Source organism: Quercus suber, unplaced genomic scaffold (genome assembly GCF_002906115.3).
Source record: "Quercus suber isolate HL8 unplaced genomic scaffold, Cork oak 2.0 scaffold_106, whole genome shotgun sequence".
Lineage (NCBI taxonomy): Eukaryota > Viridiplantae > Streptophyta > Magnoliopsida > Fagales > Fagaceae > Quercus > Quercus suber.
Genome location: NW_027069571.1, coordinates 1,018,450 through 1,080,777, shown reverse-complemented (window position 1 = coordinate 1,080,777; position 62,328 = coordinate 1,018,450). Strand labels below are relative to the sequence as shown.

General features: G+C 36.7%; 4 protein-coding genes, 1 long non-coding RNA gene and 1 other non-coding gene across 6 annotated transcripts; 4 read left to right on the top strand and 2 right to left on the bottom strand.

The window, feature by feature from the left end:
* Positions 1-7,044: 7,044 nt before the first annotated feature.
* Positions 7,045-8,288, top strand: LOC112000449 (receptor-like protein 35; the record flags this gene model as incomplete). Its single annotated transcript, XM_065775164.1, is given in 4 exon segments — positions 7,045-7,138; positions 7,141-7,460; positions 7,463-7,525; positions 7,527-8,288. Coding segments are annotated over 4 exon segments (669 nt in total), but the record flags the coding sequence as incomplete, so codon positions are not given.
* A 6,784-nt stretch (positions 8,289-15,072) lies between these two features.
* On the top strand, positions 15,073-22,953 carry LOC112011977 (uncharacterized). Its single transcript, XM_065775192.1, has 10 exons — positions 15,073-15,316; positions 15,835-15,982; positions 16,377-16,513; positions 17,014-17,215; positions 17,453-17,730; positions 18,204-18,296; positions 18,470-18,698; positions 18,930-19,075; positions 19,206-19,372; positions 22,844-22,953. The coding sequence occupies exons 1-7, from the start codon at positions 15,077-15,079 to the stop codon at positions 18,476-18,478; spliced, it is 1,107 nt and encodes a 368-aa protein (XP_065631264.1). The 5' UTR covers positions 15,073-15,076; the 3' UTR covers positions 18,479-18,698; positions 18,930-19,075; positions 19,206-19,372; positions 22,844-22,953.
* An 11,724-nt stretch (positions 22,954-34,677) lies between these two features.
* Positions 34,678-36,765, top strand: LOC136068244 (uncharacterized). The gene is made up of 3 exons (XR_010629637.1): positions 34,678-34,807; positions 35,365-35,416; positions 36,473-36,765. It is a non-coding gene; the product is annotated as an uncharacterized LOC136068244 (long non-coding RNA).
* Positions 36,766-56,056: 19,291 nt separating this feature from the next.
* On the bottom strand, positions 56,057-56,725 carry LOC136068252 (uncharacterized). Its single transcript, XM_065775163.1, has one exon. It carries the CDS (start codon positions 56,723-56,725, stop codon positions 56,057-56,059), a length of 669 nt encoding a protein of 222 aa, XP_065631235.1.
* A 280-nt stretch (positions 56,726-57,005) lies between these two features.
* Positions 57,006-57,890, bottom strand: LOC111987180 (uncharacterized). The gene has a single exon (XM_024018887.1). The coding sequence runs from the start codon at positions 57,888-57,890 to the stop codon at positions 57,006-57,008; it is 885 nt and encodes a 294-aa protein (XP_023874655.1).
* Positions 57,526-57,632, top strand: LOC112031003 (small nucleolar RNA R71). The gene has a single exon (XR_002884933.2). It is a non-coding gene; the product is annotated as a small nucleolar RNA R71 (small nucleolar RNA).
* Positions 57,891-62,328: the final 4,438 nt, after the last annotated feature.

The window sequence follows — 62,328 nt, the reverse complement described above, 5'->3', positions numbered from 1 at the left end:
GTAGGGGTGTCCATGGAAACCGCTCACCCGAGCAAACCGAAAAACCCGCCCGGACCGACCCGCTCGCCGCCCGATCCGACGACTCTGGCGGTCGGCGGCGGGTCTCAGCCCTTCAAACCCGATTCCGGCGGGTCGAGTGGCGGGTTTTCTCCGCTAAAACCGCAGCCACCCGACCCGCCCGACCACCACTTCAGATCAAAGCCTCCCCCGTTCAGATCCGGCGACGAATACCCATCTTTCGCTTAGATCCGGCGACGATTTTTCTCAGATCTACTTAGATCTGATGATTTTAGCTCAGTTCCGGCAATATTTTTCAAAAAATCGCTCAGATCGGTGACTTTTAAGCTCGGATCGGTGACGTGTAAGCTCAGATCGGTAACTTTGGCTTAGATCCGGCGATGTTTAAGCTCAGATCCGACGACGTTTCGCTCTTCTCCTGCCAGATTCGACAACGTTTTGCTCTTCTCCAGCCAGATCCGACGACGTTTCGCTCTTCTCCAGCCAAATCCGACGACGCTTTGCTCTCCTCCGCTCATCGACTCTGTTCGTCGGTTTCAACCGAACCGACCGATCGATTTTTAGAATCCGATCCGACTCGACCCGTGGTGATCGGCGGTCGGTTGCGGGTCTGATTCTCTCCCACCCGACCTGAGCGGGTCGAGTCCGGGTTGGGCACAAACCCGACCCGGCCCGACCCGTGGACAGCCCTACTTGTAGCCATAAGGTCCTTTAGGCTTATGTTTCCCTTATTTGAGGCCATCTCGTCTTCCTCTTCTTCGGAGGTAGTCTCTTAACCGGAAGTCACAAGGATCGAGACGTGGGCACTAGAATGCCTATCGGGCTCGTCCTTGGCGTCCGAGACAGGGATCACCTGCACTCCTTGAGTCTTTCCTTCCTCAAAACGAAACTTGTCGATTTCTTCTTCGAGCGAGGAGTTTGAGGAGGCGATCTGTTCTCCTATTGCTGCTTCAGGTAAAGCCTATTGGAATGGTTGTACTACCAGGGGAAGGTTTTATTGGTATGGGTGCATAACCGGCAGAAGATTGTCTCGGGATAGAAAACCAGGCTGAGACACGTCAATTTGCGCCAATCTGGGATCACCTGCCCTTATGGCGTGACCTATCTTCTGGTATGTTTCTAAGATATGCTGAAAGCCTAGAATTAGGTGGACGGCTCGCAGCTGTCAATCCTTACTCACGACGATTTCTAATCTCAGCAAGTGATTGAGTGCGACAACGTTGGCCAGACTAAGCCGAGGAGCTACTTGTCTCTTATCTACACAAATAGCCGAGAAGCAGGGCATGGTTAGAAAATTAAAATCATCATTAAAAGAGAGAGAAAAAAAAGGAACAAAACGTGGTCAGAGCTAAAAAGTATAAATCTCTTACTAAGGATCCTAACTCTAAGGTATCCCACCTGGCTCTTCCTTTAAGACAGGGTAATGGAGGCCATCATGCCACGCTCCCGAAGCTATAAGGTAATTGTCTTTCATACCCTTGTTGGATTTAGGTAGACACGACATTAATTTGACAACGTCAAATCGGGATTTAAGGTAATATCCCGCATTTTTCTGGGAGTGGCACTCGTATATGTGGACCACATCATGTTAGGTGAGCCGCAAACCCAAGTGCTTGTTGAGAGCATCGACGCTACTCAAACCCTGAATAGGTTGGGCGCGCACTAATGGGGGCTTAACTTATGGTTAAGGAGGTAATCTCAAGTTATCCTACCTATGGGGAGAGTCATTCCCCCTTCTATGAAAGCTATCATGGGGATGATGACTTCCCCCTCCTCCCTATGGGTCACTACTTGTTCGGAGAACAATATCGCAAGCCAACTTCCTGGGGTATATGGTACATATCTTTAAAGGCTTCTATTTTGGTCGCTGAGTCTACTAGGCTCGCAAACCTACCCATATGGACAACTTACCCATATGGACAACCTAATAAGAAGCGACTGGAATTTGTAAGTAAGGAGGTAAGAACTGGAAGGCCGAGAAAGTTGGCCGAGGAGAAAAAGAAGTTTTAAAGAGATAGATACTTACAAGAGTAAGTGAATGTGTTAAATTCTAAACCTTTAGGAAAGCCTTGTGGAAATTTTTAAAGGAAAGGAGTTACGAAAGTTCAGGAGCGCAGGGAGTTTGGTGAGTTGGAATGCTTGAAATCTCTGAAGAACTTAAAAATTTGTAAAGTAAAGGGGAGAATGATCTCCCTCGAGGCTTTTTATAGGGGTGAAAATGAGTAGGAGTTATCTCGCTAAAAATTTCAAGAGAAAGGTCAGCCATTCGATCTGCGCCTCACCATTAGATTTGGGGAACAAAGAGCCACCCGAAGTAACTAAAGGTGCCTTGCGGATTTTGAAGCATTAGTAGCAATCATGGAACGAGCAAAGCAGGGATTTCACACGTGTGAACCAGAGGAATAAATGACTTTGTCTTTTAAAAATCAAAACCCCACTTTTTCTCCTCAAACGAGAGGGAAAAACCAAAGTTTTGAAGGGCTATTGTAGGGATAAGGGCCCAAAAATTGTATTAGGCCATGGGCCTTATCCGAGGATAGGGGAATGTCCAAAGGGGTGCGAATAATTATGAGGGGTTCCAATTTTGAAGTCTCATAAGTAATGAACGAATGGAAGTGGTCCGAGGAGGAATTCCTCCTCGGATATGATGAGTGCAGTTCAAATTTGTGTTACAACGTTCAAGGTGACCTCCCAAGAAGATCCAGAGATAAGGACATGCATCGTACACATATAAGAATGATGGGAACTCAGAAATATCTAAGAAAAAGTTACTACCACCGCATTAAATGCACTATAGCTACTTTTCTGACCACTTTAATATGGAGAAGACCCCTAAACAGTGCTTCCTTGGCTATCGTGACTCACGGAGAACCAGAAGGGGTGTCTAATGGGATGGGCACTCAAGTAGTAGCTTGAATGATTGACAAATGGAGGGTCAAGATCACCGAGAAGGAGATATATAAGGAAAGAGACCCTAGATGGAAGTGGGCTCAGAAAAAATAGGAAAAGAACACTATAGCAATCATAGTTGCACTGGTAATCGGTTCTATCAATTTACACCAAGTTTTGTCTCCTCAGGCAGAGAATTTATTCAGTCTTATGTGCTTTGCTCTTACTTGACCGCCTTTTGCATCCATACTAGCATTTGTTAAATTCACTAGGACTTAGTTCTTTGACCCACTCTCTACAAATTTATTGTATTGGGCCTACTAGGCCAAGATCCATACCTTTTGGACTTGGGCTACAAATCGAGTCCCTACACTTACCAAGACACCAATAATTGTCTTACCCTTTTTTATGGTAAATATTAATGCATGATATTATTAACCATTATTTTGGTTGTTTTATTAAAATAATGCTTGACATAGATTTGAAATTTTAACTATAGTTTTTTGTATTTTTTTTAAGAATCTTATAACTATACATATAGCATTATGAAGTTATTAGTTATAGAAGTATGTGAAAAGAGTACATAATTTTTTTTTTTTTTAATTTATAATGTCGATAGAATAAAGAATTAGACTAATCTTGGTCAAACCTTGAAAGTATTAAGACGTGCCAATTGACTTACAGAACCCTTGATTATAAATTGTCATTTGTGATTTTTTTTTCAAAACAAAAAATACAAATAATTAAAAAATTAATGCTAATAATGCATTGTTGTCAACCTCTGGTATTGATATTTCAATTTTTTAAAATTTTTGAACAAATAACTTTGACCCCCCTAAGTTTGAATCTTGGTTCTGTCCCTAATAAACAGCTTTTAATATTTGGTAGAAAAATGGTGCTTTTATCACACATGAGCCTCCCGCTCAGTCATAACTATTAACTCCGTGTCATTTGATTATGAATAGCAAATTGTGACCAAATATTTTGTGGCTAGCTAGCCTCCCAAGTTTCCTAGCAAAAGACTTTTCTTCGTTATTGACTTACTGCTGCTAATAATGCATAGTTGTCAACCTCTAGTATTGATATTTTATTTTTTTTTTAATTTTTGAACAAATAAATTAGAGCCCCTAAGTTTGAATCCTGATTCCGTCCCTGATAAACTGCTTTTAATATTTGGTAGAAAAATGGTGCTTTTATCACACATGAGCCTTCCGCTCAGTCATAACTATTAACTCTGTGTCATTTGATTGTGAATAGCAAATTGCGACCAAGTGAGGGTTTGGATACAGAGGCACGGCGTGTTTCCTTTCTGCGTTTTCTCCTTTTTTTTTTTTTTTTTTTTTTTTTTTTTTTTTTCAACAATCAGTTTTTATCAACTTTCAGCAACAATAAGTGCTATTCAAACGGACCCCAAATATTTTGTGGCTAGCTAGCCTCTCAAGTTTCCTGGCAAAAGACTTTTTCTTTGTTATTGACTTACTGCTACGTTGGGTTAAGACTTACAAGCCTTATTGCTCATGGTACGGTACAATTCCGTTGACTTGCTTTTCTATGCTCGCTATTTACTTCTTGATTAGCTTTCCTCTAATTGTTATTTTCTTCTTTCTTGATCAAAGTAACATCCCCATCATTTTCATTAATAAAAAAATGAAATTACAATATTTGAATATTGAACTACGTGATTTTGATATTTGAACTACTTGATTTTGATTTTCATAAATGGTACGCTACAATGTTTGAATATTTCACTAACAACTTGGCCTAAGTAACGAATGACTCATGAAATCTAACTTGTCAAAGACTCTTCAAATTCTAGCATGTGCTTCTCGAGTGGCCTGTTTTGCAAGTTGGCACTCGCGAGCTAGTCGTGAAATCCTCATTTTCACAGAATCTTCAACAAACTCTCACACACAACCCTTACATTAAATCCCACAAAAATGCAAGGAAATGATAGAACATAATTACAATCAAATTTTACATGGAATTAAAGCCAATAAAAACATAGTTATAAATCACAATTTACAAAACTCTTAATTATAAATTGTCATTTGCAATTTTTTCTTCAAAATAAAAAATACAAATAATTAAAAATTAATGCTAATAATGCATTGTTGACAACCTCTAATATTGATATTTCAATTTTTTTAAATCTTTGAACAAAGAAATTCGATCCCCCTAGGTTTAAATCCTGGTTCCATCCCTTGTTCTTGTTCATAATATCTATTTGTGTTCTTTATGATTAGATATGTTTGTGCTCATATTTACATAATCAAAAAAATAAGTCAATTTTCTATGATATATCGAACATAAATAGAGAAAGATTTGAGAATGAAAACTATGAAATAAACATTGGTGATTTTTTTTCCCTTCACTAAAAGTTAAGAGCATCTTCAACAAAATCTTCAAAATTTTGTACCGTTTAGAAAGTGAACAGTTGCGTTTACCTTTTACTTATTTACTTTTTCAAATATACTTTTCAACAGACTCTTTATCATTTCTCCATTCTATTTAAATATTATTTTTTTATTCTTTCTTTATACTTATTTTAATCTTTCTTTATTCTTCCTTTATTCATTCCCAACAACTATATTTTTCAAATTCTTAACTATATTTTAACTTATCAATTACACTTTCAATTTTAGTATTTGAAGAAAAACCCATTTAATCTTAATTTAAGAGATTTTTATTCTTATTATTCATTAACTTATAATTAATTTCCTTAAAAAAACACATACTATACTTATCAATTATCATTAAAAAAGTCAACCACACGTTATAGACCATTCCTTTTCTACTGTTTTGTTTTTTGGTTTTGTTTGTTTCTCTTTTCAGCTGCTGCTGCTGCTCGGAAAAGCCAGACCATTCTTTTTTCCATATTATTATCAAAAAACAAAAGTCATAACACGTTCAGACCAATCCTTTTTTTCTCCAACCCCCTCCCTTTTTCCTTTTGGTTTCATTATCTTCAAACACACATAGAGACACGTATAGAGACTAGAGAGAAAGGAGAAATTGCCCTTGCTCCACTGCACCGCCACCATTGCATCTTCACCGTCGCTCCTCCTTCTCATTGCCGAGTGCATGTAGCCAGGGGTCAGATCGGCTTCTATTTTTTTTTCCCTTATTCTTGATCAGTTGTTGTTTCTGATTTTAGATTTGTTAGATCGGCTTCTTCTTCTTTTTTTTTTTTTTTTTTTTGATCTTTTGTTGTTCTAATTTTTTTCCCCTGTTCTTTTGATAAGTGACTCTTTCTCCGTGATTTCAGGGTAGATAAAGTTCAACAAGCCCACCAGAAATAAAGTTTAATAATAAAAAGAAAAAGATGAAAAAAAAAATTATGGTTATAGCTCCCTCACTATAATACACATAGACCATTGATAAAAAAACCCCAAGTTTCACATATTAAAATCAAAACTTATAGCCAAAAAAAGAAAGAAAGCTATTTGAATATTTTCCAAGAAGCCAAACAGAAAAATTCTGTTCTATTTTTTTTTTTTTTTCTGTTCTTGATCTGTTGTTGTTGTTGTTGTTCTGATTTTAGATTTGTTGTTTAAATTAAATTGGTTTTATGAGAACAAGAATTGTTCTGTAAGAAGAAACAAAGAGAGAGTGTGAGACTCAAAAACAAATCAAAGACAAAAGAGAAAGAAGTGATAAAGTATTAGGGGCTGAAATTTTTAGGGTTTCACTGTCTATTGAAGAGAGTATTTTGGTTTTATCACAAGTTCTACCTATAATTTTACTATTTTAGTAGATCGGATACAGAGTAACTCCATTTTCACGTCCAAAAGTCCTTGCGTGCTCTTAAAAAGGCGTAAGTGTCAGGCTCACGTGGATGAAAAGTCTATGGAGGGGAACACTTCAGTCAAAATTCAGACCATTTTTCTACAATAATATAATGAAAATCCATTGCTGCACTCCACTTGCACTTTGTTAGTCAAAGACTCGAGGTTTTACTTTTTGACCAGAACAAAGGCTGAGCTCATGGCAGCGACACTGCATAACTTTCAAGTTTCAAAGTTATCAAATCAAAGCGCTGGTGTGAAATTGCATAAGCAACCACTCTACAAGTGTTGTTTTTTGACGACCTTTGTAGAATATAGAAGTGTTCGGTTGCGGCCTTACTTGCACCCCTGACTCGACCCAACTGGCTACTCAGGTACACTCAGCCCACTCATTTCTCGACTTTCCCAACTCACTTACCTCGACTTCTCTGATAACTCTTTCTTCGCCCTATACCTTCTTCCATTTCATCTCTTTCAAACCTCCAAACCCTCTCTCTCCGATCCAACCCGTTCTCTGGCTCAGTCCCTGTATCCATTGCCAACCTTAAATCTGCCAAGCTTAAATCTCTTGACTCGTTGGACCTTTCTCATAATTCTCTAACTGGGTTTCTTCCAAACTCAATCAACTCGCTTTCGAATTTGAGACGATTCGATTTGAGTTACAACAAACTCATTGGGTCACTCCCACCAAACTTGCTTGAACTCGCTCTAAAGCACAATTCTTTATTTGGGTATCTCTCAAACTCGTCTTTTGACCGGTTGACTATTAGTTGGAAGGGGTGGAACTCAGCAAATACTCATTCACGGTGACACTACAAGCTTGGTTTTTTTCCGTTGCCGTCACTTCAACAAGTTGACTTAGCCAATAACAGCTTGACACGTGTCGAGGTTTGGAAGCCCACTGGTGGCAACAGCAACCTCGTGGCCATTGATTTGGGATTCAACGGCATTGATCGGTACTTGCCTGTGAATTTCGTTTGCTATCCTCTGTTAGCGTCTCTGAATAATGAGTTCTGTCAAAACTAAATCAGCCACGCAGTGCCACGTGGTGGCCATGCCTTATCCCGGTCGCGGCCACATCAACCCCATGATGAACCTCTGCAAAACACTTGCTTCGAAAAACAGCAATATCCTCGTCACCTTCGTTGTTACCGAAGAATGGCTTGGTTTCATCGGCTCCGATCCTAAGCCCGACAACATTCGCTTCGGCACCATTCCTAATGTTATCCCATCAGAGTTAGTCCGCGCCGCTGACATGTACTCCTTCGGCGAAGCTATTTGGACGAAGTTGGAAGCTCCATTTGTGCGGCTCCTTGATCAGCTTGAGCCTACGGTTACAGTTATCATGGCTGATACTATTCTTTTCTGGGCAGTTGGAGTTGGGAACCGAAGGAGTATTCCGGTGGCATCGTTTTGGCCTATGTCGCAGTCCATGTTCACTATCATCCAACATGTGGATCTTTTAGTAAAAAATGGCCATTTCCTAGCTGACTCCGGTATGTATTAAATTGTTAATACAAATTCTTTTTGCTTATATCTCCTTCTACTTCTTTGTTTTCTTAGTAAATAATTAATAAAATATTAATTTTTTTTTTTAATATGTGAGTAGAAAAGAAAAAAAAAAAAAGCATTATTGGAATACAAAAATCCCAATGATAAAATAACCCACCTTACCTTTTTATGGTACGGAACACAGTCCAAGCAAAGATTTAGGGAGTGTTTGGTTTAGGAATTTTCATCACTCAATTCTCACTTTTCATCACTTAATTCTCAAATTTTATAGGCCCCACCTTAAGGATGCTTGTTTGGTTTAATTTTTTACCTCAATTCTCATGACTCATTACTCAAAAAGGTGAGTTAGAGTCGTAAAAACTGAAAACAACTTTTAAAAGTTTTCAAAAACTGAAAATTGAGTTATGAGATATAGGATATGAAATATGGGTTATGGGTGATGAATTATGAGTGATAGGTTAACCAAACAAGCCCTTAGTTTTTAATAGTCACTCATAATGATTTATTTATATATGAAACTATAAATTCTAGAACTTGAAGAAATATGATGGGCTAAGAATTTAATAGTGGGTTTAAATATGAAATAAATTTTAATTTTAATTATATATATATATATATATATGTATTAAAATAACGATGGTTAAAATTGTAAGTTCTCAAAAATTTACGTAATACAATATTATATGTTCAACAAAAAGTCAAATTGCTTTGGTTTTATATATATTAAAAATTATTGATTATAATTAGTTAGTAATCTTAGCAATGCATACAAAAGTAACAAAAATATTATCTTCTCTATGTTTTTTTATAATAAAAAAATTTAAATATGGAGTTATGGACTTTGATAATTATTAAAAGATATTCATAATATATGATTGTGTTTGTTAATGGAATTCAATCTATTATATTATTTAAAGAAAATATAATATGACAATTCTAATGCTGACGATAAATATAAGAGCTTTTATAGTGAATTCTTATAGAATTTAAACTCAACGAAAAAATACATATTAGAATAATGATGTAAAAAAATGTGTTTTAAAAGTTTAAGTGACAATAATAGAAGAAATTAACATTGTAGGGGTATTAGGTCTAGTAGAATGTATTGGGCTGGGGCCCAATTCGAGGACACCTTATAAGTCCGAGGATGGATAAACATGTGAGAGAGGTTAGCATTAGTAAATAAAGGAACTGCTCTAGGCGTTATGTTCCAAGGAAGATGAATCTCGCTTTTTTTTTTTTTTTTTTTTTTTTTTTTGCTTAAAAGAGCTCTCTAAATGTAAATCTCCAAATGAAAAGAGATATAGAGCTGCAAAAGCTTGTCGCACAAACTAGTATTCGACTAGGAAAAAGAGAAAGCGACCAAAATAAAATATATGAATGATGCCCAAAAAGCCAAAGGCTAACACATCAATTGAAATATAAAAAATTTCAGGCATCTATCTCTCAATGAGATTTTCTTTACTAAAAAAAAATTGTAAATGATATGTTGAATATGGAGCCAAATGTAAAGCTTCAAAGAATTGTTATCAAGTTCTTGTGGGAGGTCATATATGCATGTTTCTATAATTGAGATAAATTACATTATCTAGTGCTAGTTGTGTATGCCTTGATTGAATTGATCATTAAAGCTTCATATTGGACTAAAGACTATCTCATTTTTGATATCCACACACAACACACAAGTCTATGTTCAATAAATGTCTTATTCATTTGCGTGATTGTACTTGATTAAATGTATTTTCACATGCTCAATCTTTGTTGGTCAAACACAAAAAGATTTTTGAGTGTTTTGATTTGTTTTTGGAAAGTACTTTGTTTTTACAAAAATGTCAAAAATTTCAAAAACAATGTTACCCTGTTTTGGCGACTAAGTCGCGGGTTGGCCCAGTCGCATGTCCCAGTCGCGAGATCACTCAGAGATTTTTCGCGGCTAACTGGCGAGTAAATGCTCTAATCGTGAAAAAGACTTAGAAAATTTTTCCAAAATTTGAGTTTTCTTATTTTCGCAGGTCAGTGTGGCGACTGATTCGCGGGTGGAAGGTCCAGTCGCGAGAAGTACTCAGAGAATTTCGCGGCTTATATCGCGACTATCTCGCGGGTAGACCTCCCAGTCGTGAAAAACACTTAGAAAAATTTCTCAAGTTTCTTCTCTTCACAGTGTTTCGCGGCTTAACCTGGCGACTTGATCCAGTCGCGAAAAACGCGTGTTTTACGTTTTCAAGACAATTTAAAAATAAAAATAAAAAACTTTTAGTTTTTTCCCTCGTACCTTTGTGACTATTCATTGTCTTCCTCATTTTATTCTCACAAACACTCTGAGTTTTTCTGTGAAAATCTTCCATTTCTGCATCATCTTCTATCAAATCTTCCACAAAAAGGTATGGGCTTTCTTCCTTTCCCTTCATACTTACTGGTTTGAGCATTTTTTTTTTTGATTTATGAAGATGTTGTTGTGGGTTATAACTTATCATGTTCGAACATGGGTTTCCGATTTTCAGGTTATATTGCTTGTTTGTGCTGGTTCTTACACTGATCTTCTCAATTTTGTGTACCTACTGTGGTATTGGTTGGTTACACACACTCATTGCCATGTTTTGAACCCAAATGTCAAGTATTTAGGGTTTCCTTCTTTACACATGGTATGGCACTGACACATTGCTAATAATATTTGTTGTCTTGTTTGATGTTTCTTGTGTGTGTAAAATCATGGTGCAGAGTTAAAATGTCTCCATTCAAGAGATCAGCTGTGAAAGGAGGTAGTAGCAAAGGAAAGGAACATGTTATTGAAATTGATGATTTTTCTCCTACACTAAAGCGGGCTCGTTCCCCATCTGGTGTGCTCGATCCCAACAGATGTCGATCATATGCTGCCTTTCAGACTCATGACAATTACTTCAAAAAGGCTACACCTTTAATTGAAAGAGTCTTTGACCAACATTCTCTGTTTGACACCAACATTCCTCAATGGTTTGCACACAAGGATTGGAATTATCTCCTCTCTGACCTTGATGATGCATATGAAGATTTGGTCAAAGAGTTCTATGCCAATGTAATTGTTGAAGGAGATGAACTTAAGTGCTGGGTTAGAGGAAAAAGTTTCTCGGTCTCTCTCGCATACCTAGCAGAGATTCTGCACATTAACAGACCAATTCTTGGGGTCTCACCGGTCTATGATGATCTACATCCGGATGAAGAACTACTTAAAGTAGCTCTTGGGGAAAATCTGGAATTTTCCTCAAATGGGAACTCAGTCAGTGTTTTATCTTTTCCTCCAAAATTGAGGGTGCTCACGATCGTTATGTTTCACAACTTGTATCCTCGATCTAGCACAGGGTATATGAATCTCGGGCATGCACTGTTTCTTCATGATCTGATTTCTGATGTCGAGATTGACATCTGTGCTCATATCTTTCATATCCTTCGTAAAACTGTTCTACGAACCGAATCAAGGATGTGGATCCCATTTTGCTGTCTCATCTCACGGATTCTGAAGCGTAAAGGGCTCCATCTGTCTGAGAATGAATTTCCCTGCGCAAAACCATGTCCAATCAACATGCGCACATTCAACGCTAGCATTGGTCATAGCAAGAAGGGAATCAAAACAGAAGCTTCCGCGTCCCACAGTGGCTCGCGCTCCATTTTGCTTCCCGCTGACGAGAAACTAGATTCTATTGTAGCTTCTTTTCATGAACTGAGTTCCAATATGTCCAACCTTACCTCCATCTTGAATCATCTCAGCATTCGATGGGATACGAAGTTCACTTCAATTCAAACTCAATTGGATGAAATTCAAAGAAAGCTAGAAGATAGTGACGACTAGCTATTCCATGACAAAAAGGGGGAGATGCTGTTGGCAGGGGGAGAGCTCAACGAAAGAGGGAGATTTCAGCTAACAGATTTTTGTTTACTATTTTTGTCTATCTTTAGTTGTTACCATATTTCTGTATCCATCTTATATCATTCAGCACTTTATGTTGTTGTTTTGTACCCATGTTGCTTATGTAAGCTTTAAGGGTTTGTTTATGAACAGTCTGTAGGCCTTTGTGGTTTGTGTCATATTTTATGCAGCCTTTGTGCTTTGTTAAATCAGTACTTTCAACTAAATGTCTTGCATTTTCTTCTAAGTACTGTCACTCTTGTGCCCGTTGTAGGATTGTTCCTAGATGCACATACTTCATGTATTGTGCATTGGTTGAGTGTTGGTCATTCAAGCAATTTACCTTGTGTTTATTGTCTTGAATGTCCGGATGTTTATTCCAAGTGTGAATGAGCATTGTGATCACTTGGCTATAGTGATTACCTGTTTTGGTCTTGCCATGGTTTACTGCTTTATTCCATTGTGCATGATCGCATTATGCTTGCTCCATATGCATTACAAGTTTTTGTATACAATGAACTTATTGTGTTGTTGTGTTTCAGGAGTTACTTGTTCTTATGGTTCTAAAGCTTCGCAGATTCTAGGGTTAGGTGTGAGTGAGTTTTACAACAGTTCCCAACTCACGCGTTAAGTCTAGAGTTTGTTTTAGGGTTTTGTCACGGAATAGCCAAAGGGGGAGATTGTAAAGTTGAAAATTATCAACCATCTTGTTGGCTTTATTCCGTGTCAATTTGCTTGTAATTTAAGCACTTAGTAACCCTGTATTTAGGTGGGATTATTGTAAGGGTAGTGTGTGAGAAGTTATGAAGAAAAGCTCAAGTATGTGCAAAGAAGCAGAGCTTCGCGGCTAGGACTTGCGGGTGGCTCGTGGCTGCAAGTCGCCAACTTCAGGCACGTGAGATGCATGCAGGGAAGTTAAAGGGTCGCGCCAACTGTCACACTACAGGACAAAAGTCCCAGGCTGGCCAGGCCGTTACGTCGCGACTTGATTTCGGGACTTGGACAAGCTGTGAGATCAAGCCGCCAATTTACCTTGTTTGGCAAAAATATGTCTCTTCGTATTCTCATATCACCTCACTATATATAGACCCTTATGCCCATTAAATGTAGAGAGTTTCTAGGGAGAATTTTGTGAGAGAAAACCCTAGAGAAAAACAAGATTGCCTAATCCCCAATCTTCATCTAAGAAACTCTACAAATTCCTCTACTCTCTTCCTCTCCATTGTCATACCCTTGAGAGGTCTTTTACCAAATCCTTATATCACCACACCCACGTCTGTGAGAAGGTTTATTTGGTGCTGAGGGAAGCAGTTTGGAAGGAACCAATATACATTGGTTGATGCTATGGTCAAGTAGCGAAATCTGGGAAGCCAAAGAAGAAATAGGTTCGGCGTAACCTCATTGGAGCAAGAAGCTTGGAGGGCTTAGGTACTTGGATAGATTAGGCTTGGAGGGTTTTCTGCTGTTCATGTATCCCAACTATATTCTTTAGTGGATTTTATCACCGCTTGGAGGGCGGCGGAGAGGTTTTATGTTGAGGACTTCGGTTTCCTCTTCGATAACATATCGTGTGTTATCCGTGTGTTTGCATCGTTCTTCCCTTTATCTTTGCCTTATATTTACTGCTGTAGATGTGTTTATATTTGGTTTAGGTTGTCTACCAATTCTGTTATTGGCTTATTATCATGTTCTGCACATTAATTGTTTAATATAAAACTTGAATTGGTATTTTTATAATTTGGGGTCTAAACGTTCAAGGGTGATTCATACCCATATTAAACTTTCAATTTAGAGGATGAAAAAAGAGCGTAGATGTTGGTTGTTATATGTGAAAAAAAAAATTAAAAAAAAATAATATTTTAATGAAATGTAGTATAAAATAAATAATCTGATGTGTGGTGTGTTAGGTTCTAAGACTTTAGGAATTAATGTATTAGAACTTCAATTTGTAATCTGTTGACAAACCATGATTGAAATATAAAGTCTAGGTTTAGGCTTGTTCAAAGTGTGTTTATTTGTAAAATTGAAATCGAGTGATTGTAGAAATTATTGAACTAAATCTGCAAGGCTCGATCGATCGAACCACGTGCAGATTTGCACGCTTGTATTAAATTTTAGCCTATACTAATTGTCTAGGGTCATATTAACGGATATTCTTAGAGAAATTGTTAATAAATTATATTTTGATAGTTTTGACACAATTTTTATGAGAAATATAAAAAGTTATCAATAAAATTAATTGTTTTATCATTTTCTCATAAAATGTTTTTAAAATAGTTTCTAAATCAATACCCTTAAGAAATTCATTAACGTTTCCCAATTATCTATAGCCAAGAACATCATTAAATGCTTCTTTCTTGTCTTTTGCATGTCTGTCTTCATTCTTCACTCTTGTCTTTTACATGTCTGTCTTCGCTATTTTAATATAAGAACTTATTTTTTTCCTATTTTATATATTCACTTTTCAAAACACTCTACATCATATTATATATTTCACATTTAATTAAAATATCAATTTTCTTGATTTTTTTAAATTATGTATCTTTCTTCACACACTACTATTTACTTTTTTCCTTCATCCTCAAGATATATAAAGAAAGAATTAAAAACTAAATGCAAATTGAGTAATATCAACGTAAATTTACGGTTATACTTACTGTAGTGAGGGTGAATTTTTGGCTTAATTGGCTTTAGTTTTGTCTTTTTAAAAAAAAAAATTGTTATTATTATTATATTAGCGCTAATGCAAGTCATCTTCTTATGTCACTCCCTTACCTCATCAACCACTAAACAGTCCAAACTCATCTTCTTAAGTCAGTCTCTTACCTCTTCTAGTCATTATATAATATATTTTCTATCAAACTAATCACTTTTACAACACTGTTTCCATACAATGTCCTGCTCTCACTGTTCATTTAAAAAAATTAATTAATTTTTTTTTTAAGAAGCCCCTCAAATGTGTTTCTTTTGGCTATAAATTGTCGGGCTTTACATGTCTCAGACTTCAATTATGGTTTACTCCGAAATGGGCTTGCTCAAGCTTCCATTGGTGGTTTTACTTTGCTCCGTTTTTTCTCTTTTGAGTTTCATAGCACTCTGTGATGCCTCAGAGCTCACTGTGAAGTTCTTGGAGACTCCCCAAGCATTCTCAAATCGCAGCTCAACCACATTCGTCTTTGAAGTACTTGTCGGTGGGAGTGGCGCTTGCACCAATTGTAATATCACTTGCAAGGTACGTATAGGCTCTAGTAATACTTTGAGCTAGTTTTACTTGGCTTTTGCTTTGGGTGCTCTGCTGAGCTGCTCTCTCTCTTTCTCTGTCACGAGTTTATATGTTTCCTGGTACTGTACTTAATTAATGTAAGGGAGTTGGTTGATTTCAGAGAGTGATTAGCACTTCTTTCCACTCTGTAAGGATGTAACGAGCTTAAATTTTCGCTTAGAGTTTAGACTAATCAAGAAAACTATTTGGAATTCATTTTATTTATATGTACATATTTTTGTATTTTACTTTAGTTGATAAGATTATTATAGCGAACGATTACTCATATTCTTCCTGGTGCCAGGCTAAATTAATGGAATATTTTTTATTTGTTGCTTTGTGTGTGCGCTTTGCTTTCCAACTCAATGGTAAGTGGGAAGCGAAGAAGCTGCATCATGGTTTGATATATTGGGAAAACCTTGGTTTTTCTCTTGATGTTCATTTGGCTTGGTCCACACAATAATAGGTTAATTAACTTGTTGGTGCAGCTGGACGATGGCTCTGGCAGCATTATTGCTTCTGAATGTGAAAATGGGACGGTTTTGTGTGAAGGCTTGCAGGATGGAAATCATAAATTTGAGGTTTGCCCCAACGGATCTCAAGGAGTTGGCTGCAGTAGCTATAACTGGACTGTCGGTTAAGAATCTTCCTTTCTTCCTTTAATTCTTTTTCTAATTGTTATTATATTCTCATCAATTACCACTCAACTTCAAATAAGACCTTCTTGCTTGAAAGTCTTCAACAGCTATGTCTATGAAGAAATGTTTCCCCCTCCCATGAGCTTATATTGTGTTCGTCTTTAGTACCAAATTTCTAATTTAACAAAACCCATCTACTCAATTTTAAATTTTTTGTGAACTGCATGTATTTTACCTTTCTATTCCTATTCTGAAGACTTAAACACGCCCCCACATTGAAGTTTAGTTTGGGACTTTATGATGTAACAATCCAGTTTAGCTTTTCTCGCATTCATGCTGACTTATACTTTGTCTGTAAATTAGCTGATTCATATTATACCTTAACTTTGCAGATACAGTCCCGCCAACGGCAGATATCACCGCCTCAACTAATTTCACAAATGCTCTGAATGTTCCTATAAATATATCTTTCAGTGAGCCCTGTACTGGTGGACCAGGTTTTGTATGTTCGTCTGTGAATGCTTGCAATGTGAGTAGGTAGCTAACAAACATGTAAAAAAGCCTTTAAATTGATTTTATGTTCTCTCTTTGATTCTTGCATTATTCTAGTGTTTCAGAATTGTGGTTTTTGGTTGATTTGTCTCAACCTTGCTATTATTGAAGTATGGCTTTGGTTGATTTGAGAAAAATAAAATCGAGTTCTCTCTATTGTAATGGAGTCCACATACAACAAGCAATAATGGTGGATTATCTCCCTAGTCAAGGATTTTTATCAGATCTTTTTCATAAGGATATTTTATAATAACACCGCTTGAAACACTTATCAATGTATGATATAATCATCTTTTAAAAATTTTTGAATTACTGACAAATGTCTTGAAATTCCTCATATGGAACTGTCCACCATGTTAATTGTGTAGATGTGTAAATCGAATTCCATAATCTAGGTTCTCTGACTAGTTATGTTGTCTAGACTGAATAATAAATTGAATTCTAACATTTTCATCACTTTTGGAAAACTCTTTACAGCTTTTGGTCCATGGTGCTGGCAAAGTTATACCAAACTCGCTCAAAATTCTACAGCCAAACCTCCAATATTCTGTCCTTGTGGGTTTATCATCCACTGCTCAGTATGGGCGAGTGAATTTGGTAATGGGTAAGAATTTTTGTACGGACAGTGCAGGGAACAAATTTGAAAGAAACAAGAATTCTTATTTCACTCTGCGTTTCGGTGAGTAGTTTTTATTTCAGGTTGAGTTATAAGTGACATGTCCTTTCATATCTATTCTTGTTTATATCTAATTGATGCCATGAACTTACTTATTGGCAATTTTTATCATAATAAAATGAATAATCTGGACTGTTTATGTAGCTGACCTTGTCTAATTTGATTGATTGTTGTTGTTGTTGTTGTTGCTGCTGCTGTTGTCAATGTGTTCTTTACATGCTCTGTTCATTAATTCTACAGATAGACGACCTATGGTTGTCAACTTAACTACTCATGTTTCCGAAAGGCAAGTTGTACTTGGCGACGTTAATGGTGAAACTAGACTGGTGCGAGCAACTAATAATTGTGTTAAACTAAGGATCTGTTTAACCTTTCTAGTGCCAGTTCTCAACTCATCTGCAGAAATTTTAAAATCTCTTGAGCCGAAAATTTTATATTCTCTCCCAAAGCGTCAGGGCAAGCTTCTTCCTCTGAATGTCAGTAAAGATGATCCTGGGCATCGCAGATTTGAATTTATGGTCAGATGGTTCTCACTAACTTATTTTATTTTTCAGCAATGAGAATAGAAGTTGGTTCATAGGTTAGGAGCCTGTTTAGTTGTCCTATGAATTTGGAATGGCTCATTTATTTATTTATTTTATAATATGTAATGCACATTATCATCTTGAATGGGGTCACTTGGAAACATTGGAGCCATTAATTGTATTGGGAAAGTTAAATCATTTTAAAAAATTTTACATGGTTGCACATCTTGAACTTTCCCCTAATATAAAATGCAAAATGGTATTGATTGTCACAGTCATTGCTGCACATCATATACACACGCTACAAGCTTCATGTTTGAAATGTGGACTTCCTTAAAAAATATGAATATTGCATGTGAAATTGTACATTATGTGTGTGTGAGACAACATTTATAGCTATTTATATCTCTAGGGCCTATTTCTCTCATACCTTTTCTTGCTTATTAATTTTCACTCTCTACTTTCAGGTTGATGGATGTATATCTGGCATGGCTATAGTCACAGTAGGAATTGATGAAAACTCTATAACAAGCATACATGGGACTCCAGTTTCCTATTTGGTACGGTTGACAATAGTTTACAAGTGTTACAAGTAGAAAATAAATCATCTGTTTGTGGAAAGCTTTAGGTGTATCAAAAAAAAAAAAAAGATTATATGCAATCAGGAAAGCTTTATATTTAAATGTATATTTGTTGGGTGTTTCCTCCTGATTGATATAATTGTGACCTTCAGATTCTTTGAGGCCTGCTCCAATGTTGATTACACCACCTTCTGATTATCTGACGCCTGAGATAAGGTTAAGTACACTCCCTTTAGATTTTCTTGGGCCTGATGTAAATTTGACTACTCTGCTCCACATGAGGACAAGAGAACACAACATCTTTATGTGGATAGAATTCAAGGAGCCTGTATTTGACTTCAACAGTTCTGATATATTAATCAAAGGAGGGGAATTAGCGAGGCAAGTCATTTCTGGTTACCTTTGTGTCTTAGTATATTAACTAGTACATGAACACATACATCACATACATAATGAACCCACACACAATTGAGAAACCATGATGATGACCTTTTTACATACCATTTGGGTTCTTGATGGAAATACTATTTCAATCAGTATGGCATATTATTATTTACTCTTGACATATTTTCATTTTTGTTCCTTTCCAACGATAGTCATTACCATTTTCAGCTTTGAAGGAGGAGAAGGTGAAAGAAAATATGCTGTAGAGATAAATGTAACTGACGATGTTGTATCTGTCAAAGTTCCGGAAAATGTAGCTCACGATGTTGCTGGAAACAAAAATCTAGCTTCCGAAACTCTACTAGTAAGGCCATGTAAGGGTTCTCACTCTTATTTCTTGTTGTCAGCTCAATTGTAGTCCTACAACTAAGCCCTAGATGACACTTTTGAGCTCTTTAATTTTCTTATTTATTTACTGATGTAAGGTTAAAAATATATATACAGATTCTGTGCCCATAATATCTACTGTAATTTCTACGTTTGCGACTGCTTCATTTGTGGCGACATCTATTGCTGCCGGGCTGCTTACAGCTTCAACTGCAAGCCTTTCCTCTATTGGGACATTTTCTCCACCATTTTCTTCTCTTTCTGATCCTGCGAGTAATCTTTTTGTATGATATCTAACTCATTTGAACTGTTATTTCATTAATTGATTATTTAGTTATACCATGATTATATGTAGCATTTTGACAATCAAGAAAAATAATTAGAAATACCGTGGAACAAATTGACTCTTTTCCTCCTCCTATAAAAATAATTTTCCTTGATATCTTATACATAAAATCAATCAATATATATATATAAAAACAGAGCCCTCACTTGAGAAAGCATGAGGTTTTACCAAATGACGCATTCTATATAAATAGAATTGAAATATTCAAGTGTCACATCAAAGACAAAAACAAATTAAATATTGATTTTTTGTTTCATTTAGTTCAATGTTTCAAGACTTTTATAATTAACAAATAAATATTATTTGTATCATTTGGTTCAATGTTTCAAGACTTTTTGTTCCTCACACATACGCACAATACTCTTTGCATTTTAATTCACCATGTTCGTCTCTTGCACTTCGATCCCTTAATATATCTACTCATAGCCCTTTATGTCATTCCATGTCAAATACACACAAACCAAAAACGATGTTATTTACCTTTAATCTTTCGACAATACCTACCTAGCTCTAACATTGTTGTCTCATCTAATCTTAACTCATATGAGTTGGTTGCAACCAAGGAATGGGGGCTAGCATTTTATATTGAATGACACCAGCAATTACGATTTTGATGTAAAGGTCGAACGTTGTGGATTTGTGGGTTTTGTAAATGATGTAATTAATTGTGAGTGTTTGGGATATATATTTTGTTTTAGAATTAAGGAGAAAGAGAAAAATACATTATATATCAACTTTTATTCTATAATATTCCTCTAAAGTTTTTTTTTTCCCCCTTCTCATTACTACAATTTATAATTGTTGCTTTCTATGATGAACTCATTTCTAATAAAGCTCTATAACAATTATGCTATAACACATATACAACATTCTCTAAAACCATCTTACATAAAACATTACAACATTATCCATGCATTGCACGAGTAACTTACTAGTTTAATATATAATTGAGCTCTCTAAATATTTTCTTTGTTTTGAGACTTTTGACCATATGTTATTTTAATATTGGCAATTTGGATTAAAGATGAGAGAGAGAGAGAGAGAGAGAGAGAGAGAGGGGGAAAAAAAAAAAGATAATATGCAATCAGGAAAGCTTTATATTTAAATGTATATTTGTTGGGTGTTTCCTCCTGATAGATACAATTGTGACCTTCAGATTCTTTGAGGCCTGCTCCAATGTTGATTAAACCACCTTCAGATTCTCTGATGCCTGATATAAGGTTAAGTACACCCCCTTCAGATTCTCTGGGGCCTGATGTAAATTTGACTACTCTGCTCCACGAGGACAAGAGAACACAACATCTTTATGTGGATAGAATTCATGGAGCCTGTATTTGACTTCAACGGTTCTGAAATATTAATCAAAGGAGGGGAATTAGTGAGGCAAGTCATTTCTGGTTACCTCTGTGTCTAAGTATATTAACCAATACATGAACACATACATCACATACATAATGAACCCACACACAATTGAGAAGCCATGATGATGACCTTTTTACATACCATTTGGGTTCTTGATGGAAATACTATTCCAATCAGTATGGCATATTTACTCTTGACATATTTTCATTTTTGTTCCTTTCCAATGATAGTCATTACCATTTTCAGCTTTGAACCAAAAAGTGAAAGAAAATATGCTGTAGTGATAAGAGCATTCCATGACCATGATTTTGTATTTGTCAATGTCCCCGAAAATGTAACTCACGACGTTGCTGGAAACAAAAATCAAGCTTCCGAAACTCTACTAGTAAGGCCATGTAAGGGTTCTCACTCTTATCTCTTGTTGTCAGCTCAATTGTAGTCCAACAACTAAACCCTAGATGACACTTTTGAGCTCTTTAATTTTCTTATTTATTTACTGATGTAAGGTTAAAAATATATATACAGATTCCGTGCCCATAATATCTACTGTAATTTCTACGTTTGCAACTGCTTCATTTGTGGCGACATCTATTGCTACCGGGCTGCTTGCGGCTTCAACTGCAAGCCTTTCCTCTATTGGGACATTTCCTCCAACATTTTCTTCTCTTTCTGATCCTGCGAGTAATCTTTTTGTATGATATCTAACTCATTTGAACTGTTATTTCATTAATTGATTATTTAGTTATACCATGATTATATGTAGCCTTTTGACAATCAAGAAAAATAATTAGAAATACTGTGGAACAAATTGACCCTTTTCCTCCTCCTGTAAAAATAATTTTCCTTGATATTTTATACATAAAATTACTCAATATATATATAAAAGTAGAGCCCTTATGTGAGAAAGCATGATATTTTGCCAAGTGACACATTCTATGCAAAGAGAATTGAAATATTCAAGTGTCACATCAAAGATAAGAACAAATTAAATATTGACTTTTTGTTTCATTTAGTTCAATGTTTCAAGACTTTTATAATTAACAAATAAATATTCTTTGTATTCTTTGGTTCAATATTTCAAAACTTTTTGTTCCTCACACATACACTCAATATTCTTTGCATTTTAATTCACCATGTTCACCTCTTGCACTTCTACCTTTATATATCTACCCATCACCCTTCATGCCATTCTATGTCAAATACACACAAACCAAAAACGATGTTATATACTTTTAATCTTTCGATAATACCTACTTAGCTCTAACATTGTTGTCTCATCTAATCTTAACCCATATGAGTTGGTTACAACCAAGGAATGAGGGCTTGCATTTTACTTTGAATGACAACTGCAATTACGATTTTGATGTAAAGGTTGAACGTTGTGGATTTATGGGTTTTGTAAATGATGTAATTAATTGTGAGTGTTTGGAATATATATTTTGTTTTAGAATTAAGGAGAAAGAGAAAGATACATTCTATATCAACTTTTATTCTATAATATTCCTCTAATTTTTTTTCCCTTCTCATTACTTCAATTGAATAATTATAATGGATCTGTGTGTACAATTTATAATTGTTGCTTTCTCTAATGAACTCATTTCTAATAAAGCTCTATAACAATTACGCAATAATACATATACAGCATCGCACGGGTAACTTATGCTATAATACATATTAAACTAGTAAGTTTCATAATACATATAACAATTACGCTATTATCCATGTATCGCACGGGTAACTTACTAATTTAATATATAATTGAGCTCTCTAAATATTTTCTTTGTTTTGAGACTTTTGACCATGTTATTCTAATATTGGCGATTAAAGATGAGAGAGAGAGAGAGGGGGGGTGGGGGACAAATAACAATAGACCCTTATGAAAGCATCATTCTTGTAGACTTTATCAAACCTTATATATGGTTTTTGGCTGGTAGATTAGTGTAACATACTATCATTTAAGTATCCTATAAAAATAACTTATCAAACCTACTGAACTGTATCATTCTTGTAAAACTAACTAGCATTTTTCCTTTTCTCTTTCATACAGAGAATGGGAGGCCATATTCAGGTTTTTGCATTATCTAGATGGTTGGGAGTACCACTACCAGTGGAGTATTATGAATTTTCAAGGGGTATGCAATGGAGCATTCCCTACTTCATGCATTCAACCGCTTGGATTTGGGAATAGCCTTATGTTGCACACCCCGGGAAAATTCCTGAATCATGAATTTTAGACCTAGGAGGGATGTGAGTTGGTAGGAGACACTTGAGTGAGTGCGCCCAGTTTCCCAAGGAAGCATGAAGTAGGGAATGCTCCATTGCATACCCCTTGAAAATTCATAATACTCCACTGGTAGTGGTACTCCCAACCATCTAGATAATGCAAAAACCTGAATATGGCCTCCCATTCTCTGTATGAAAGAGAAAAGGAAAAATGCTAGTTAGTTTTACAAGAATGATACAGTTCAGTAGGTTTGATAAGTTATTTTTATAGGATACTTAAATGATAGTATGTTACACTAATCTACCAGCCAAAAACCATATATAAGGTTTGATAAAGTCTACAAGAATGATGCTTTCATAAGGGTCTATTGTTATTTGTCCCCCACCCCCCCTCTCTCTCTCTCTCATNTTGTGGGGAAACGACTCGGCCTAGTTGAACGGGACATACTTTGTGCTGAACTCGGTGGAGCCAAGTCAGTGCCGCCAGACCCTCTCCAGCTTCGTCATCAGGGGCAATGATAGAGAGAATGGGGCCTCTTAAATCTTCGAATAGAGGCACTAACATGGTTAGGCAACCAGAGTTCTGTATCCTGTTCATGTCCACCGGCCTTCATTACCAGGACTAAAGTTACTTGGGCTATTCTGGATTTCCCCGTCCTACTTGAATCACTTGATTATCTTCTTTGTATAGATTCGCTTTGCAAATGTAATACCAGTAGAGAGGAACCAGAGCAAGCTCAGCAGTAGAAAAGACACAGCAACCAGAATCAGAGTGCCAACTACAATCCCTGATGTCGTTCCTCCTTAATTCACAAAAGTGAGAAAATATTAAGCCACGTAGTTATGTAGTATTAGCTTTAAACCATGATAAAGAGCATGTTAAATGTGCAAAAAAAATGTGAATTTGGTTCTAGATACACATTTGCATAACTCTAATATGATGCAGTCAAGATAACTATGCCTATGAATATTTTCATGCACGGAGAAGTGATTTGAGTTAATGTCCAAATAATGTGAAACATAAGCTGTATTGCAATTCTTAAATATGTGAGGAGATGGGACTCTAGACCAGTTTTGGTGCCATCCAATATGATAATTATATATGTCCATAAGACTTATTGAACAAGACGGGAACATGGATTCCTCACAATTGGAAAGTAGTGTAGAAAAAATTACTCGATAGAAAGTAAAAAAGCATAGCTCATTCTATGGCATATCATAATGAGAAATAGGCAATTCCTTGATTAATGAATTCAATATAAGTAATGAGTTTATAGAAGCTAATATGGGGTTTGCAATTAGTAAAAGAAAAGCCAAGCAGCATAATTATCTTTTGAAACTCAACTTTTGCATGATAAATGCATATTTAAGGATTCATATGTTGGGGAAGGAACAAGCTTTCAAGTTACCTCTAATTAGAGCAGCAGAGGCCTCACAAATACTAGGCACTGCAAGATTAACAAGGAATATTTCAAATCTTGGGAATGCGAGTACTCCATAACCCTTCTGCTTTGCTTCCTGAATTTTAGTATGGCAAGGAGTAAAGCATTGCACACAAGATCAAGTACTGTAGCAACTCCGGCAGTCCCATTGACATCTAGCACAAGTGCTCATACACATGGTGATTATCAGATCATTGCCCCTGATGACAAAACTGAAGAGGTAGAGGTTTCTAGGGGTAGTGTTCCTACACATGCAGAAGCATCTCCTATCCAAAATCTATTTATGCAACTCAGAATATACTACACATTGATTGAGTCCGTGAGACGCGTTTTGCTAGGGGCTATGGGAGGTGCCTATAAGAATACTTGGTCTTCTACGATTCCCACTATAATCTTGTTATGCATCACTTCTTTGCAGCTCTTCTTCCTTGTTCTCGAGAAGCCATTTATTAAGAGACGAGTTCAATTGGTTGAGATAATCTCAGTTGCCAGTGAAGTATGTTTATTTGCTCTCTTTTTGGTTCTCGTGGACAAGGAATTGTCACCCAAGCAAGAGACTATAGTTGGAGTGTCCATGCTTGTACTTTTCCTGATGGGATTTTTACCACAGATTGCGAATCAATTGTATGCTTTGCGCAGACAGATAAAGCACCTAGACACAACTGAAATGCGTTTTCGAACCGGTTTGAGGATAGCTTCATTTGGAATTCTTCTGTTTTTCATCTCACAGGATTCTCTGGAAAAGCTAGATTGTTTTGGGGATAATGAGCCTAATGACACTGGTGGCCAAAGGGATGAAGAGTCAACTAATGACACTGGTGGCCAAAGGGATGAAGAGTCTAATGCAACTGAAAGGAACAGGAACTCTGGGAGAAGGAACAAGAACCCTAAGAACAGGAACAGGAACTCAGAAACTACTGTGCCAGAAAAATCATGGTTAAACCAACTAGTAAAGGTTGTTACAAACTGTTTGGGGATTGCCTGAGATAATTTGAAGATGGCAGCCAGCAATGTGACCTATTAGAATTGTTATTTGATTTATTAGGTGTTATGTTAGTTGCTTAATTAGTTGTTATTCGATAAGCATGCGTGTAAGGCTTCTGTAAAAGCCAATGAATATAATATTGGATTATCAGAATGTTTGTGAGAAAAATCAAACTTATATATGTTTGTTAGGAGGTCCTGGTAACCCCTCAACGCATAACCATAAAATTTCTTTGACATTTACTTTTCATGTTTCTCTCTTTTTCTCACCACGTGGGAAAAAAAAGGTGCAGCTTGCGACCAAGGTGGTCATAACCGAAGAGAGAGGAGAGAGAATGTTTCAATAATCTATATATTTATATATATCTAAGTTGAAGAGTAGCAATTATTGTTGCTACACCCCTGTTAATCCACCTCATCCATCACATCATTAGTCTTTTTCATATTTATTTTTTAAATTTACTTTTTTTTTTTACAATATTAACTGTATAAATATATTGACTTTACAAATTCATTTTAGTTGGTTTTAGCTTTACAAATTCATTTTAGGTGGTTTTAACTTCACATATTCATTTACTTTAATTTTGATGTTATAACTAAATAATAAATCAATGAAAAGTCAAAACAAAAGTGTTGTCTACATCTATTCCTCTTAGGCGCTTTTAAATTTAAATATTATTTTGCCCTTTTATCTTCCTTATTTTGGCTCTTCTTATTCTCATCATTTTATTATAAATTTGCCACTCGATCTCTTCTATTCTATGCATCTTTTTCCTATACAAAAAAGGCTCTCTCTCTCTCTCTCTCTCTCTCTCTCTCTCTCTCTCAATTTTGTTTTTTCATTTTTTGTTGGATTTTTTTTTCCTTGCATTTCTACCTTAGATTGATGAATGTTTATGTTTTTTAGAATTCTACTTTTGATTGCTTATAACTGAAAAATGAAATCAATGAAGAATAAAAAATATTTTTAAAAAATTGTCTATAAAAAATGTATTCACATAGGTCTTGCTTAATCATTGATGTTAGAAAAGATCTAACTTGATAGCTGCCCATAAGAGGATCTCCAACTAGAGGTTTGTACCCTTTTGACTAATTCATATGTGTTTTTTTAATGCAAATACAACACTAAATACTTTTAATGAATGGTGTTTGTTGTTTGATCTAATATGGAAAAAAAATTCATATTATAATATGTTATATTTTGTGTTTGAAAGCTTGGATTTGTGTGAAAACACAAGGGCTTGTTCATATCCCCAAATAAAACTTACGGCTAGATCTCTTACTTAATCAAAGTGTGGAACAAGAGTAAATGTGCGCAATGAATCATTACTACTCTAGTAAATAAACACGAACAACAAACAATAAAAGTAAAGTATAAGAGTAAGAGAAGAGAGATGCAACCACAAGATAACACCAAGATATGTTATCGAAGAGGAAATCGAAGACCTCGATGAAAAACCTCTATGTCACCCTCCAAGCGGTAAATTGATCCCCTAGAGAATAAAGTTGGAGTACATGAATAACAAAAGACCCCTTCAAGCCTAGTCTACCCAATGTACTTGAGCCCTCCAAGCTCCTACTACCAATTGACTTGAAGAAGCCTTGTCTTCTCTAACTCTTCATGTTAGGACATATATGTTTTAACTTGTTTAAGAACATATGTCACTTAGTCATGTAAATTGGCTAATCCTTTGACAAAATGCACTTTGCTTGTAATTGGGTAGTTCTAGGTGTTTTTAATACTTCAAGAAACAATGTTTCAAGATCAAGTGTTGAAGTCATCAAGTCTGTCCAAGAGAAAGCAAGTTGAAGTGCAAGATTTTTAAAGCTCGACACCTTCTCGATAGCTACCTCGACACCTGGCTATCTGTCGAGATCTTCAGCTGATTCTTATCGCAATCTCGATAGCTTCTCGATAGCTGGTCGATCGATCGAGAAAATTTCTCTCTTTTTCTCACCACGTGGGAAAAAAAAGGTGCAGCTTGCGACCAAGGTGGTCATAACCGAAGAGAGAGGAGAGAGAATGTTTCAATAATCTATATATTTATATATATCTAAGTTGAAGAGTAGCAATTATTGTTGCTACACCCCTGTTAAGCCACCTCATCCGTCACATCATTAGTCTTTTTCATATTTATTTTTAAATTTACTTTTTTTTTTTACAATATTAACTATATAAATATATTGACTTTACAAATTCATTTTAGGTGGTTTTAACTTTACATATTCATTTACTTTAATTTTGATGTTATAACTAAATAATAAATCAATGAAAAGTCAAAACAAAAGTGTTGTCTACATCTATTCCTCTTAGGCGCTTTTAAATTTAAATATTATTTTGCCCTTTTATCTTTTTTATTTTGGCTCTTCTTATTCTCATCATCTTATTATAAATTTTCCACTCGATCTCTTCTATTCTATGCATCTTTTTCCTATACAAAAAAGGCTCTCTCTCTCTCTCTCTCTCTCTCTCTCAATTTTGTTTTTTCATTTTTTGTTGGATTTTTTTTTTCCTTGCATTTCTACCTTAGATTGATGAATGTTTATGTTTTTTAGAATTCTACTTTTGATTGCTTATAACTGAAAAATGAAATCAATGAAGAATAAAAAATATTTTTAAAAAATTGTCTATAAAAAATGTATTCACATAGGTCTTGCTTAATCATTGATGTTAGAAAAGATCTAACTTGATAGCTGCCCATAAGAGGATCTCCAACTAGAGGTTTGTACCCTTTTGACTAATTCATATGTGTTTTTTTAATGCAAATACAACACTAAATACTTTTAATGAATGGTGTTTGTTGTTTGATCTAATATGGAAAAAAAAATTCATATTATAATATGTTATATTTTGTGTTTGAAAGCTTGGATTTGTGTGAAAACACAAGGGCTTGTTCATATCCCCAAATAAAACTTACGGCTAGATTGCTTTTACTCTTACTTAATCAAAGTGTGGAACAAGAGTAAATGTGCGCAATGAATCATTACTACTCTAGTAAATAAACACGAACAACAAACAATAAAAGTAAAGTATAAGAGTAAGAGAAGAGAGATGCAACCACAAGATAACACCAAGATATGTTATCGAAGAGGAAATTGAAGACCTCGATGAAAAACCTCTATGTCGCCCTCCAAGTAGTAAATTGATCCCCTAGAGAACAAAGTTGGAGTACATGAATAACAAAAGACCCCTTCAAGCCTAGTCTACCCAATGTACTTGAGCCCTCCAAGCTTTTACTACCAATTGACTTGACAAAGCCTTATCTTCTCTAACTCTTCAAATCATGCAATAAGCCCGATTGCATTTGCCAAGCCTCACCGGCTTCTTTTGGCAAATATCCTCTTAAGGTATGACAATGGGAGAGGGAAATGGAAGAGGCTAGAATGATTTCTCACTAGGGATGAGTAGCTCTCTCTCTAAAAGATGGGTGTGTATGTTGTAGAAAACCTATCTAGGGTTTTTCTCTCTGAATGGCCTCCTTAAAATTTGTGGGAAATAAGGGTATATTTATAGTATGGGTGAAGGGTAAGAAAGTCACGCTTAAAAATTCTCCAGGTAGAGAGTTTTGCGGGTATCTTGCGAGGAGGCCTTACCCGCAAGATACTCGCGAAATCCTCCAGGCTGGCATGACTCTTCAGATTCTAACATGTGCTTCTCACGTGGCTCTTTTGCAGGTTAGCTTCTCGCGAGCTTCTTGCGAAATCTACTTGTTCTTCAATTCATGTTTAATTCTTCACCAACTTAATACTAAACCCAATACAATAAAATCTCACAAAATACAAGGAACAAAATTAAAGCAATTACAACACTTTTTGTCATGAAATAAATCCAACATAAAACAAAGTTGTAAATCACAACTTTACGATCTCTCCCTTTGGCTATTCTGTGACAAAACACCTTATAACAGACTCTAGACTTCAACGTGAGTATGGGAACAACGGCAAAACTCACTTACACCTAAATCTAGAAGTTGTGATGAACTTGGAACATATATACCTGATACCTGAAACACTTGCACAAAACACATTAGACTCTCAAGGTAAAGCAAGTAATAAAAGGACAAGTATAATGTAACAAGTAAATTGCGATCAAGTAAATATGATGTGAAACAAGTGAGCAACTTGATCAAACACAAAACAGTAATATGGAAATACCACAATGATTATATAGCAAAGAAAATTATCATCTGAACATGCAATCAATAAAGTTGTAAGTTTGAATTTAATCAACCATTTTGTTGGCTTTATTCTGTACCAATTTTCTTGTAATTTAGCATTTAGAAACCCTGTATTTAGGTGAGAATTATGTAAAGGTAGTGTGTGAGAGAGTGTGAAGAAAAAGCTCCAGAGTGTGCACTTAGTAGGGCCTCACGACTGGATCTCGCAGTTGACAAGTCGCCAAAGGAGGCACATGTGTGAAGCATGCAGAGGAGCTGAAGAGCCACACTAGCTGGAGTACTACAGGACAAAATTTCTAGTCTGATCATTTTGTTAGTTCGCGACTTAGACTCGCAACTCAGTCAAGTCACGAGCCTAAGTTGCAAGCCACTATGTTTGGGAAAAACTGACCTTTCGCATTCCAAACACACACCAGTATAAATACCCTTATACCCGCGTATTGTAAAGAGCTTCTAGAGAGAATTTTGAGAGAGAAACTCTAGAGAAAAACAAGATTGACTCATCCACAATCTTTAGCCTTATTTCTCCAAATTCCTCTACTCTCACCTTCTCCATTGTTACATCTTTGAGAGGTATATTTAGCCAAATCCTTATCTCACCATACCCATATCAATGAGAAGGTTATTTGATGCTTGGGAAGCAGTTAAGAAGGGACCAATTGATATTGGTTGATGTTATGGGCTATAGCGGGATTCGGTAAGCTAGAGAAGACAAAGGTTCGGCGTAACCTCATTGGATCAAGAAGGTTGGAGGGCTTAGGTACACTGGGTAGATTAGGCTTGGAGGGTCTTCTGCTGTTCATGTATCCCAACTTGATTCTCTAGTAGATTATTGACCGTTTAGAGGGCGGCAGAGATATTTTATGCCGAGGACTTTGGTTTCCTCTTTGATAACATATCACTGTGTTGTTTTTGTGTTTGCATCTCTCTTCCCTTAATCTTTGCCATTTAATTTCTATTGTGGTTGTGATTTTATTTGGTTTAGATTGTTCTATCAATTCTATTTTAGCTTATTTTCATATTCTGCACATATATTGTTTGATAATAAGCTTGAATTGGTAATTTGTTATTTGGGGGTCTAAACGTTCATAGGTGTTTTACACACATTTTGAACATTCAAAAGCACAATAGCATAAGGATAAATGCATGTCCAACACTAAAACACAATGCGATGAGAGCAACAAAGCATAGATACTGAATGTAACTTAAAGCACCATAAAGAACGAGAAAACAAGCATAAAGTAAAACAAGACAAAACAAGGTTTTCTCAAAAAAGAAAAAAAAATTAAGAATTTGAGGCAAACATTGTTGATGCTTAGCACGAGGCAATCCTTCTTCTTCTACAACCCCTCCTCGTTAATTCTAACCAACAACTTTTGGGAAAAGCTGCTTGATCATTCTCTCCAGCAATTCAAGTTTTGAGCCACCCCATCCTCTAGAGAAAAATAGAGGGCTTATCTTAAATGCACCATAAACATGGTCCAACACATTATGGAGCATTCCAACATTAACGATGACGATTCTGAGAGAACTTCACAAACTCAATCACCAAAAATACAACAAAATGTATTTTTGGCGATGAATATTAGCAAGGATATATTTTTCCTTACCAAAAAGTAATATATGGTGATGAAATATGAATTTCATCACCAATTATAAGAAATTAATAACACTTTGGCGATGAAAAATTAAATTTCGTCGCCAATTATGTAATGATATAAGGGCGCTAGAGGGAAAAAGTGGGCACAAAACTTATATAATCTATGGCAATGAAATATTTCATCACTAAAAGGTTAACGTTGTCTTTCATCGCACTAAAAGAAACCACTTAAATCATGGAACGGTATTGGTGACGAAACAAATTTCGTCTCTAAAAGGTAGCCAATAGCGACGAAACCGATTTCGTCGCTAAAATAATTGCTTAAAACCCTCTTTTAGAAGCTTGTTTGGTCACTCTCATTTTTCAAAAACGTACAATTTCACTCTTTCTCCCCCTTCATCCTCTCTCTCGCCGTTCACTCTCTCTTCCCTATACGCTGCTGCCTGGCCATCAGCTCACCTCAGCTCTCTCTCGTCGTTCAATCTCTCTTGGCCATAAGCTGTTGCTGAGCCATATCACCGCCTCCCTCATCATCGGCTCACCTCGCCTCGCCACTGCTGCTCCACCTCTCCCCATCATCATCGGCTCACCCTTTAGATCTACCGCTCCTCTTTCCGCCGACTATTCCTTTGTTTTACTCCATGAAAATAGGTTTGGGTTCTTGGTTTAATCTTTCTATTCCTTTGTTTTTCTAGCTGATTGGATACATTTTTTTTTAATAATTGATTTTTTTAACTTTTTGTTTCAGCTTAAAAACTTGTGGAATGTCACCAAGGCCATTGCCCTTCCTGCTGCTTGCAAAGTCTTTGCCCCCCTCTACTGCTAACTGTGGATGTAAGTCACTTTTACATCTCTCTTCTTTTTCCCCTTAGATTTTGACACTTTTTTTCTTGGAAAATTAGTATCTAATTTTTTGAGGGGTTTTGTTGTTTTGCAGTGTCTCTGACTTTGGTATGTTTTGAATCTTGTTACTATGCTCTAGATTTGTTTTTTCTTTCTAAATGTGTATATATATATATATATAGTTTTTTTTTAATTGATACTTGTTGAATTCTGGATTTGGTATATGATCTATAGAAAATTAATATAGAAGAAGAAAAAAATATAAACACATGTAGCCACAAGAGCATGGATAAAAGAATTTGGGTATAAGTGAACAAGAGCTCAGTTCAACTTTTCGGCTTAATGCTGTTATTGCTCTCTAATTATTAATTAAAGCCTAGCAGGCACATTTGCTTCACCTAATAATTTTGCGAAAAGGTTTTGTGGTTTTGAGGCTTCTATCACTCTTTATCTCCTTCTTCTGTCATTGATTTTCCTTGGAAAATGGTGTGGCAATCAAAGGATCCTCCTAGAGTAGTGTTCTTTTCTTGGACTACTGCCTTAGGTAAGATCTTAACTATGAATAATCTTTGGAAGAGGCATATTGTAGTGGTAGAGTGGTGCTTTATGTGTAAAATGTGTAGGGAATTGGTGGATCATCTTCTTCTTCATTGTCTTATAACATATGAGTTGTGGTATATGGTTTTTTGTTTGTTTGGTATACATTGGGTTATGCTGTATAAAGTTAGTGAGGTGTTAGTTTCTTGGTAGGGGAAGTTTCGTAGACATCAAAATATAGGTTTATGGAGTGATAGGCCAAGAATGTATTGACCCCTTGTGATGAATTAACCAATTACTTAGCCAAGTTGATTAATTAATCAGATTAACATATAATATGTGTGGCAGCACAAACAAATCACTAATTAAACTAAATGCAGTGGAAATTAAATTTGACACTGGTGATTTGTTCTCGAATGGGAAAACCAATACGGCAAAAATCCCACCGGGTGATTTTAAGGTCACCACTTCCGAGAATCCACTATTATCAAAACAAGTGATTACAAGTAAAGGAATCCTAGTACCTTATATCAACCTACAGTTGAACCCTTACCCCAATACCCAGTTGGACTTGTTCTGTAGTGAAAATCTCTCCTTTCAATGCACGGATCCTAGTATGTGACTAACCAATAGATGCACGGATCCCAGTACGCGACTTAATCACCAACTTCAGAAAGATGTTGGCTACAAAGTTCTTCAGTTCATCACACGATGAAGATCAGTAAGCTCCTTAGTCACAAAACCCTACGGTGTACAAACACAGCAACTTCTTCAAAAGAAAGATGAACTAGTGCAAATTCTGTCTCCGGTCACAATTTTCATGAACAAAACTTTGCTTCACACTTGCGCAACCCTAGACGGCCCTTAAAATAATCCTTATATATGTTTAGGGTTGTGAGAAAAGAAAGCCCAAACATACACCCACGGATTGAATGAAAAATAGCTCTGAAAAACTGAGTTTCATAAACCTCGATAGATAGCTATCTATCGAGCTAGCTGTCGAGCCATAGGATGAAACAACTTTTAAACCTCGATAGATGCTAGTTGTCGAGCTTTAAAATCTAGCACTTTCTCACTTGATTCATAGACAAACTTACATGGCTTTAACACTTGAACTTGAAACACTGATCCTTGAAGTATTAAACACATCCTAGATCTATCCAATTACAAGTACAGTGCGTTTTGTCAAAAGATATTACAATTACATAAAATAGTGACATGTGTTCCAAACATTGAATCACATATGTCCTAACATGGAGGTTTGTGCCGCATTGTTTGTTTTGGTGCTTATGGCAGGAGCGAAATGCTAGATGCTTTGAGGATTGTGAACGGTCTATTCTTGACATTTGTTAGGACACATGTGGTTCACTTGTTAAGAAAATATGTCATTCTTTTATGTAATTGGCTAATCCTTTTACAAAATGCACTTTACTTATATTTGGTAGATCTAAGATGTGTTGAAATACTTCAAAGAACCATGTTTCAAGATCAAGTGTTGAACCCTTCAAGTCTGTCCAAGAAAACAAGCTGAAAGTGCAAGGTTACTAATGCTCGACAGCTAGCATGTGTTGAGGTTTAGAAAGCTGCTCAAGCCCGTGTTCTCGACACCTGCTCGATAGCTATTTGTCGAGGTTTACAAAAATCAGAATTTCTGATCTGATTTCTTGGGATCCGTGTTTATGTGTTTGGGCCTTCTTTTCTCTTAACCCTAGACATATAACAGGATTGTTTAAAGGGCCATCAAAGAATATACAAGTTGCGCAAGCATTGAGCAAAGTCTGTTCAAGCAAGTTGTGACCAGAGACAAAGCTTCGCCCTAGTTCATCTCTTCTGAAGAAGTTGCTATGTATGTGCACCTTTGGGTTTTGTGACCAAGCATCTTCTTGATCTTCATTGTAACGTCCCAATCAACTAAAAAAAAAAAAAAAAAAAGTCAAGACCAGATTTATTTTGGGTTCCCACGTGCCAAGCCCCACCTAACCCCACTACCCATCCCCTCTTATCTCTTCTTTTGGCCGGCTCCCTCTTTTCTTTCTTTCATTTCTTTCTTTTCTCTTTACTGAAACACACACACACACACACTCACTTCTACACTCACCCGCCGGCCTCCACTCCAAACCACACCATCTCACCATCATTTTTCCAGCAAGATCACCGAAAAAAATACTTAGGAACCCCAAAGCATCTTCATCATTTTATTTGAGGTAAAAAATTTCTCATCTTTTTGGTGGGTTTTACACTATTGCTTGAGGATTATTTTTATCTAAGCTTTAATAATGATACCCATGTGATTTATGAGTATTGGAAGTGATATTTATGTGTTTTTATGTATAGGTTTTGTATTGGTGGAATTATTTGATGAGTGGGTATATTTTATGTGCTATTGATGACTACTTAAGGGTTATGTATGGTGGAAAAATTTAGGAGTTTTTAGTTAAAACTTTTGATGGTTGGTAAATATAATTTTTCCATTGCCATTGGGTTTATTGGAGTTAGTTGAAGTTCTAAATTTCTTGTCTTGGAGGATATATTGATTTTGCTTTCATGGGTCTCTTAATGATGTAGTGTAAATTTTATGGAAGTTAGTCATAATGTTGGAGATGATGTTAAATGGGTTAACTCTATAAATTGGAGTTTATTATTGATGAGGTTAAATACTAGGCTTGCCTAATTAAGTGATTATTTGGCAAATTCCTAAATTGTGGCTAGATGCAATTTCAAGTTCTATACTTATTGTGATAGGTTTACTTGATATTGTTAGGTTCTAGCTAATCTCCTTGGAGCTTGGAGAATTAGGATTTTGCGGTTGTGAGGTAAGTAGTTTTTAATGGGATTTTGAAAAATAACCATGTTATATAAATGTTTTTGGGTTAGACACACTTTTGGAAACTACCTATGGAAATTATACTTTTCTAAAAACTATTGTGTCGTAACTTTAATATATATATATATATATATGATTATGTATATGAAATGCATCATATTTGGTATTGCATTTGGGGAAATGCATGAATTTGTGATATGGATAAATGAGCATCTTTTATTTAATCTTGATAAGAAAATTTTGGATTTTATGGTGTATTAGAATATTTAAGATGCTTATCTTGTCTTAGTACTTGGGAAATTAATAGAAAATCTTGTTGACAAGAATGAAGTTGAAAACCTTACAAACCTTGTAGAAGTTAGATTATTTAAGGTTTTCTGAAACTACCTGGATATGAATTATGTGTTTCAAAGTAATGTAACCTGTGAGTTTATGTTGTTTTAACACCATGCTATGTGTGATTTCCGGTGATCACCCGATTTGGTTTCCGTAGTCTTTGTGACAACGGAATCAAATCAAGGTCAGTGTCCTTTTACTTTGGATGACGCGTTCTTCCCTGTTGTCCATGGGAGAAGAGGTTCTTGATTGTGTGTGGGTGAGGCTGCTGTCCATGGGGCTAAGAGACCACATGCAAGAGAGGTCCTATTTGACGCGCTCTCTCTGCTACCCATGGGGGGAGAGAAAAATCTTGAGGGTATGGGTGAGGCTGCTGTTCATGGGCCAAGAGTCTACATACCAGAGACGACAGTATCATGCCAGTTGTGAATGGGTGGATCCCTGACCAGTTTATATGGTAGTATGGTAGATTTGTGATAATTTATCTTATGTTAGATATTATGGCTTTGGAAATTACATTGTTGATGCTCACAGATTATAATGTATAGTTTCAAGATATTTACTTTGAGGAACTTGTATTTCATTATTAAATCCTTATTGTCATATTATTATTATTATTATTATAGATGAAACCTGCATTTCCCTCACCTCCATTAAATATGCTACTTACTGGGCTCTGTCTCACCCCATTATTTTATAAAATTTTCAGAGTAGGCAACAGTCTTTTGAGACAGCTTTTTGGTGGCTAATAGTAGTTAGACTAACTACTGATGGATGCTGAACTTTTGTAATGGGTATATTAGATGGTGTAAATCTTAGAATAGGCTTGACTCATTCTTTTGTATAATAAAGTGGTTGTAATGTTATTTCCACTGATGGGACAAGCTGTGATATGTAATTAATTATTCAGACCTCTATTCTTTTGTGGCCAGTGGTCCTTATAATTATTGCTTAGAGCTCTGACTTACTTTGAGAGTATATTCAATGAAATTATTATGATAATTCTTAATGTTGGTTTTTGATATGATTTATGTGGATTGGATTGTCAAAAAAAAAGGAAAATCTACAAGTTCTTTGAGATGTCTTCTTCATGCCTTGGACCCTTTGTGGTTTGGGGTTTGGGGTGTTTCAAGCTGCTGTTTGCAGATCTCATCCTCAGTTTCCATGATATCAAGAAAAGCCAATCCTTCTTCATGAAGATATCATCTCAAGATGCTTTTGAAGTGATTGAGGTTGAACTTGGATTCATCTATGATGTGTTTTATACAAAGGCAGTTCTGGTTTATTCTTTTGCTTCTTCCGCCTCTCCAGTCTCTGTTGCTTAACTCTCCAATGCGTCAGTATCATTTCAATTATTTCAGTATCCATGGCCTTCTTCTTCATCATTGAGAAACATGAGTACTCCAGAGAGAATGTGGTTATCACATATGTATTGGTAGCTGGAGCTGTTATCCTTGAGCTTTATGCAGCAATATTACTGCTATGCTCAGACTGGATGAATATTATTATTATAATAGATGAAACCTGCATTTCCCCCACCCCCATTAAATATGCTACTTACTGGGCTCTGTCTCATCCCATTATTTTTATAACCTTTTCAGAGTAGGCAACAGTCTTTTGAGACAGCTTTTTGGTGGCTAATAGTAGTTAGACTAACTACTGATGGAGGCTGAACTTTTGTAATGGGTATATTAGATGGTGTAAATCTTAGAATAGGCTTGACTCATTCTTTTGTATATTAAAGTGGTTGTGATGTTATTTCCACTGATGGGAGAAGCTGTGATATGTAATTAATTATTCAAACCTCTATTCTTTTGTGGCCAATGGTCCTTGTAATTATTGCTTAGAGCTCTGACTTACTTTGAGAGTATATTCAATGAAATTATTATGATAATTCTTAATGTTGGTTTTTGATATGATTTATGTGGATTGGATTGTTAAAAAAAAAAAAAATCTGCAGGTTCTTTGAGATGTCTTTTTCATACTTTGAACCCTTTGGGATTTAGGGTGTGACATTCATCGTGGATGAACTGAAGAATTTTGCAGCTAACAACTCTTTCTAGTTGGTGATTGAAGTCGCGTACTGGGATCCGCGTATTGGTTAATCACGTACTTAGGAGCCATGCATCAAAAGTGAAAATTGTCACTACAGAACAAGTCCAATTGGGTATTATGGTAAGGGTTCAACTGTAGGTTGGTATAAAGTACTGAGATTCATTTACTTGTAATCACTTGTTATGATAATAGTGGAGTTTCGAGAGTGGTGACTTGAAAATCACCCGGTGGGGTTTTTGCCGTTAGGCTTTCCCCATTCGTAAACAAATCACCGTATTATTTATTTTTCGCTGCATAATTAGTTTATTGGTGATTTTTTTGTGCTACCACACATTTGCATGTTAATTAACTTAATTAATTCACTTGGCTAAATTAATTGGTTAATTTATCACAAGGGGTTAATTCATTTTTGGCCTATCAAGTGATATCAAAGCAGACACACTCTGATTAGGTTTTAATTTTTGCTATATTGATCCATTGACCCTTATTTGTCATGGATAGAGGAAAGTCGTTAATTAGACCTCCTTTAATTTGATGGCACTATGCATACTGGAAAGTACGCATGAGAGCTTTCTTGCAGTCTTTAGATGAGAAGGTGTGGCAAGCTGTAGAGATTGGCTAGATTAAGCCAAAAGAAGCGCCAACTGATTGGGATGAAGCCAAGATTAAGGCAGCAAACTTCAACAGCAGAGCGTTGAATGCCTTATTTAGCGTAGTCACCAATGAGGAGTTTAAGAAGATATCCTCCACTGAAATTGCTAAGGAAGTATGGACCATCCTCCAGACAACCTATGAGGGTACAAAGGCTGTCAAGGACTCAAAGCTTCAGAGGCTCACTACAACCTTTGAAGAGATAAAGATAGAGGAGGATGAGTCGTTTGATGAGTTCTATGCGAATCTCAAGGACATAGTGAACTCAACCTTCAATCTTGGGATAATCATTCCTGAACCCAAGATTGTGAGGAAAGTACTCAAATCTCTACCTGAGAGTTTCCACGCCAAGATTACGATGATCAAGGAATCAAAGCATATTGACAAGATTCCTTTGACTGAGCTGGTTGGAAACTTGCAGACCTATGAGTTAGGGTTATCAAGGATAAGCAAGATCGATAAAAGTAAGAGCATAGCCTTGAAGGTAAAGAGCAGTGACACAGATGAGTCTTCCGATGATGAAAATTCAAAAATGAAGTCCTACATTACTAGGCAGTTCAAGAAATTTATAAAGAATGCCAATGAGAGGAGCTTCGACAAGGACCGTAGGCAATCCAGTTCTTCTTAATTCAAGAGCCAAGACAAAGGAAAAAAAGATGCAAAGGATGGCAGTCAGTACACTGTTCCCACAGAACCTAAGTGCTTTGGGTGTCATGTTTTCGAACACATGAAACAGGAGTGTCCTACATATTTCAAGAGCATTGGAAAGAGCAAGGCACTTGCTACAACCTTGAGTGACACTGAGCCTAAAGATGATTCCGACAATGAGGATGACAGAATTTTGAATGCCTTCACTGCCACAGTCAATCCTACTGAAAGGATTGTTGAAGACGTGGATGAAGAAGAAGAATTGGTAGATTCTAAGTGTGAGAAGATGGATGATCAAGATGATATCCATACAGCCTATGAGAAACTGTACAAGTTCCTTGAGAAGTATGAGAAACTGTATAGGATGGCCACCAAGAAACTTAGTGATGTGGAACTTGATCGTGAAGAGCTGTCCACTAAGTTTGATGAGGCCAATCAGATTATCAAAGCACTGAGATTCAAGAACAATTTCTTGGCTGAGAAGAACAAGAAGCTTGAAGCAGAGCTATTTCAAGTCAGAGCTTAATTGGAGAGGATTTCAAATGCAAAACTTGATGAGATGTTCAGCATTCAGAAATCTACTTTGGATTAAATAGGTTTAGAGTATGGTCTTTCTTCCTCTAATATTGCTTCTACTACTGTTTTCGTTCCTCCTGCTAATAATGTTGAAATTGAGAATAATGATGTTAAAATTGAATTAGCTAATGAGAACTTAGACAAGGGTAAATCTATCTTAGGAACACCCCCTAAACAGGATAAGAAAGATGTTAAAAATCCTAGGGCTAAGAAGGCTAACTCTCAAAAGACTAAACAGAAGAAACAACATCTTTGTCATCATTGTGGAGCTGTCGATCATACTCGACCAAATTGCTATAAGTGGTTAGCCACTCAACAGAGCAATGACATAATAGCATTTGGAAGCCAAAATCAACTTCAATCCTCTCTTGCTCCTCTTAGAGATCTTCTCAAAGCCCTCATGTTCCTTTCGAACTTGAATGGTTTCAATTCTTTCCCCTCACCACCAGTTCAAGGGTTTAATCAAAGGAAAGGTTCTTCCAAGGTGTGGAAGAAAAAGGTCTCTAAGTGATTATATCACTTTCTTCTATCTTCTTGTTTTTGTTTGTTACATTACTTGTGTGTTTTGTTTTTATTTTGAGTTAGTTTAGTTTTATGCTTTGCTTTGTTTAACATGTTTTTGTGTGTTTGTTTTCAGTTTTGTTTATTTTGTTTTTGATATAAAATAAAAAAAAAATGAAAAATTAGAAAAATACAAAAACTGTGTGTGTTTTGTGTACTTTGGTACTTGTGTATCTTAGATGGCCATTGAAACAAAGTTTTCTAAACTTTGTATCTTTTGTAGCTTAGATGAGCATCTCTATGCGTAACTAAGCAAGTAAGCTTTATGGCTCTTGTTTGTGATAAGTAAGATTAAGTTATCTCTTGTACTTAACACTTGTATCACTTTTTTTGACAGGTAGGACTAAAAAATTCTAAGAGAAAGGCATAAATAATCATCTCGCCATTGTTGCTCGCCAATCATAATAAGACACCTGTATGCTTCGACATAGCAAAAGTGCAGTGTCAATGACATTTGTGTGCTTCGGCATAGCAAAATTGGAATGTCAAATATCAATGGGTATTTCTTTTCTCTCTCTAATATGCTCACGCATGATATGCTAAATAAAAAGATAAATATGCAAAGAAAATAAAAAACAAAAAGATCAAATATGCTTTTAAATACGATTGCAAGCGTGTATTCTAGGAGATGTGGGAGTTATAGGATGTATTTCGAAGGTGATAGTTCCCATCAAACAGTTATGATTTTGTGTGAGTTAAAGCGATTTTCTCATATCTCAAATCGTCATAACATACATACACTTATGCAATCTTGCGATGTTTTTTACACATAACACGCAATATTTTTTGCTACTCTTGATACATGTGCATGTACAATGTGATTTGGCTATCACAAGGTTTTACATGTGCTAATGTAAGCTCACTAAACTGTCTTGACTTGTTTTTGAAACATAAAATTGGTTAGACTTGTTTAGTGTGTGTGTGTGTGTGTTTTTGGGGATCCATGTACTTAAAATTCTTGTTGAGAGATGATTTTGAGAGCTTAATATGTTGTTTGGATCATTGGTTGAGTTGCATGTTGGATTGCATTCATGTCTGTGTTTTTCTCTTCTCGAAAAACTATTGTTAAAAGCTGGCTCGACACCTCCTCGATACCTAGTTATTTGTCGAGCTTCTTAAGCTTTTTCCTATCGCGATATCGACACCTCCTCAACACCTGGTGGATCAATCGAGAAAGCTCTTGTCTCCTCAATAGCTTCTCAATACCTGGTTGATCGATCGAGCTTCTGTTTCGTTTCTGTTGTTTTATTCCTTGATACATCCTCGACACCTGAATCTGTCGATGACCTTTTTCCTCGACACCTCCCTTGATAGATATCTTGACACCTCTCGATACCTATATCTATCGAGCTTTACTGAGGTTTTATTTATGCTTCTCATGCAATCCGGAACTCATTTTTCTCGATCTCTCTCGATCTATTCGCACCTGTTCACCTCCTAAACTCTCTTTTCTCACTCAAAACCTTCAACCTGCGTGATTTTTGGCCTTTCTTTGCTTCATTTCACTTGGTATGATCTCTTATCTTTTCATTCTTCATGCATTTCATGATTTGAAATCTAGGTTTTGGGGTTTTTAAAAATTTTTGGGGTTTTCCAAAATTGATGAGTGTTTATTGTAATTTTGGGATGGGTTTTCATTTAAATGTGTTCAAAATCTCATACATTGCATCACATTTGCATTATAATGGTATTTTCATACATTTAGATATGTGCTATATGCTTGTGTGCTAGTAGGGTTGGATTGGGCTAAGCCCATGATGAAATTTCTTTTGCATGTCACATGTTCATGCATTCCCCACGCATACGTACTCTCTATTCAATATACTTGTTATATTTGATTTGCTTTGGGACTTTTCTGAGTGTCTCTTTCTCTCTCATTCTTTGTCTATTTACGTTAGTTGTGTCTATAGCACCTAAGCTTAAATCTACTCCAGCTCAGAACCCTCTTCGATCTGGAGCTTCTTCATCTTCTGATTCCACTCCTCTCTCTCTTCGGTTCCGTGATGATGATGTGCACAAGGCATTCTCAGAGAACTTTTCTAGACGAGGTGTTCATTCGGAATGCCAAGTCATTTTGGCGAACTTCACCGACATCGACCTTCCCTATGTCATTCACAGTTGGGAATGGGAGTCACTGTGTGACGTCCCGGTCATTTGTCCTCTCGTGCTTATCTAGGAGTTTTACTCCAATATGCATGGGATTGATCGTTCAGTACCTCTTTTCTTCACTCGCGTTTGAGGTACGCGCATCCCTATCACACTGCAACTTGTTGCGAATGTGCTTCAGGTTCCTAGGATGGAGTTTCCTGACTATCCTCATTGTGAGCGTCTAAGGACTGTGCCCAAGGATGAGCTCATATTTGCTTTCTGTGAGCGCCCTTTTGAGTGGGGTAAGCGTCAATTTACACCATGTTGGCCTTTTGCTAAAGGTTCTAGATTCTTGAACATGGTGATGACTTTTGTACTCCATCATCTCTCTTACTACAACTCCATTACAGAGCCTCGTGCTCAATTTTTGTTGTCTCTTCTTGAACATCTTACTATAGACTTTCCTTCTCACTTCATTCTCTCTATTATAGATATTCATCTAGATTTGGCGTCCCGTGATAAGCTCATCTTTCCTTCTACTATCACGAGGATTTTACACCATTTTTTCGTCCCCTTTCCCATGTCCGACCACTTCACCTTCACATGTGCCATAGACACCGCTATCGTAAAATGTAGTGAGGCACAGTTTAGGTCATAACAGGAGTTAGCAGCACCTCTTTCTGGTTCGACTCCATCTCGCTCGGCACCATCTCGTTTTGCTCCATCTACATTCGCTCATTCTTCTTCCATGGGCGATGTGTCACTTAGAGACATCATGGCACAGTTGCAACGCATGGATGCTCGCCTTGATACACTCTCTACTGACTTGTATTAGGTGAACATTTGTGTTGGTCGTATTACACGATGGTAGGCAGCTATGGGTGGTTTTGCTCCTGAGGCTACTCCTTCACCATCTCGTCCAATGGCTTCTAATTCTAATGCTGAGGATGATGATGATGATGATGATGATGATGATGATGATGGCGATGACAATGATGCCTCTAATGATGATGATGGAGATGCTAGCTTTACCGATGAGATGTCTACTTGACATTCTTGCCCTTTGTCACTCGTGACAAAAAGGGAGAGTAGTTTTGGGATATGAGTGTAGTCATTCTTAGGGGAAGAGTTAGTATATGGCATTTTTGTTAGGGGGAGTATTGTTGATATGAGGGATGTAATAAGGATATGACGTATCTTCTCTTTTCTTTCTTTTTAGATACATTGATCTTGTACATTGGGTCTTGTGACCATTTTTAGACATACATTGTAATTATCTTCTTTATATGTGGATGTATGTTTTTCTTTCACCTATCTCTTACATGTGTTGTTTCTTTTCTCTCTTTATACACATGCTTCTTATATTTGTATGCAATCTATTATTTCTGTTTCACACTAAGATGCTTTGATGAGTTTTGTTTAAAGTGTTTCAAAAATATAGGTTGTCAAAGTCTACTTGCCGGAAACTCTCTTCTTGTAAAGTTTTTCAAGAGTTTGTGTTAGGATAGATTTTATTGTATTCAACAAATGAATATGAGTTGAGTGATTTATGACTTCTCGCATATGTTCATTTGTTTGTTATAGTTTTGTCATGGATTGCCAAATGGGGAGATTGCTAGGACATATGTGGTTCACTTGTTAAGAACATATGTCATTCTTTTATGTAATTGGCTAATCCTTTGACAAAACGCACTTTACTTGTATTTGGGTAGATCTAGGATGTGTTGAAATATTTCAAGGAACTATGTTTCAAGATCAAGTGTTGAAACCTTCAAGTCTGTCTAAGAAAACAAGCTGAAAGTGCAGGGTTACTAAAGCTTGACAGCTAGCTCAACAGCTAGCATGTGTTGAGGTTTAGAAAGCTGCTCAAATCTGTGTTCTCGACACCTACTCGATAGCTACTCAACAGTTTCTATCTGTCGAGGTTTACAAAAATCAGAATTTCTGATCTGATTTCTTTGGATCTATGTTTATGTGTTTGGGCCTTCTTTTCTCCTAACCCTAGACATATAAAAGGATTGTTTTAAGGGCCGTCAAAGAATATACAAGTTGCGCAAGCATTGAGCAAAGTCTATTCAAACAATTTGTGACAGAAGATAAAGCTTCACCCTAGTTCATCTCTTCTGAAGAAGTTACTGTGTTTGTGCACCTTTGGGTTTTGTGACCAAGCATCTTCTTAATCTTCATCGTGGATGAATTGAAGAACTTTGTAGCCAACAACTCTTCTAGTTGGTGATTGAAGTCGCGTACTAGGATCTGCGCATTGGTTAGTCACGTACTTGGGAGCCGTGCATCAAAAGGGGAAATTGTCACTACAGAACAAGTCCAATTGGGTATTGGGGTAAGGGTTCAACTGCAGGTTGGTATAAGGTACTAGGATTCCTTTACTTGTAATCGCTTGTTGTGATAATAGTGGAGTTTCGGGAGCAGTGACCTGAAAATCACCCGGTGGAATTTTTGCCGTTAGGTTTTCCCTATTCATAAACAAATCACCATGTTATTTATTTTCTGAAGCATAATTAGTTTATTGGTGATTTGTTTGTGCTACCACGCATTTGCATGTTAATTAACTTAATTAATTCACTTGGCTAAATTAATTGGTTAATTTATCACAAGGGGTCAATTTGTTTTTGGCCTATCAACATTAAGTTTTTCTTTTTCCGTACTCTCCTTGAGTGGAGTTTAGTTTTGCCTTCCTATTCTTGTTTTTCTCTCCTTAATCTTATAGATCGTTATAATCTGGGTGATTTGTGCCACTATAGTACACTTTCAGTGTAATTAGTTGGTTTTTTTAATAAAATTTCTTACATTACTTATTAAAAAAAAAAAAAAATTTGCAAAGAAATGAAAGCGTCTTAGATTAAGATCACAAAGTTTGGATGTTGGCATTTATATTGCTTCCACATCCTATAATGTCTTTTGCTGGACACTTGTGTCTTTGCCTCTATGACACTGCATTTGTAGTATTTAATTCTCAACCTATGTAGGTTGAGTTGAGTCTGCACCTAACTTAGCTTAACCTAGGATCCTTGTTCAGCTTGGCTGATTAAAGATGAAATTTAAGGTTGGTCCGATCCTATACATTCAGGCTGACTTCTAGGGTTTTTGCCCTGGTGGTTCTAGCACTAGTTTTGTAACACCTCAAAAACAAAGGAAAAAAAAAAGTTTGGCAATATATTTTAATTGAGGATATTTTTGTAAAATTTTCCCCTTAAGATATTTCAAATGTGCACATTGTTCCACAACACCCCCCTCTCTTATCACCAGACGGTAGACCCCTCCATCTCTTAACTCTCTCTTTCTCTTCCTACTTTAGTAGCCGACACACTCCATAGCCATCTCCACCTTCCTCTCTTGGTGATTTCTTCCTTGCAATCTTTTATGAAGGCTCTAGATTTTCCCTTGTATACTTGACTATCATAAAAAGAAAGGTAATTTTCATGTTCTTTTGATAGTTTAGTTTAAATATGCATGTTTGTTATTAATGGTGGATCCGAGTGATTTTTAGTTAATAGGACTACTTGGAGTTTTGTTTAATTTAAAATGGAAGGTGGTCTTGGATGGATGGCCGAAAATCTCAAGTTATATGTTGTGAGTTTTAATTCTTGGCATCTATGGGTTTGGGTTTTGTGTGATATTTTCATAAAATTAGTTTGATGCTTAGCCATTTATTTTGATGAATGATAAGGAGGTTTTGAAAACTAAATTTGAGGGTTGGGTTTTCTTGAACGACTTTTGTTATTCTTGTGATTGTGAATTTTTTAAATTGAAAAATTCAGTTGATTTTAAAAGTGGGTTTCTTTACATCTTTGAGTGGTTTTGTGACATGCAAAAATAAGTGTAGCTATGTGGATAGTAGATGAAAATGTAACTATAGAATTGTTTAAATGATGTAGGCATGTCAAGTGTTTGACGGATGACCTCAATGAGTTATGAGGTTGCATTTGCTTGACTTGTGGTTATGGTATGGAAATAAAAGGTTTTAGTTGTGTTATAACCCTATGAGTTTCTTGTATGCTTGCTTGGTTCCTATTTGAGTAGGGGTACTTGTTTTGGGATGGTCAAGTTAGGCTTTAGGGCCTTAGGTTTGATTTTTGAGAGAATCCTTTCCTATTAATGGAGACAAATATGATAGTGTAATTTGTAGTAGGCCTTGATATTAATAGGCTTGATACTTGTGTTTCTAGGTTCCAAGGTACTTGGTGATGGACGTAGTAACTTGATCGGTTGAATGTGGCGCTCGGTTGAGGTAAACTTGGTATGGACTGTTGAGGTAAGTGACTTATTAATGGGATTTTCTAAAAGGAATCATTATTGTACTCAATTATTTTATGCTTAAAACCATTTTGGAACATTATTTGAAAACTCACTTAGTGTATAAAACACTTGTGAATGTTTAGACCCCCAAATACAAAATTTTCAAAATAAGCTTATATTCAAACTATATATGTGTGGAATATGAAATATAAGCAATACCCAAATTAGTAAACTACTCTAAGCCATTAATTAATCACAACTAGTAGAAATTAAATGCTAAGAGTAAGGGAAAGAGAGATGCAAACAAAAGATAACACTGGCACGTGTTATCGAAGAGGAAACTAAAGAACTCAGTGAAAAACCTCTCTGCCACCTTCCAAGCAGTAAATGATCCACTAGAAAATCAGTTGGGATACATGAATAGCAATAGACTCTCCAAGCCTAATCTACCCAATGCACCTAAACTGTGTCTTCTCTAGCTTTCCAAATCCCACAATTAGCTCATTGCATCAACCAATACGAATTGATTCTCTCTTGAACTGCTTCCTAAACACCAAGAACCTTCTCACTACTCTGAATTTGGTGAGGTAAGGATTTGGTTTATAATCCTCTCATGGGTATGACAATGGAGAGGGTGAGAGTAGAAGAATTTTGAAAATCAAATGTATAAGATTGTGGATGAATCAATCTTGTTTTTCTCTAGGTTTTCTCTCTCAGAATTCTCTCTGGAAGCTCTCTACATTTTGTGGGTATAAGGGTATTTATAGTAGGGTATGAGATGGAATGTGAAAAGTCATTTTTCAGAAAAACAGGGTGCACTGGTGAGTCATTTCATGACTAGGATGAGTCGCGAGTTCCAGTTGCTAGTTACCAAACTAGGCCAGGCTGTACTTTTTGTCCTGTAGTGATCCAGCTAGGCTGACTATTTGTTAGGGACATATTTTATGTAATTGGCTAATCTTTTGACAAAATGCACTCTACTTGTAATTACTTGTAATTGGGTAGATCTGGGATGGGTTTAAGACTTCAAGAAACATGTTGTTCAAGTCAAGTGTTAAAACCATGAAGATCTAACCAATAAACAAGTAAAGAAGAGCTATTCATTAAAGCTCGATAGAAGTTTCGACAGAAACCTTTCTATCGAGATTTAATGTTAAAACTCGACACAAGCTATTTCTGTCAAGACTTACGAAATTAGAAATTCCAGATCTGATTTTAGGCCCATGCCTGTATATTTGTATTGGGTTTCTTTTCTCACAACCCTAGACATATATAAGGATTATTTTTGAAGGCCGTTATTGTAAAGTTGTGATTTACAACTATTTTATGTTGGTTTAATTCTGTACCAAATTTGATTGTAATTATGTTCAATCTTTTGTACCTTGTATTTTATGTGGGATTTCATTGTAAGGGTTGTGTGTGAGAGAGAGTGTGAAGACTCAAGGCAATTAAAGACCAAAGAAGTTTTCACGGGTAGCTTGCGAGTAGCCTTCCTGCGAAGTGAAGTATGTGCCCAGCACATGATTGGAATGCGAAGAGTCATGACAAATAGTGACAACTAGTTTTCACAAATGTCTTGCGAGTGACTACAGAACCACAACTATAACATATAGACGCAATAGCCCAGTCTACCCCTACCAGTCTCCCAACAGAAGGACAAAAACCTAATAATCTCATAAGTAAAGCAGGAATAAAAGAGGTGCCATGAGGTAGAACACTCACTAGAGGAAGAACGGAAAAACCGATAGCTCTTGATGGTGAAGGGAATAATACCGCGTCGAAGAAGGCCACCAAGAAGGCCTGGTGCCGATAGGATGCCCATCGCTCCTTCAAATCCACAAAATGGTCTCGGTAGCCAACCAAGCACTCTGGTAATTGGAACCGATCATGTAGGAACTCAAAGGACGTGCTCCCTCCTACCCCGCCGCAATGCCAAGTCAACGCCTCCACAATGGATCTCTTGAAGCCCATCAGATTAGCCAATTTCTTACGGTATTGTGTCTGCACAGGTGGAATGAAAATAGTGCTCACAGGAGTGGAAAGAGAGGAAGTGATCGTACTCCTCTAAAGTGGGCACCAAATCAATGTCCCTAATGGTAATACACCTCAAAGCAGGATCCCAACAGGAAGTGATGATCTCTAGCAAGTGCCAATCAAGTGTATTGTGGAGCAGGGTGGCAATGTTTCCAAGAAACTGCCGGAGGAGAGCGTGGTTACCATGAGAAAAAGAGCCCCACCACTTCTTAAGCTTCTTCTTATGGTACTCCTCTTTCTTAAAAAATGATGAAGAATGGTGTTTTCTAAGTGTTTTCAGTGAAGAAAAGGTAGGAGAAGACCCAGAAAAAATTGCAGAACCAAATGAGTTGGGGCTGGGTTGATGTCTAGCTTTTATACACGAATCCCAAGGCGACAGCCCTTGAAAGGCCACTGACAACCTTACAATGGCTGCCCGACCTCGGGAAGTGTGCTAGGGCTTTTCAGCCCCCTAGGCACAAACCCGAACACGTGCTGATACTTTCCCCACTATTTGACATGTTTTGAACCACTTTGGAGCAAAGATTCCCTCATTTTAGTGCTCACCAAAATGCGTGATCGGTCCAACAATGACCCGAACTATCAGAAACTCTCATTCGCGCAACTGAGGCCGCACAAATCCTACATTGTAGGAATTTATATTTGTGCATCTCGATTAGCACCTTTAGATGTCTTAAACCTCATTTTCAAAGCCCAGTTCGACTAGTTCAAGGGTCGGTTCAGCCCTGATAATTAGAGTTTGCAACGGAAAAATGCTAGAGCTTAATCTCAGTCATCCGACAGCTTTCCTATTCGGAGGATAGAAGGAGTCATTTCCTATAATGGTACCTCAAGAATCTCGTCCTTAGATTTCTAGCCCCCGTGGGTAATAATGGGAGTAATCAGCGCATACTGCCTTGTGGCATGTCTTAAGTTACCTCGTTTAGAGTGTCTGCACTCATCATCAGCATCATGGCATGGCCTGTGAAGCCGAGGCCACCTATAGCTAGTCTATGGGCTCAATGCCTCGAAAAACCCTAAACTAGGGTAGATTATTTTGCACGGTTCTCTCCCTCTATGTCTAATATACGAGAACGGGTCCGTCTAGCTAAGGATATACCTTTGTTGAGAATCAAATGAAACCCTAAACTGGGGCAGTTTATTTCATGCGATCTCTCCTTTCTATCTCCCCCAGTGGGATGATCATTGTCTAGGAGCCACTGACAAACTCGTGAAACAGTGGTGCAAAACAAGTGGGTGTGATACAAGCCGGTTCAAAATCACCATCCATGGTAAAAATTCTATGGTGCATACACATCAGCAGCCTTTTCAAAGGCAGTTCATAGAGTTATACATGTAAGTCCTAATTAGAGGCATTGCCTTTTATACACGTCAGCAGCCCTTTCAAAATTGTTTTTTCTAGATCATAGATATACGTCCTAATCAGAGGCATTGTTTTACACATACATTAGCTTCCCTTCTAAAGGCGTGTACTTGGAATCATACATATAAGTCCTAATCAGAGGCATTGTTTTACTCATACATCAGCCACCCTTCTAAAGGCGCATATTTGGTATGATACATGTAAGTCCTAATCAGAGGCATTGTCTTTTATACACATTAGCAACCCTATCAAAGGCAGTGTACAAAGCTATACATGTAAGTCCTAATTAGAGGCATTTTCTTTCATGCACATCAGCTGCCCTTCTAAAGGCATTTTATCTAGAGATACATATAAGTCCTAATCAGTAGCATTGTCTTTTGTACACACCAGCCGCATTTCTAAAGGCATTTTCTCCAGATCATACATATAATTCCTAATTAGAAGCATTGCTTTCCATACATCAACCGCCCTTTTAAAGGCGCATTCCTGGATTCACAGATATAAGTCCTAATCGGAGGCATTGTTCCATACATACGTCATGCTACAAAGAGATAGTATAACACATCAAAGCCTATTATGGGGCAATACAATACGTACAAGTCCAGGCTTACCAAGAGGCAATACATAGTATACATACATAGCTGGCCCACAAAGGGGCAATGTCTACAGAATACATGGAAAAATACATGCCCACGCAGGGGCTACATCATGATACAACAAATGGCTAACTCTACTGAGAATCATCACAGTCAATGCACTGGTCCGTGTTTGTATCAATGTCATCACCATCATCGCCACTTGCAGAAGGGCTGGTGGAAGGACCCACACCGCCTAAAGTGTCAGGAGCATACCTAGGACCCTAGGAGGGCCCCGGAGATTGAGCAAAAGAACCCCAACCGCCTAGTGGGCCTGGTGGAACTGGCATGTACCTCTGCTCGAACGAAGGAATGTTTGGCCTTCGACCAGGAATCTCAGGGGCAGCTGGGATAGGAACACGAGCCACTCATAACTCTCCTATCAAGAGCATGGAATAGCCTGATGAAGGGCTTACTTAGTCTGAAACTGGCTCCACTCTCTATCCATCGTAGCAACGAGCATCTCCCTATCTCTTCCTACATATACGCCTCTCTAGAAGTAAATAGGGCCTCAAACTCTGCCACTCTGGCCTCTGCAGTCTCTACACGTGCTCTCCACTCAACCTTGGTGGCCACCTAAGTGCGAACAGTGTCTCCCAGCACTCTACCCCTACTCATGGGGACATCTCCAACGATAGGCCCCGTAGAAGACTTTGTAAACCAAGTGGAATAGTCTCTGTTTGTGTCCACATAAGCACCAAAGGTGCCCACCACATATTCTGGGTCATCCAAAACTATGCCCTCGAATGACAAACTATGAGGAGGTGGATCCCTAAGTACTCCATAGACTGGCATAACCTGATGAAAGGTCCTCTACGCTAGAAAGAACTCCCAACTCGTCAGGGCCCAAAACCAATGTTGGATCCTCGACTGGCCTACAACTATAGTGAGCTCATGTCTCCTTAGTAACATACCATCATATGGATGAACTACAATCTCGTCTCGGGTGACACAGTCCAGAGCGGTGAAGATGGTGACTAGCTGCACTACTACTACCCTCGTGATCCTACAATGAGCCCACGCATTTGATCGAGGGTATGTTGTCAAGGAAAATCCTATATAATGAGGCCATAAGGCTAGGATGTACTCATATGCCCACCATGTCAATATCTACCAACATCCCTCCAAACTCTTAAAGTTTCATTAGGAGGCCTGCCTTAAGAAGGAAATGAAGAAGTCGTAGGTCATTGACCCCTAGTCATATGTCTTGATGCCAGAGACAACCCCCATAGCCCACAACAACTGAGAAGTCAACATCGATCAATTGTTGCCCAAGAAGCAACTGCCGAGGAACCACAAGAAGCACCGACAAAGATAAGCGTCAGTGGGGGATTCGCCCTAGGGAATACTACGCTGCAGCCACTCGGTACAGATCTATGGGGACATAGTGGGCCTAAATTACCCCCTCGTCTCAGTAGTCAATGGGAGAGGGATGCCCAAGTGATCACTGGCCATCTCAAAGGTTATCTCATCCATTGAAATTTGATGGCCACCGAACCTGATGCCCAAAATGGCTGTCTAGTTAATAGGGAGGACAGCATACTGCTCGCAACGCAGATGGAAGGTGCCTGTCTTGGCGTGAAACCGTCACACCAAATCCTCAGCAATCCCGTGCCTCATGGTGAATGGGGGAATCCGTAGGAAGTCCTCAAATCCCTGCTTTCTTAGAAACGTGGCATATCGCGGATGGATCCTAGAAGCAAACAATGTCTAAAAAAAGGTGGACCAGGCACCCCAACCACGGAGCTTCTCGCTCCCTTGCATTTGAAATCAGAAGCTACTCGTTAGCACATGCATATGATCCGAATCCAAATGACCAAGAAGGGAATGCAACTGTTCACGTTAAATAATCTACAAGCGCACAGAATTGTAACAAGTAGTATAGTGTTTTTTTAGAAAATGAATGTTGAACCCACAGGGATTAACTATGTTATTGAATACCAAAATTCACTAAATTAATTACTATTTGGAAAATCGAAAATAAAAGGAACGTTCTACTATTTAAATTAAGTTAAACTATTTAATTAAAAATAAATTTACGAATAAAAAGAATTAACAAAGCATAAAACTCTAGCAGTGTAAAAATATGATAAGAATGGATCTAGAGGAGTTGATTTCACCTAACAAATCCCACACAATTTATTCTTCCTAATTATTAAATTCTAATAATTTCTCATTGATGATTAAAAATTCCTTAAGTATTCAATATCTTCTCTCGAATAATATCAAAAATATCTTCAAATAATAATTCCACATCTCTATGTGAATTTAATTAATTGGAGAATCATTACATACTTTGAATTTTTTGAAAAATCACACTAATCGCGGTAAAGCATCTCTACTTTCGCTCAACTAATGGTGTTTAATTCTAGAACTAAAATAGCAAATTACCTCTCGGTCTCATTGTAATTCAATTGATCAAACAATAATTCATAAAAAAAAATAGTAAGCATTAAGAATAAGAATTAAACACTCAATCATGGAAATATTAAAAATAAAATAACTTAGAAAATAAATTGTGTGTTCATTGCTAGACTACAACACTGCTCTAGAAAATAAAATTTAGCTCATAATAAAATTGAAAAGAAAACAAATAAAACTTATGTCTTTCATCTGAATTGGTTGATCAAAATGAAGCTCTTGCCTTTGTCCCCAGATCCTCCTCCTCAGAAAGACTCCAAAAAAAATATTCTTCAATGCGGCCCCCCTTGAATTTACCCTAAAGAGCCTTTAAATAGATTAAGGAATCCTATTACAAGTTGAATTCTTGTTTGGAGAAAATCCCAGATTTTTGGGCTTCACTTAACCGACGATTTTGGCCCATTTAACATCATAATTCGGGCTCTTGGAAAACTACAAAGTTGTAGCCCTTTAAGTTAACTTTCCAGCCCAACTTGAATCATCTCGATTAAACATCTGAGCCAAACTTTATACTAAAAATACTAACTAATGTGCAGGCTGGAATCCTAATCTGAATTGGACTTAAATTTAATTGGGTCTTCAAGTCAACCGATTTACATCCACAAGATGTGGATTAATCTGAAATCTTCTCAATCCTTCAAAGCACAAATGAATAGATAAATATTAATAAAAAAATCAAATCAAATCAAAAGAAAAAAAAAGGAAAACTAACAATTTTAATAAATAAGAGGATAATAAAAATCATGTAAAAATTACACTTATCAAATTCCCCCAAACTTAAACTTTGCTAGTCCTCGAGGAAAAAAAACAACTAGAACAAGCTTTGCTTCATAAATTTTAAATAAAACTTATAATTCAAAGGAATCATTCCAAATTAATCAAGTCCAAAAGTTAATTCAAAACTCAACTCCATCGCATTATCATTCTCACTTCATCATTAGCTTCCCGGATAGTTTTATACAAACAAATAAATAAGTACAGATCTCTAAAAACTCCATAAGCTTGCTTTTTAAATCACTCTCCACTAATATGAAACAAAATATTATCCAGGATCAATAGGTCTTTATTAGGCTTGTGATGTATGGCTATGGTGAGGGCTATAAAGAAAAGATAAGGTTTAAGCAAATAGAGCACTCTCACTTCTAAAATATAAATTTTTCTCAGTCCTTTGAATATCTCAAAATACCTCTCTTCATCAACTTTTTTTTTTTTTTTCAAGTCGTCACTTATCTTTTGACATGAATGTAGGCATTTGTGATGGATGTACCCAGTTACTCAACAAGTCACAAACTTGAAGTGCTTTTGTATACTCATATTTCAAGTTCCGGTTTGACGTAAGAGTAAACATTGGTAATGAATACCCCTAGTTACGAAGCAACTCAAAACATTGGAGTAAATGGAACTTTGTACAATTTTCTTCTTCTTCTTCTTCTTCTTCTTCTTCTTCTTTTTTTTTTTTCTTTAAACACTCATAAATTGTTCTCTTTTCTTCAACCCAGTTTAAGAATAGATCAATTGGGTAACTAGGGATAAAGATAATAAAGAGGTAAGCTTGAAAGGCTCAATCAATTCAAAGAATGCCTAGATCACTTCCCAAGTAATATTCTGTATAAGATTTCTCCATGAGAATAATTCAACAAGTTCTAGAATAAGTAGAGATCATCCAAATTTACAAAATTCACATAAAATTTCTCTAGGTATGCACAATGACTAATGATCATATCAAATTAAACAAGATCAAGTAAAGAATTAACAACTGGACTTAAGCAAGGAGAATGATTCTTAAAAATTATAAGAATTTTCAACCATATCCTTATCATAGGCAATTTTTTTTTTTAATAAATAAAATAAATTCCCTTCTCCCAAACTTAAATTTCACATTGTCCTCAATGGGAAAAAGGAAGAAAAACTAATTAAAAGAATGAGAAAGGAGAAGAGATGCTCCCCTGATTTTTAATTGAATATTTTTCCTTGAGGTCCAGCCGTGTACCCATTGAAGATTTCTTTGGTCTCTTTATTCCTACAAAATGGAAGAATAAAAAAATAAGAAAAAAAAAAAAAACTTGGGTTGCCTTCCAAAAGTGCTTTATTTAACGTCTGTAGCTAGACATTATCCTCTCATCCTTTTTTACTGATGATATTGATGGAGCATTTTTCTGAGTTAAAGTCTCCATCCCTATAGGGTTTTAATCTCTATCCATTTACTTTAAATGTCCCTTTTTGTTCATGATGGACTTCAACCGCCCCATAGGGAAAAACTTGGGTTACCACAAATGGTCCTGACCACCGAGAGCGCAGCTTTCCCATGCATTGTCCGAGATAGGATAAATAATTCCGGCATCTAATAGCTTCAACACTTCTTTATGCACCACTTCTTTCATTGATGGATTCAATCTTCTCTGGGTTGGACAATTGGCTTATATTTATCCTCCATTAAAATCTTGTGTGTTCAAATTGAAGGACTAATTCCTTTGATGTCAGAGATGGTCCGACCCAAAGCCATTTTGTGTTCCCACAAGATTCTCAGCAACTTTTCCTCATCTACATCACTCAAAGAACTGTTAATAATAACTGGAAAAGTAGAGTCTTGGCCTAAGAAAGCGTACCTTAAATTTGATGGAAGCGGTTTGAGCTCAAGTTTAGGTGGTTCCTCTGGTGGAGATGTTGGCTGACATGATTTTAAGTCTTCTACTTTTGGTTGCATTGAAGGAGGAAAGAGTGGTGTAGCCTCCAAATATCTTTCACACTCTTTAACCTCTTCATCATTGAATTTAACAGGTGTAGAGCGAGTAAGACATACCCCAAGTGGTAACTTTAGAAAATCAATTGCACAAGTTTCATCGGCCATGATTATGTTTCGGTCACTTATTTGAAAACAAGAATGTATCTCAGAAGGAAATTTCATAGGCTTAAATACAACAAAAGTGACCTCATCCTCTCCGACCCTCAAAACAAGTTTTCCTTATTGGACATCAATTAAGGTTCTCCTCGTCACAAGGAAAGATCAACCCAATATCAAAGGGATCTCCTCGTACTCATCCATATCAAGGACAATGAAGTCAACCGGGAAGATGAACTTGTCAACTTTTACTAATACGTCCTCAATGACTCCTCTTAGATATTTAATAAATCTATCCGCCAATTGTAAAGAGATAGTGGTCGACTTTACTTCTCCAAGACCCAATTTCCTGAAAACAGAGAGAGGCATTAGATTAATACTTGCCCCTAAATCACATAAAACTCTATCAAAATAAGATTTTCCTATAGTGCAAGGGATAGTGAAACTCCTTGAATCTTTCAGCTTAGGCGGCAACTTCTTTTGTAAGATTGCACTACTCTCCTCTATCAGCATTATTGTTTCATGCTCCTCCAATTTCTGCTTCTTTGATATAATATCCTTAAAAAATTTAGCATATTTATGCATTTGTTCCAAAGCTTCAATGAGAGGAATATTAATATGCGATTGCTTACATATACTTAGAAATTTAGAAAACTGATCATCCACATTATTTTTTCTTAATCTTTGTGGAAGAGGAATTGGTGGATCATAAATTGAAGGAGAATAAGTCTCAAAAGTAACTTCCCTGGATTCTTTGAATTTTGAAGCTCTTTCATTCTCCTTAGTTTTCTCAGCTTGCTCCACTTCTTTCATCTCTGACTCAGCTTCCTTCATCTTTGACTCCTCATTATCTATAGCTTCATCTTGTTTGGCATTTGTTACTTTTGGCTCCTCATATGTTCATCCACATATGATATTGGCTCCTCATATGATATTGCCTTTACATGTTCTTTCGGATTGGTGACAGTGTTGCTTGGCAAAGTTCCAGCAGTCCTCTATGTGAGCATGCTTGAGAGTTGACAGATCTGCACCTCAAGATTATGGATTGAAGCTGAGTTGTTTTGGATCACCACATCTATCTTTTACATGTACTGCATGAACATGTCCTCAAGTGTCAGCTTCTTCTCTTGTTGTGGAAATTGCTGAGGTGGTTTAGCTTGCCCTTGGTTATTGCTCCATGAGAAGTTGGGTGATTCCTCCATCCAGGATTGTACGTGTTCGAGTATGGATTATTTTGATGTTGAAGATTTGACACGTAATTTGCTTGTCCATAACTCGATTGGGAAAAAGGATTTCCCACTTGGCAGTCGACACTTGAATGATTTCCTGAACAATGATCACAAACAACATTAGTTTGAATAGCATTAACATTCATTTTACTTAGTTGTTGAGACAAAGTTGCCATTTGTGCCGCCAATGAAGTAATAGAATCAAGTTCTAAAACTCCAGCTGTCTTTCTTGGCATTGCTCTTTTTGTAGGCCATTGATAGTTGTTGGATGCCAATTCTTCCAAAAGTTCATAGGCTGCCTCATGAGTTTTACTCATTAACGCTCCACCAGCTGCTGCATCAACCATAGACCTGTCTCTAGCTCCTAGACCATTGTAGAATGTTTGCACTTGAAGCCATGCTGGAAGGTCATGATGAGGACACCTTTGCAATAAATCTTTGTACCTCTCCCATGCTTCATATAATGATTCACCCTCAAATTGGATGAACGTGGTGATATCATTCCTTAGCTTTGCTGTCTTTGCGGGAGGGAAATATTTTGCTAAGAATTTTTGTGCCAACTCCTCCCATGTAGTAATGATGCCATATGGCAAAGAATTCAACCAAACTTTTGCTTTATCCCTAAGTGAGAAGGGAAAAAGCCTTAGTCGAATCGCATCATTTATCACTCCATTATGTCTAAAAGTATCACAAACTTCCAAGAAATTTGCAATATGGACATTAGGATCCTCTTGTGATAGCCCCCCGAACTGGACAGTCTGCTGTATCATCTAAATGATGGCCGGCTTGATCTCAAAATTATTGTCTTGTATGGCTGGCCTCCTTATGCTTGATGTAGCTCCATTGACCGAGGGCATAGCATAATCTCTTAATGCCTTTTCCTCTTGATCGGCCATATTAGATAGAGATGTGTTGGCCTTTTCCTTCTTTTCTTTCTTGAGCTAACGTAAGGTTCGTTCAATTTCAGGATCAAAGAGTGTATGCTTTAATAGTTTAGATCGGGGCATGCACTTCTAATTCCTGAAAAGAAAGAAAACAAACTCAAATGCACTAATTAAATTTTTTTTTTAATTTTTGAATAAGTGAAATAAAATCCAAAGTAGTAAATATCTAGCTAGTATCAATATCAATAACAAATAGTTAATCCCTGGCAACGGTGCCAAAAACTTGTTCGCGTAAAATAATCTGCAAGCGCACAGAATCGTAACAAGTAGTATAGTGTTTTTTTAGAAAATGAATGTCGAACCCAAAGGGATTAACTATGTTATTGAATACTGAAATTCACTAAATTAATTACTATTTGGAAAATTGAAAATAAAAGGAACGTTCTACTATCTGAATTAAGTTAAACTATTTAATAAAAATAAATCTACAAATAAAAAGAATTAACAGAGCATAAAACTCTAGCAGTGTAAAAATATGATAAGAATGGATCTAGAGCATTTGATTTCACCTAACAAATCCCACACAATTTATTCTTCCTAATTATTAAATTCTAATAATTTCCCATTGATGATTAAAAATTCCTTAAGTATTCAATATCTTCTCTTGAATAATATCAAAAATATTTTCAAATAACAATTCTATATCTCTATGTGAATCTAATTAATTGGGGACTTATTACGAATTTTGAATTTTTTGAAAAATCACACTAATCACGGTAAAGCATCTCTACTTTCGCTCAACTAATGGTGTTTAATTCTAGAACTAAAATAACAAATCACCTCTCGGTCTCATTGTAATTCAATTGATCAAACAATAATTCATAAAAAAAAAAAAAATAGTAAGCATTAAGAATAAGAATTAAACACTCAATCATGGAAATATTAAACATAAAATAACTCAAAAAATAAATTCTGTGTTCATTGCTAAACTACATCACTGCTCTAGAAAATAAAATTTAGTTCATAATAAAATTGAAAAGAAAACAAATAAAACTTATGTCTTTCATCTGAATTGGTTGATCAACATGAAGCTCTCACCTTTGTCCTCAGATCCTCCTCCTCAGAAAGACTCCCAAAAAAATATTCTTCAATGCGGTCCCCCTTGAATTTTCCCTAAAGAGCCTTTAAATAGGTCAAGGAATCCTATTACAAGTTGAATTCTTGTTTGGAGGAAATCCCAGATTTTTAGGCTTCATTTAACCGAAAATTTTGACCCATTTAACATCAGAATTCGGGTTCTTGGTAAAATACAAAGTTGTAGCCCTTTAAGTTAACTTTCTAGTTCAACTTGAATCATTTCAATTGGACATCTGAGCCGAAAGTTATGCTAAAAATACTAACTGATGTGCGGGCTGGAATCCTAATGCGAATTGGACTTAAATTAATTGGGTCTTCAATCAACCGATTTACATCCACAAGATGTGGATTAATCTGAAATCTTCTCAATCGTTCAAACTCAAATGAATAGATAAATAAATAAATAAATAAAAAATCAAAGCAAATCAAAAGAAAAAAAAAAAAAAAAAAGGAAAACTAACAATTTTAATAAATAAGAGGATAATAAAAATCATGTAAAAATTACACTTATCAGCAACATACCTTTCCCCTCTGCGCTGGTGCAGAAGGATGATCCCTTAGCCCATGCTAAAGGTGAGTGTCTTGGATGTCTCTATCTATGGTTTGAGTGCGAGTGTCGACCCCGGCCTAGTGCGGTGGAAACCTTAGTCTTAAACTATGCCCCCAAGCGCTAAACTCTGGCAAGACCTCGGGCCCAGCAAAGACCTCATCTATGTCAAGAAGGATGTCATCATCTTTCTCTGCTCCTTCAGAGGCTCTCCTCCCTCTAACCAGCCTGCATTGTGAAGTCGTCCTGTTAGAAACAGTGTAGGACTTAGATGAGGCACTGGTTGTCTCAACTGACTGCCATCTCCTAGACTTGGTCTCCATAGGTATGCCACTAGTAGACTTGGGTCGTCACCCCCACAATCAAAATGGCTTTGCAAAACCCGAGCCGCCTACTCGCCAACCGAGGCGGTCTCATCATCAGAAGAACCGTCCCCCTGGGACGTTGCATACTTAGGGGCCTTCCCTCGATCTTTCTTAGAACTGGCCCTCCTAAACATGATCTATAAAACAACAAGAAATTCAGACATAAGTGGTAAGCCCATGAGTTAAATTGCAATGCAGATAAACTAACACTTTTTCCTAAACATGTTATGCAGGTCTATGTCAAACATATGATCTCACAAAAGGCAGATTATTGTTCCCATTTCATGGCGGGTGAACTAGTGGCAAGTGTCTCTAGGCTCATATCCTACAGTGGGTGAGCCGACAACAAGCGTCCTCTGGCTCACATTTCATAGCAGGTGAACTAGCGACAAGCGTCTCTAGGCTGGTATCTTATAGTGGGTGAACTGATGACAAGTGTCCTCGGGCTCACATTTATTCAAGAAATTTTCCAAACTCCTAATCTATGGTGGGTGAACCAGTGACACGTGTCCCCGGGCCCACGTTCGTTCGAGAAAATCCGAATCACATTTTCGTTATCCTTGTCTACCAGGTAAGCCTCCTTACCCATATCCCGCATTTTATTTTCAAAATTTAAATTCCCGCATATGTCGCACCCACATATAAAAAATTTTTTAAAAAAAAAAAGAAAAAAAAAGAAAAAAAATATATTTGTGCATTTTCCTAAGATAGCATGGCATAAATAATGGCAAAAAATATGTGCTCATAAAAGTTCCAAAAATAAAAAATAAATACTAGCATGCATCTTTAGTAGTACTGGTGCTAACTATTTGCAAAAAAAGTAAGAGAAGAAGAAAAAATGGACACTAGCCTCAAAGGCAGAAAAGATGAAGCAGCAAACTGAAGTGGCAAACTGAAGTTGAAAGGAAGGACCCGTTAAGCCTTGAGCACTCTAGGAATTTTTGTAGAGAGTGAGGAGTAGAGAGGGGGTGAGAAATGAGACAAAAATGGGGCCCAAAAGGCCTTTTATAGGGCTTGGGCTGCTCAACGGCCCTTCTAAACCTGTCGAGCAATGTTAACTCGGTCAATGTTAACTGGTCAATGCTGACCTGATCAACCCAAAAAAAAAAAAAAATCTCTCTCCCTTCTCCTCTCCTAGAGCTCAGAGGCACATCTGGAAAATATTCCAATAACAGCAGCAATAGGTCGGGCCAAGCAAGTAAGGTCTGGTCTCAATCCATGAGCAGTCACCGAAAGCAAATTTAGGGGCAACAAAATCTGAAATCACATTCTTTATCCAACACCTCTCATTGCGCTTGAGATATCAGATAAAGAAGGGGTAGCTATTGATTCTGTATTTTGTCCACTCTCGATTTGCATGCCAGGCCTTTGAAAATCCAAAAATATTATTTTCTCTCTATGGAATCATGAGAATATCTAGAACGACATAGCATAACCCATTCGGGCACCGAAGTACTTGAAGTGACTTTTTCTGCGAAAATGATCAAAATACCCCTGCTCACAAAAGGACATTTTTCACATTTTTACTTCAAACTTGAGCTTCTTAGAGATTTTTACCAACTTTGATTGAGTTTGACCAAGTTTGACCCAAAGTCGATCTTGGGTGGGTCCAAAAATCCTAATTTTGATTCGGCTACTAGAACGGGTTGAAACCAATGCCATTGCAAAGATTATCAAATTCTCGTTCCAACGACTATTCTTGGGTCAAACTTGGAGATAGAATGGTCAAGATATCACGAAAACTGGAATGACGCACTGATCGATGCACTGCAAACTTCCGAAAGCCATAACTTTTGATCTAACTGTTGGATTTTTGAGTTCCATACCTTTTTAGAAGCTGAAAATCAAGACCTATCAAAGGAGTCAAGATCAACCCGATCAGAGGAGGATTGAGGTCAGCAACCATTGAAAGGCCGCTGATGGCCTTATAATGGTCGCTGCCTCGATTTTCATGCCTGAGGCTATAAATAGCCCCAGGCATGCCCCAGACAAGGAGGACACACATTTTTCTAAAATTTTCCTTCTACCCAACTGCTCACTACATTTTTTTATCTCTCCCAAACACCCAAAAACACATTAAAGTCTCTTGATTCTTCCCCTTTCACCAAGAACACAAGGTATTGCTTTTGCACTCAATCTTCCTTTCCTTGGTTCTACACTTTGGGTTCGGGGTTTAGGGCCATGGATGTAGGTTTTTAGCTATCATACACACCCCTAACCTTCTAAATCTTTTTCCTAGCATGTTCTTGCTCTTTTTGCCAGGATAATATGCTTT

What these genes read in the sequence shown, in the direction of transcription:
- LOC112011977 (XM_065775192.1), top strand. Translation starts at nt 15,077, where the DNA reads ATGTCTCAGACTTCAATTATGGTTTACTCCGAAATGGGCTTGCTCAAG. An exon ending in ATTGTAATATCACTTGCAAG is followed by an intron (nt 15,317 to 15,834) that starts GTACGTATAGGC and finishes TTGTTGGTGCAG; the next exon opens with CTGGACGATGGCTCTGGCAG. An exon ending in TAGCTATAACTGGACTGTCG is followed by an intron (nt 15,983 to 16,376) that starts GTTAAGAATCTT and finishes TTAACTTTGCAG; the next exon opens with ATACAGTCCCGCCAACGGCA.
- LOC136068252 (XM_065775163.1), bottom strand. Translation starts at nt 56,725, where the DNA reads ATGAAGGAAGCTGAGTCAGAGATGAAAGAAGTGGAGCAAGCTGAGAAA.
- LOC111987180 (XM_024018887.1), bottom strand. Translation starts at nt 57,890, where the DNA reads ATGATACAGCAGACTGTCCAGTTCGGGGGGCTATCACAAGAGGATCCT.